Genomic DNA, 68,397 nt, shown 5'->3' with positions numbered 1-68,397 from the left:
TTGCCCAGCAGGGATGCTGTCACCGGGGTTTTTTTTCTTTGCGCCGAATGGGGCACGATTTCGGAACGGTAACCAGCCCAGCAGGAGGTTGTTCTAGATTTCCCACTTTGCCCACTCTCTCTCGCTCTCTTCCTCTCTTTCTTTCTCTTTCTCTGCCTATGTGTGCATTTTAGTAGTGAACTCTTCCCAACCGAAAGACGTGCAGTAGTAGTTTTCGCAGAGGCACTAATCACCTCCCCCCCACCCTCCCATCCACCCCCCTCCCAATTCCAGCAACAGGGCAACGAAAGCGAACCGGTGGGATGCTCTTTAATCCCAATTTACGACGGTGTGAAAGCGTACGGGCAATCGAACTGGTGAATGGTTTCGCATCCGGCCCCAGTTGAAAATGGTCCCGATGCGACAACCCGCGACACCTGCGCGCCAGAGCGCATCAGGATTTCCGACACGCGCGCGTGTGTGTGTGAGTTTTTTTTTTGGTTCGTCCTCAACCTGCTGTGAGGTGGCTAGTTTTGAAATTTCAAATCCACTAACGCTGCACACGGGCTGGGCTGAGAAAGGTAGAAAATGCCCGGAACCGTCCCCGGGAAACAAGCCACACTGTGCGCACCGTTGTGGGCAAATGGACCCCCCTCATGCTCCGCTTCCACCGTAACTTCCAGGAGTAAAAGTTGTAGAAAGAACGCGAGGAAAATAAAACGCAAAAGTTGGTTAAAAAAGCTTAAAAAAGAGGGGTAATAGTAACAGAACACTTTAAGTTATAATATTGGGCTTAATCTCCGCGACTTCAAGCGATAACTGCAATAAAGACTCCGTTTTTTACTCTCCATACCAAGAAAACCAAACGCTCGTCCCGTGCGAGTGAAGCAATCATTTTCCGCACCGAATACCACGAGACGCGGCAACGAGTTTAACCACTTTTTACCACCGCAGCGCTTAAACAGCGCTTAACGAGCGGGAACGCTGCAGTGCAGCTGCTTTGACTGCGCACCGTGCCGGGTTGCGTGGCTTCCGCTGCAAGCAACAAGTGTGCCACAAGACCAGCAGATTGTGCACCGTTTTTGTTTGCTGCATTTCCTCCCACTCCTCTCCCTCCTCCCCTCCCTCCTCTTGCTGTTCTGTAGCTGAGTAACAGCTTAATACCATTTTAATTGCGCTGCTTTTTAACAGTTCAAATCATAAAGCTAACCAAAAAAAAGGGGCAATATTAAAATAACATAACAAATTGTTTTACTTACCAGAAATAGTGATTTTTCTGATATTTTTTCCCCCTACGGACACACCAACATTAGCACAATGCACCGCTTAAACACTAGCCTAATAAAGTTTTGAACACGAGCTCTCTAGCAAAGGCACCGTTCAGTTGTATTCAGCCCTGTTTCACTGTTTCACGTACGGACGCGGTAGCGAATCACACGGAAATGTGAAGTCTGATTGTTAATATCACCCAGAGGAAGGTACCGTCGGGTCCGGCCGAATCAGCTGGGTTGCAGGCCGTGCTGGTCCTTTTTAACCGCTGGTTGTGCAACCGCCATGCTTACGACTTGCTTGCGGGCTGCTTTGCTGATGGTTGATTGCAGAGAGCGAGAGAGTTTGTTGCGGTGTGTGTATAGCGTAGGTCTGTGGACGGGGTTCTGTGTGGCTCGCTGTGGATCCTGGTGACTTCAACGGCCTACCGATCGACCGTTTTGGTGGGTTTTCTTTTTTTTTTGTTGTTGGTTGGGTAAAGTTACTCAAAGACAAGACGTTAACGAACCACACAAGATGGAAAAAGGAAGCCTAGGACGAACACTGATAACGGCGCCAACAGGAGCAGCAGTTGCAGCAGCAGCAGCAACAGGCAATCACCAGTAAAAGGCCGGTGTTGCCTGGTGCGTTCGGGAGGGAAGATTTTTGGGAACCGTTCGCTGGCGCGTCAACTATCGAACTGATGCTGCCTGGTTCGCATCCGTTTCCTTTACGATACCTTTAGGGTGCCGTGTGCCCGGCACGGTGTGGGGTGTGCGGTTGGTTGGCAAGGATCGATGGTGTACGGGGAGGGACCGGAGCGGGGGGGACCAGGTTGGTACAAACCAGGAACACTGGTCCATTTCAGTCCCGACCGTGATAGACACATGCAGGGATGCGCATGGCAAAATGAGACAGAAACAGGTGGAAAGACTATGGCCGGGTGTGTGAGTGCGAGGGAATAAAGCAGTGGAGAGAGAGCGCGCGAGAGTGTGAGGGAGAAGGCGAAAAACGTTACGTATCTATCGCTTAAAAAGGATGCTCCTATCCTGCTGACTTCCCTTACCATACTCCCACAATCTCCTTTACCCCCTCCCCCCCTCTCTCTCTCCCCACCACCCACTACTATCCTCACTCCCCACGCGCTCGGTGATGTGATGTGTCCTGGCGCGCCATTATCTGCATGCTCCCGGCCTTTCATGTACTACATAATGTGGCCAACCCCTCCCCCTCCCTCCCACTCTCCACCCCACCCCGCGCACTACATTGTCATCAGTCTCCGTTACGTTGGGTCGGCTTCCCCGTTCTAGTGGCTTTCCTGCCCAAAGGTCTCTCTTCTTCCTCCATCAATACTCCTCCTCCCCTCCCCCACTTCCTCCTCCCTTCATCCCTTCCTTCAAATTCTAGGATCGCTAATGTGGTGGCTTGCATGGGGATGGGGGTGTTTTTGAGGCGGTTTGTTTGGTGGCGCGAAACGGGTACGCTCTAGGTGCAAGAAAAACATACCAATCTCCGCTACCAAACCAACCCCCCTTCCGCCCCTCCCCCCCCATTTCCTCCTCTTCTTCATCCCCTTCACGCCACATAATTTTCCATCCTCCTTATCCAGCATGAAACACCTCTCAGTGTTGTGCTTCCGGCAATGGCTCATCATGGCTCACACACCATCTCATCCGCTTTCTCGCTCACACACACTCACTATCTTCCTCTCTCTCTTTCTGTCTCTCTCTCTCTCTCTGCTACCATCAAAACCAAAAAGACATCCGACCATCCGGGAGCAATTCCGTGAGCGGCTCCAGCATCCACACACCAGCAGAGGACAACCAACAGGTTGTTTGGCTTTGTTGGTGTGTTTGGTTTTTTGGTTTCCCATTTTGGGAGGATGAGGAACGGGGGAGAGGGGGGGGGAAGGAAGGGGTTGCTTTTCCTCCTATCCCACCCACACCACGGGTACAAAACGGAAAGCAAATAGAACGCTGTTTTTGTTTCTATGTATGCATATGTATGTGTGGGTGGTTTTGTGTGTATGTGTGCGTAGTAGACATTTGGGGTTGCAAAATCAAAGAAAGGATGCACCCGTTGTCAACTTTCGTTGTTTTATTGTGAAAGCACGAGTTGTGGTTTTATTTGTTTTTGTTTCTTCGATTACAATGTGGTAAAAATGATGCAGAAGAGAAAGGTATGAGGGGGGGTGGAAGTGGGGGGGGGGGAAGAAAGGAGAAGGTATGGAAGGGGGCAGGGGGTGGGCAATATTAATGTGGTGGGAGAAGGTAGGAACAATAATGGAAACCAAAATAGAACGAAGGAAAGCACGAAACACTTTGCGTTGGGCCCACCATAACAACGGCGCTTCTAAAAAGGGGATGGAAGGGGGTGAGAGCACAATTTAAGGGATGAATAGAGCAAAACAACAAAAAAAAAACCCCCGAAAGGCCTGACTGAAAAAGGATTGACGCTATTTATTTGATCAATTTATTTCATTTCATATCGTGCCGGTGCTACAACCACCCCTCCAAACCCTCCTTCCTCCCGTTCACCCGCTCGCCCACATCACTTCCTTCCCGCACCGGTTGGTTCCTTTGGGCCATTCTATTTCAATCCCGTGCCGTCGACTCCATCCATGGCGCGCACAGCTTCTGCCATTGCGACATTTTGGTTTTCTTCTCCCCATCCCCCCAAGGATTGCGAAGGTAATCGGTTTTGCAACCCCTAAAATAACCTATTTATTCATCGCTCGATTGTGTTGCGCGTATGTTTAGGGTGCGCGGATGGGGGTAGGGCAGGGGGAGAGGAAGGGGAGGTGGGGTGGGGTGGTTTGGGTGGAAAAATTAAAACGAAAAAATCTAGATTGTTACATCCGAAAGGTAGGGACCCATAATGGGAGGGGGTGTGTGTAAAAGGAGAATGTAGTTGGGGGTTGGGGGTTGGTTTGTTGGCTATATGGCAGTAGCGTGAAGGGTTATGCCCAAGGTAGTCGCTTTTATTTATGTTGTATCTCACTTACCTGTAAGGAGGTTCTCACTCTCTCTCTTGTCCTTCTCTGTCTCTCCTGCTCTTCTCTTTTGCTGTTTCATTTTTGTGTCATGTGTTGTACACGCACACGCAGCTTTCTTCTTGTTTGCTCCTACCTGGCCCACCTCCCCAATATATGCGCACGTACGCGAAGGAAAGGACATCATCATCCACGCTAGAACACGGCACGATTAGGGGTTGAAGAAATTGAACGGAAGCAGGTGGGGTGTAGAAGAGGGGGGAGGTGGAAGAATGGAAGTTGATTTGCTGTCGGAGGTGGCATCCGTTTTTTTTTTTCTAGTTGTTGCCACTCATGCCTCTCGCAACCCTTACAGATGCACCCCTTTTTTATCCCACCCCTACGACCACGCTAAATGGACCCAACGGTTTTGTCCTATCTTCTCTCTCTCTCTCTCTCTCGCTTTCTTCTTGCTTTTGTTCGCAAATTGGAAGAGAGCAGCGGTAAAGATGCGAACGACAACAAACGGCCAAATCAGTGGGTAAAAAACGGGAAAAAGTAAGATGTACAGCTGTGGGATGAAGTTTTATATGTGAAGTAGCAATCTCGTTCATCCCGTGCTGCCGCCACAACCACGGCCGGTTGTTCTGCTTTTGCATGGTGCTCATGCGCCCCAGGACATGGTACGGCAGCATCCCACCGTCAAAAACCGCATGCGACAGAACAGGAGCGCAAGCTGCAGTTAGCGTGGAGGTGGAAAGAGAGAGAGAGATTGAGAGAGTGCAAGATAGCTGGAGAGAGAGAGAGAGCACGAAGATTGGCTGATGTCACCGTTCTAATTGGCATGCTGGTGGACGTGCGCTGGGTGCAAAAGTGCGGGAAAAGTGCAACGTGTCGCACTGCTGCAGCGCACCGGTTAGCTTTTTCGAAGGCAGCGGAGGGGTTTTGCGAACCAGGGAAATGGCCGCTGAGGAGTCGATTCGATTGATGCGAACCTGAATGCACTGGTTGCATCTAGCATACGGGCAGAGCCGTTGTTACCGTTCGAACCAATCGGTTTTGGAGCGTTAATTTGCTAGAACCTAAAGGCAAGCGTGCCACAATGGAGGACTTTATAGCATGGTGGTGTAGAGAGGGGTGTGCGGAAGGGAGGTGGGAGCATGCACGAGGGTCTTGTGGGGATCCTAATGCACAGCACGCCGTTAGTTGTGCACCGATGCGCCCGGTGCATTGCTGGGATGGGAGGGGAGGGTGGACCACACACTCCAGACAGGGGGAAGGAATAGAGCGCTAGCTACGGGAAAGGGATCAGCAAAATCAGCCTGGTCCGTATCACACTCCAAAACCCCCAACGCCACCCATCCACAGCCTACTCACCGCGACATGACTCCTCCAGGTATCCAGTGGATATTGAGGCCTCTTCCCGAATGTCCTTATGTACAGCAACAGGGTGTTCTCCGATCCGATAAGGCTGCGGAGGAGTCGGTGCAGCGCAGGGTCGGTAGAAAGTAGCTGCAAACGGTTGGCAGCGAGCAGATTGCGAACGGGCAGTGAAGCATATACACCGCTTGCACACCTGTTGAGAGAAGTCTTTAGACGAATTTCTGGCCGATAGCGGCGCACCGCGCGGGGAGAGTGGCGGGCGGGGAAGGGTTGCGAGACGGGGGAAGCATTGAAAGGTAGATACTAGGAAGACGAACTTTTCCCGCTTTACATAGCACTTAAGGCTGTCGGCGTAAATAAAAGCCTCCGGTGGCGCACTGGTTTGAGGCTCCGGTTTTTACCTTCGATTTTTGCCTGTGGAGAGAACGGTACAGGTGCAGGTGTCTGGATCAGCGCCGTGCGAAAGAGAGTAGAGTAAGATGAACGTGTGTGCGCGTGCGAGAGAAAGCTGCGGTGAGTGAGCACGGCACAGTAAGTAGACTAGCTCAGGCTGTTGGGTGCGGATGCCTATTTGCTAGAACACATCTCCGGCGAGCAATGCCGTGTGCGAGTGTGAGGGGAAGAGAGATAGCGAGTCAGATGTTGCGTGTAAGGTAAGCTTGCAACGAGAGGATTAGCCTAGCCACGAGACACATCTTTCAATGGGTGGATATTTCATCGGGAATCACTTGACAGTGTCCGCTCCTTCCACTGTACGGCACACGCGTGTAGCGTGGTGTGGATGCGGCAGCAGAAACAAGGGGAGTGGAGGGTACCGGCAAGAGGGGGGGGCTATCTTTCGTGTGCCAAGCAGTGCGGTGGACACACTTTGCGGACACACTGTAACCCTTTTTCTACCTGAGTGAGCTGCGGAAATTGTACCTGCGGTAGCTGTGGAGCCGTGGCTATGTGCGGATGGTGATGGTGCGGGTGTGTGTTGAAGGTGCTTTGTGGTGTGGAGGTGCTTTGCCTTCTACGCCTATCTATACCTAACCTCAATCACACCTGATAAGCCTGGAATTGCCTGGACGAGTCGGTTTAGGTTAGTTACTCCTCCGATGGTGGTCAGCTTGGTGGTTTCTTTGCGGGCCTACCCTGCTAGATAACTCTCTCCACCCCTTCCCCTCCCTCCCTCCCCCTTCCCAACTGCTCTTCCGCTCCTGTATCTTCAACCACCTTAGAAGCCAGCTCGGCTTGCGTTTAACTATTTTATTGAATTGCTGTACTCTTCCCTGGGGAGATATTCAGCACGTCACACACCTGCAGCAGAAGGCGGAGTGCCTCGCTGTACTGTCAGCAACCCGTAAACCATACCAGCGCAGCGCAACACTAGAACACGGTGCACCGGGTGGTGTGAAAATTAAATGCGACACAAAACTCGGTACGGGAAATGTCACTCAAGGCAGTCAGCTTCTGGGTTCACTATCTGGCACACGGCGCTCATCTAGCGCTCGCCGCACACATACGTCACGTCCTTGCACGTATCGGAGTGTGGCTTTGTTGGATGCAATTATGAAACCCCTGCGTTTGGTTAGTTTTGCTGTGTGTGTGTGTGTGTACGTAGAAAGGTGGGGGTGGCATCCTCCACCTGGTTCCGCATCTTGCCAAACGGAACTGGTCCGCTTCCTTCTCCGTGCAGTCACCAGCGGCGGTCCAGATTGGCGCTACTACTTCGGTAAAGATCATTAAGCAAATGGATGCGCCTTCTTTCGCCAAATGTCCACACCTCCACCGTAAAACTGGAGGGTTTCTTTCGCCTACCGTTCGGGGTTTTGTTTTGTCATCGCACTGCCAGTGTTGCCGCTTCTTCTACTGCTGCCAGCCGTGACAGCTCGATAGTGTAACGGCGCTGACAGGCGTTCGAATGGAGGATGGTTGATGGTTCTACACATTCGGAGCACTGTTTAGAACTCGATGCTTCCGCTTTCACCACTATCACAACCAGCTGCGAGGCTGCGTTTGGGTGGCGAAGATGTGCCGCTCGCCGTTCCTTCGGCGAACCTCCCACTCCCACACGGTTGATGGGTGTCATAACCTCACTTTAGCCGGTTGGTCCGGCAACACAGCACCGAGACCCAATTTGTGTGTTACGGCCTTGCGTTATGCGCACAGAAGCGAACCGGCCGCATTGGGGTAGAGCTGCAGAGGTCAGAGAGTAAATCGCAGCACTTATCGGAACCTTTCGACAAGGTTAAGATGCTAAAAACGTTCCGCACCGTGTGCCGTTTTATCGAGGTCAAATGCGGCTAGGGTTGGTCGCTTTTATTTGATTTCACTCGTAAAAAGCAAAGCGGAATGTTCTCTGCCCGATAGCACAACAGCAACTAAAAACTACAAGAAGAGGGAAGTTTTTATGTTCGATTATCGTTTGTAAAGCTGTCCTTCTAGATGAGTCACAAAGCATGTGGAAAGATACACGAAAAAAAAAGGCAGGCCAAAGGACATCTTCCCGGAAGTGGTTATTACCGAATGGAGGGTATTTCTACTTCTAATGAGCGACCGCCCGCCGTGACGGCGTTACCAGAAAGTGAGTGTGACATGCAAGGGGACACGCATCATGTGCGCAATTTGTGGACGAAACCACCCTCAAAACACTAACCTGCCCGGGTAGCCTATTTGGCAACGGCAATGACGTTGAAAACTTTATTGCGTGTGTGTGTGTGTGTATCGTTTAGGGCAGGGTGGTTCGTTTGGGGGGGATGAACACGCCGAGAATGGTGGACCGTATGTGCTCGCATGTTGAAGGTTGTTTCTAGCGATGGTTGGGTTGATGGGACGCGAAGTTTCAGGATCACACAGGTAATCTTGCCCCCTGGCACACCGGGACGAGGAACTCCGGTGCAGATGTCTGCCCAGTGGTGTGTAGAACATCTTTATCCACTCGGAGCTCCAAAACGTCACGTCCACTGCTCAAGAATTGCGAGGTATCGCTGCACAGTACCTTCAGCTTAAACTTCTTTAGAATCCGAATCACACAATTCCTTTCACCGTTGGGTGGATTAGAGTTGAAAGATCTTGCGTAGTCAACGAAATCCACCGCACTTTATTGCTGTTTGAACACACGGGAACACGCGCGACAACTCCACACGCCCAACTCCGCACGCTTACGGTAGGTATTCGTCTGTTTCATGCTAATCACCGCGGACTACTGATCGCATGCCGAAGCTCATCGTTCAACCCGGTTGAGACACCAGCTGCCAGACCCCAAAACGGCACCCCCAGTTGCAGTTACCCTTCCATACCCCCTCCCCCTTCCTAGCCCCACCTTGCTCAGTAAAAAAGTTTGAAACTCCACGGCATAAAACGGCTATCGAACCGTGCGAGTTTCGGGTGCAGAATGCTTCCTCACTTCCGCACCCGGTTCCCGGGGGGGGGGGGGGCAGCAAACAGTGGTGGATGCTGCTTCCGGTTTGGGGTACCGTTTGCGTTTTTTTAAGGGGTGGGGTGGTGGGAAGATGACACGCTATTGCAGCGCCATTTTTGCAACGGTGCACGCTTCAACACACAACCATTTGCTGGGTGAAGCTGGAGTGGGTGGTTGATACATTTTTATGTTGATGACCGTACGCCACATACCTATATTATGTTTTGTGAGGGTCGCCCCCCCCCATACGCACACATGCACACGCACACACGGTGTGACCAAATACGGTGCTTTAATTTGAATCTCATCCAGCTGGAAATAGCGATCCCCACTGGCGAAAAGCCGTTTGATGCTCCGATCGTTGTAATCGGGGGCTGATGTTGGACCGGGTGGACGGTGTTGACACAGTACGGCAAGCAGCAGGAAGAAGTTTTAGAGACGCGCCGAGGAAAACAATACGCAAACCGTCCGATTTGCCTACCGAAACGGTTTCTCTTTCCGACGGCGAATGAGTTTCGTTTCTATGCTCGCGCGCGCCCGTGTGTGTGTGTGTATTGCGGAATGAGTTGCGAGTGTGCGGGAGGGTTAAATAAAAGGGTTTGGCACCCGACTGCAAAAAAAAAACCAGGGTGCGGTTCGGGGTGGTTCGACAGTAACAAACAAAAAATAAAACAGCCAACAAGGGACCACTGCGCGGAGGTGCGCGAAGCATTCAACCGGAACCGGGTTTTTGGGTGTGGAGAACCCGCTACCCTCCTCGGTCACGGTTTTTCTCATTGGAATGTTACATTCCCCCTCTCACCCCTTCATTCACACTCCCTCCGTTCTATTGAAGTCGCACTGGGGCAGAGCATATTGAGCAGGTTTTCGGATGTTTACTTCAACGATCGATTGATCCAACAATTTAATCGAGGTCCATTTTCTAGTAAAAAGAGAGGTAGAATCAACAAATGGCATACTCCAATTTTTCTCACTGTTCCGAAAAGAAGCAGAAAAAAGAGCCCCTGCAAAACGTCTCCTATTATTATTTAAAAAAAATACTTTTGCCGACCAGTTGCATAACTTTCGGCGCTATCCTAGAAACCGATTTGGGATTTTCTCATGTCAGCACGGAGGTCTCAAACTGCAAGCGGCCCAAGAAGAAAAGTAATGAGCTATGAGCGCTTCACATTATTTGTTAGCAACCTAAGCTTCTTGAGCACAAGTATATTAAACTGAGAAGTAAAATATGAAACGCCAAAATGTATGCAAATCTTACAGCAACTGTATCATATTAGTAGTTAGTTTACCGTAAAATGATAAATACTTTGTTCGATTAGCTATTTCCTCATTTAAATTATTCAAATACGTGCCCAAAAAACATGGCATGGCCCAACAAAACAATCGCAATTCGTTACGATGGGAAACGAGCATCGATTTTTTGTTGGGACAATGTTTGTTGTTGCAACGAGTACATCAATCGATCAGTTGACCGTTTATTGTTCAACAGATCGCTTACAGTAAGCATGTCTGTGTGAGTGTGTGTGAGAATTTCATCCCTGTCTCTTTCTCTCTGTTTTATTGTTCTTCCCTTCCAGTCATGGAAGAAATAGGACCGGAAGGGTGGCGTTTCTCACTGCAACTAAATGTCAACGCTTCAAACAACTGCGGGGCATAACATGACATCAATGCAGGTTAGAGGTGAAGGGGGAAGGGGGAAAAACAGGCACAGGAAAAAGGGTGATTGTACAACAGATACACCCCTGCTGCTGCTTCCAGCTTCATTCTCTTCCCCCATCAGCTTTCTCACCTGATTGAAAATTTGCATCGATAGTTGTGCGTGTGCAACAGCAGGTACGGCCCCCGAAATGCTTCCTAACCCTGCAATCAATTTTGCATAAAACAATTCCGCTGGTGGAAAGGCAAGAGGACACCCAACAAAACAAAGCCAAACAAAAAAAAAAACAAACAAAAACACACACATATTACAACCTTCCCCCTTGGTGTTATGCGTCACCCATAGGCCTTTCGCAATGAAAATGTTTTACAGGGCTTTTCATACCATGTTCTAGGGGTTTTTGATTGAGGTCACACTGTCCATCATTGCCCCCAAATGATTATAATTATGAAGCTCAAAACTTTAACAATTTAATTAATCATCAAGTATGAATGTTAATGAATGTTAATGCCAGAATATTCGGAAAGAAATTTTTTTGTACGTTCGATGTTTTTAATCTGGTGTCTTCCCACTAATTATGAAATATTATTTTCAGTAAGTTTTATGTTATAATTATCGAAATTAATACGAAGTAAATATTGCTTTTTAGAGTGTGGAAAACGTTGAATTTACAGAAAATTCGATTGAACGCTAAATCGCTCGAGCTGGATCGATCAAATTGCTTTACGAAGCGCGCATTAATAGCCATTTAGGAGAAGGAAAAAGAATAACGATAAATAGACAATTAAATAGCTAAAAAACGTCAAGTTGAATAAATATATAAATAAGTTAATCAATCATTTGACTAATTAACAAATGTAACAAATCAAACAAATGTTACTCAGTAACCCTGCATCCCGGCACCCCCTTGGCATGTATGCAAACTAGCGGGTTTGAGGTGTCCTTTTTGAAAGTTGACGTTGCACTTTCATCACCAGCCGTCGCGCCTCTCTCTCCTACCTCCCCCTCCTTCCCTTACAACCGCCGCAACCACCCAACGGCAAGCTAAACGGTTCCGAGTGCGAAGGGGATTGTTTTTCCCGGCCCGCACACACAGGCCACACGCGCAGCACAACACACTTTACCAGCAGCCAGCACAACATCAATCAATTCCATTGGAATATTGCTCGCCCCTAATTGAATTTCCCATCGGCGAGCGTCTCGATAAAGGGAAAAGCAAAGTCCTACAAGTGGTTCTGGCTCTTCCGCTCCCTTTGCGCACCACGCCGGCGAACCGCGTGACGGAGGGGTGCGATGGTAGGCCTACCGGGAGAAGGGGGTAGCGGTGGCGGTTTGTCAAGGTGGTGCCGGACCGGAAGCGTGCATTAAGAGTGCAAAAAGGAGTCTCGCACACCCGTCATACTGCTGCTGCTATTTCTTTGCCGGGGTCTCTTAAATGATGACGATGATGATGATGTTGATGTTTGCTGCACGACATGACAGTACAGCTTTGTTATTGTTATTAGAAAACCGGGCGTTATCTTGCGCCCCGTACGCGAGATTTTCATTCTGGCCAACTCGCAACTTCATACACGGCACTGCCCTTTTTCCCTGCCCCGCCCAGTCGATGATTAACTCCCTTCTTGGCATTTGTTCCCCGGTCGGAGTGTAACACTGTGCGCCATTTTCCATTTCACCATCTCGTGCCTACACACAACCACAGCATGCAGAAAACAGGCGGCAGGTTGATGCGCACCGGCGTGTGGACCCGGCGTCCGGCGTGTGTGTGATGGTGGCCGGTCACCGGTTTCTACCAGATACATTACAAACCCGGTAGAATTAATTCAATTTGGTGTGAATAAAAGATTTTTAATTGAATTCTAAATTAAATTTTCGTGATCGAACTCGGTGCTGCACCCGGCAGGCGGACCTTCAGGCGGAAGCGGCCTACTAACGGTGGGGGTGGGGACTTCACTTTACTTTCCCGCCCAGGGGTGGGCTTTTTCCTTTCGGCCCCTGGCGTACCCCCGTTTGCCAAACAGTCGAATGAGTCGTGCGTGTGACATTAGAGATTGAACCATTCGGGTACGTGGCGAGAGTCATGATTTGGAGTGATGTGTTCCCCTTGGAACCATTTCTCCCCCCCCCTCAAATGACCCCACTTTCCACCACTGGCCCATTATCGGATGCGGTCGGGTGATGACGATTTAGTGCAATTGCAGCAATCCAGGAGCAGAAGTGCCTGCCGGGCTCGAAAAACAGCTAAACAAAACGAAACAACAAGCTCAAATAAGCAAACAAAAAACGCATCGGGATTATGCCTGGCGGAAGGATACGTGCCATCACAATTCGCTTCCGCTTTGCACCTTGCTACGCAATCCCATCCCGGACGAAAAAAAAAGGGATTCGTTTGGCTATTCGATTTGAATGGCTTTTCGATTTGGGCTTCAACACTCTCCCATTCAGCCGGAATATTCTACGCAGCCGGAACAATGGTCACATCGGACGCTTAATACCGACCGGGAGGGGAGGGTTAAGCAGCTAAGGGGAGCTTCCCGTTTTAAGGGCTTAATTTTATTTCCGATATTTTAATTAAATGTCATTCCAGTTGGGGTCCCACTTCACGGTGGTCCGGTAAAAGCACCCCGCCATCGTGCGGAGGGTGCTAATTGGGTCTCTCGAAGTGCATGTCATGTATGTGTGAAGGTGGCAAGGGGAGGAGGGACAGGGGGTGGGTGAGAAGATTATAAACCAGCGAAGGGAATCAATTCCGGAATGTGTGCAGAGCGCCATTTGACCTTAAAGTCAAGCACTTTACAACTGGGATTTGATCAATTGAGTTTATGAGCATTAGGGGGAAAATACATTAGCACCAGCTTTGTGAACGAGCTAAGCGCCTAAAGGTATGCAGCATGCATTACAAAAATTACTTTTATTTTTTTATCGCGTGTGCATGGCAAGTGAAGGAAGACAAGCGAGATTGAAATATATACGGACAATGATGGTGCACAAGGTTTGGAGTTATAACGCCTCAAAGTATGCAATTCGGGAAATCCAACCATCGATTAGGTTTGCACGCTGCTGGGGATTAGTTTTGACAGAGTTCTAGATGGGACTTTGGGCAGGAAACACTCCAACTACCAAGCGTTTCAAGCTGTTCTTATTGGTAGTTGCTTTCACAATCAAATTCGACGAGCTGGGCTGTATTATGCTGTTAGTTAGGGGAATATCCTTGCAAAAGTGATTTATCTACTGCATTAGAAATGTTTAATATCGATTAATTATACCTTTGGCAGTAACTTCTCCGTTCTGGTCGAGCTCTAGTGATACACGTTGCATACTACCAGGCGCAAATCAACAGGCTGATCATCATTAATCATCATGTGATGGAAGATCTCCCACTAGTAAGATAAACAAATCGTAAACTATCCTCTTTCATACAGTGTTTTTCATGACTCTTGTTAAAAAGAATGACGATTACTCTTCAGTTGATGATAATCAAGATTTTGGTCTAGAGGATTTTGGTTTGACCGACGGAGAATTTTCCGAAGAGAGAGGGATGAAGGAGGATACTTACCGTATTTTTTCTATCTCACTTGCATCGTTGATCTCCTTCCAGTGGTTTTTACTATGCAATAAAGTCAGGAGTCTATAAAAAAATAAACTTTTCCAATAGACCTATTCTAAAATAGCCTAGAAATAAATCTTTTATCAACATAACCTCATTGTTTACACTGTTCACTGTTAATAGGAATGCAACCTGTACGTCCCGAAGCTCGCACATGAATTGATCTACACGTTTGATCTCCACTCTGTACGGACATTTTACAGCTCCGCTCGATGACAAATGCCGTCGGTCTTACGTTTCGATCCGGGTTGCCGGCGGTTGCTGTTTTCCATAGGGAATAATTTTAATGCTCAACCAACGGTGACGTCATACGGAGTAATAAAAGCACTGCTCTGCTTCATTCCCGTCCAGCTTTCTCCCCGCTTTCCCTCTCCGCACTGGTTATAGAGGGAATGATGTGAGGGAACGACAGATTCTGTGTCACCAAAAATAGACATCCATTGGACCGTAAACCGGGCCCGATTGGAGCCCGATGGGTTAATGGGAAGACAACATGGCGGATGGCCTAGTAGGTCTGGCAAACGCCGCATAATGAGCCGCAACCGGATGCGTTTTCTAAAAGCAATACCTTCCTGGGTCACACTCCCTCCCGGCCCCCCTCCCACCTGCGGAGGCTTTCAACTCGGTGTCTCGGAGGGTTGTTCTTTCATCACCGGCCGGAAACAGCAGGGCACACAAATTGCTTGGGGCCGGGGAAAGGGGGAAAGAAACGAACCACACAAAGGTGACTCATATCACCACCTGAACCACCCTTCGTCAGGCTTTTTTTTTCGGGGGCTGGATTTATTACAGAGAAAACATCGTATCGATGATGACGGACGGATACCACGGTGCGTGGGACGGACGCTTTTCGTCGGGATCAATGCATAACCTCAAAGTTCAGCCACCGGGGGCGCAAGGGGTTGGGGCGGTATGGCGGTATCGCACCGGTCATAAACAGTACGTAATCAGCAGTAAATTATGCTCGGAAGCAGAACGCAAACAAATATCTGCGCTGCTTCCTGGTTTCCTGGGCTGTTTGTTGAGGCGAATTTGTTGCTGCAAATGGCGTCGAAGCGTGAACAACGTCAGCGCGCCCGGCCAAATGCCCGACACGCAAGGCAAACATGAATGTTCGGAATGATTGATACTGGAATTCTTTAATTTATTGGCAAGCAATCAATTAGCAGTGATTCGAGTAATTCGCCTATATCATCAGCGGTCGCCACTTCTTCGGGCGATTTGGGTTCTTTGCCGAGCAAATAAATCACCTTAATCGAGCTTAATGTATCCGCCCCATTCCCCTCGCGGCGTCCATTCTTTCCACCCCATCGCTTGCCTTTTTTTTCCCCTCACACCCGCGAAGGCTTCTTCCCGCGGTGTGTAAGTTGCAATCAATCTCCCGTGGCGCTATCTTAAGCCCCACAGCCGTCGACGTGATTTCATCGATTCGTCGATCGCTCACTCGCGCCTTCTAATCAGCGTTCGATCCATATCAGGTGGGATTTGCGCGGACTCCCCGTCGACGTAGCTGCACGTGTGTGTGTGTGTTGGTGGACGAACGCCCACTAATGTGGTGCGTGCCGTTGGGTGTCCAGCAACGGGCGGAGTTGGCAGCGACCCGCAGGAAGACGTGGTGAGCGCGGTGTTGTGACGACCCAAAGCGAAATGTATGACCAACCGCGTCGGGGCGGGTATTAAGTGCGCAGAAAATAGTACTTTACCGGTGGGGGGAGGGAGGGGAGAATTGGTGACCGGTGGGTGGGAGGGGGAGGCGCAGCAGTAGTGGTGCAAACCAGGTTCGCGACTTCGCGCTGTCGGGTCGTCTGAGACAGCGAAACCACCTGGTTCAGTAGCTGTGCGGCTGTGCACGGTCTTAGGTTTCAGCGCTTCACCAAGCCGTGCTGAAGACTTGCGACGTCCGACGAAAGAGTGTTGTTTGTCGCTGGTAGCGAAACGGACAGTCAGAGCATGGCCACACCAACGTCCGACATCCCGGGCGCGGTGGAACCGGTCACCGTACGGGTGAACGACTCCACCGAACCAAATCAGGTGAGTGATCTGCCATCCCTGCCCACATCCAATCGGAGCGGGTGTGTGTGTGTGTGTGTTTTTTGAAGTACTCCCGGCAGATGGAGGAGTCTTCAGAGGGGTCCGTGGTGGCACCGTTGTTGCCATATTTCGGGTGGAATCCTTTTGTAGATTGCCCTCCCCTCCCAAGTTGGTTGCCAACCGATCCGAGATGAAAGGGTTACCACCACACGGGCGGGCGCCTAAGTATAGCCCAGCCGGTGGAGCACCGCCAAAGGGTAGCGGATTAGCCGTGCATGAGTTATCAAAGGCATCCGGCAACCGACCAGTTGTGTGCGGCGCCTTCCACCGTGGGTTTCGTGTTTGGTGAAAACCTTAAGTTTTTTGCCATCCTCCTGTGGCCCTGCCGGTGGGTGGGTGGCCGGGCACAATTTACCAGTTGATTGGCAGTCTAAAGCGAAGCGGAAGAAACAGCACAGAATGGCGGAAAAACGATAACTTGCGCTCCAGTGAACCACTGCTAACGCACGCCTAATGAAGTGTTCGCTCCACCCAACGTCCGCGTTGTATCGGGATTAAAGCACCACCGGCAGGGGGGGGGGGGGGGGGGGTTTCAGTGAAGCTGTGGAGCGTGAATGTTTCGACGACGGTTACACACGGCACCCGATCCGAGCACCGGCAACCGTACGTGTGGGCCTGCAGGTGCTATGATGTCGGGTGACGTGTGTCGTCGATTCTGCCGAGCAACACGTTCCACTTTAATTTACTGTTTCGGTAACGCTGCACGATGATGTGGGAGAATGAGGATGTTCAAGAGCTAACAGCCATGAAAATAGCATCCAGCTCTAGATGTTTGTTTGATGTTCGGAACAATTCTATCGATGTCTAAAGGTGTGAGTCTTTAGACCTATAGAGGTTCCTAGACCTAAAGAGGTTAGCTGAGGGTCTTTTACAGGTGTCTTATAGGATTCCAATGTAGATATAGGCATGGTAGCCCTCATCTAAAGATATATTGAACATATCTGAAGATATCTCTGTCAATATCAATGCAAATCAATATCAATTGCTGTGTTCTTGCAGAGTATCATCAGGGTAACTCTGCACGAAGTTGTGGGAGTAGATAGAGAAGGTGTATCAGTTAGTTACAGAACCAGCTTCCATGAAAATAGCTCCATTAAACATCTTGTTAGATGTGTTGAAACATGTTATCAATGTCTAAAGATATATGTCTTTAGACCTACAGAAGTCCCTAGACTTATGGAGGTATAGCTAGAGATCTTTAATAGGTCTAAAGATATAGTTTTTTAGACCTACAGAAGTCCCTAGAGTTATAGAGGTATAGGTAGAGATCTTTAATAGGTCTAAAGATATAGAATTTAGGATATTTAGAAGGATAAAGATATAGATAGCAGCATTTACAGATATATTAGCAATATCTGAAGCTATTTGTGTCAATTTCATTGCAAATAATTGGTGTGTGCTTGCAGAGTACCGGATACATCACGCTCACCGTGCCGACGATCGTGGAAGACCTGCAGGACGCGGACGGACGACCGTCAACACCAAACACCTATCAAAAGCGTCCCGCCTCGGTATACTCGACCGGGCGGGCACCACCAATCATCCGCGCCGTCTCGTATCAACCGTCCATTGCGGCGACCTCCGCGCACAACTCCGCCGACCACCACGTGCCGCCGCCCTCCACGGACAAGGAGAAGTCCAAGTTCACCCGCCGCTATCTGGCCGGCGTCACCGGCATCAGCTACGCGCTGTTTCTGATCGTGTTCGGGCTGATCGCGTTCATCACCGACGCGGTGGAGAACAACGCGCGGTACCCGCTGGCGGAGGTGTTTGCGCTGTACATGGTGGCGACCGGCATCCTGTACTTCGTGTTCCTGTACATCGACATCCGGCTGTACGTGGCGCGGGCGCAGAAGGCGCTGGAGGAGCTGCAGCGCCGCCGACAGCTGTACGACGAACAGATGGAGTCGGCGATGGGGACGCTCGGCAACGGGGGTGGTCCGCTGGAGTTGCCGGGCGCGACCACCCGGCCGGCCCAGCCGGCCTGGGAGTTGCCGCCGCTGAAGCCGATCCGGCACGACTACTGCTTCGTGACGGGCCGGCACGGCGAGATCATCTACCTGAAGCTCGGCGCGACGTGGTTCTGCTTCGGGTTGCTGATCCACACGGTGCTGCTGCTCTCCTACCAGGGCATCCTGATGAACAGCCGGGACGGCAAATGGGCGCAGTGCGCGTCCAACACCACCATCGCGATGGAGGTGCTGTTCCTCTTCTACTGTCTGTTTCTGGTGTTTTTCTTCTGGAAGTATGCGAACATCGTGATCAACCGGTACCGCGGGCTGGCCCGGTTCGGCATCATGCACGCGATCGGCACGGCGCTCGCGTTCTGGGTGCTCACCATCGTGCGCGAAACGGTGGTCGCGATACGGATCAAGCAGTCGTACTACGACGACGACGCACCGTCGGTGGAGGCGATGGTCGCCGGGGACGGGCGCGACGCGTCCATGGTCGCACCGGCCGACTGCCCGGGGCCGGAGGAGCTGAACCAGGTGTTGGCCTCCTTCTCGCCCTACCTCTACCCGTTCGTGATCGAGTTCAACATCCTGATCGTCGGGCTGCTGTACATGATCTACGCCAACATCAGCAAATGCCCGAAGAAGATAACGGTGAAGGGGCACAGAGGGCACCACCACCATGGGGACGGTACTGCCTCGAAGTCGGGCGGCAGCGTGATGGACTTCGACGGGAAGAGCGAGTGCAGCGAGCACTGCAACGATACGCTCGACCACGAGGCGCAGGTCAAGTCCCGGCTGGTCGTGTACGGTGACTGTCAGCATGCGAGCCGGGGGCTGTTTGCCGGGCTGCTACTGGTCGTCGCCACCATCGTCGTCATCATACTGTTCCACATCGCGTCACGAGACGAGTAAGTTGCTATCAATGCTTTGAACGCGCCAAAATGTATGCAATACGCAGTGCAAAATTGCACTTTTCAATGCAATCTCTTCCTACATGCGGTTAATTCTCTTTATTTCTCTCTCTCTCTCTACTGTGGACAGTGATTATCGTGATACGGGCATCCTGCTGGACGGCATCTTCGAGGTGACGGTGCTCGGCATCATGATCGTGGCAACCGTTGCGGCGTATTACCAAACGTCCCGGCTCGACATCAACCCGCACCCGATCTCCCGCCTCGACGACGTGCTGCTGTTCATCGCGATACCGGCGTTCTTCTCCGAGACGCTGTTCAGCATGATCCCAGCGTTCGAGAACAGCTCGATACTGAACGGGTTCATCGTGTTTACGCAGATCGTGCAGGTGCTGCTGCAGACGCCGTGGATCTGCGACGCGCTCCGGCGCTGCTCCAACACCGAGGAGCTGCAGCGGCAGAAGCCGGGCAAGGAGCTGGTCACCTTCATGACGATCGCGAACGTGTCGCTGTGGGTGTACTACACGTTCTCGGTGAAAACGGGCGACTTCGGTGACGAGCGGTACGATTACTACGGCGACGTGCTCTGGTCGATACTGAACCATCTGTCGCTGCCGCTGATCATGTTCTACCGGTTCCATTCGTCGGTGTGTCTGGTGGACATCTGGCGCCACTCGTACGAGCCGGGCGAGATGGCACACTGACGCCCCCCCCCGGGGGGGGAGGGGGGACACCGGGCCACGCGGTACTCACACTCAACCGTGCCGCGCAACACCACAAATGCAAAGTATTAACCAGTTTATTATTAGTAGGCTTAACGATTTTCGGATAGTTTTATCGTCCCCGACAGCCGAACTGCTCCACCAGGGCAGGCAGCAAACGTTAGGGTTAGGGGTAGAGCCTCAGGGGGTGTCCGTCATGCGGGAAGCGGGAACCGTTTGTTGCGCGATAGACAAGACACGGTGGCCCGCTGTTCGGTGCTGACGTCTGCCGCTGATGTCAATCGCTCACGTGAAACTCCACTTCCTGCATGACACACGAGGCACAGTGCAATACGTAAAAGAGCGCGCTAAGACATACAACACACACACACACGCACAACACCAGACAAAGGGTTGTGGATTAGGGGCGCAAAAGCCGCTCCGTAGTCTGGGATTTCTGTTAAAGGTCGGGGTTTTGTTGCGGTAATCCGCAAGGCGAGGGTTTTGGCTTTAGCGAGAAGACAAAACACAGCTCGTAAGATACCGGACACAGCCGAAGAAGCGATAAATGCAAAGGAAACCGAACACACTACTCCTTGCAGTACACCGCCTACCCCACGCCTACGGGTTCGGGGGGGTCGAAACAGGAAAGAAAAACTTCATCCTGCAGCCCCGACAGCACGACACACCGCGCACGCCCGCGGCATCCCTTATCGGAGTTCCGTTTTATTTTAGCAAAAACGAAAGTGCACTCACGGCTTTGGTTGCCTGCTGCGCCGGCACTCACGGGGCACCCCGTGCGATATCTTCCCCCGTGTGCTAGATAATGGTCGGGCCGCTTATCGCGGTGCCGGGATTACGGGCTGTGTCGCACGCTGTTGAGGATGACTTTACGCGGCAGCACCTGCTGATAGAACGGCGTGGTGCGTTCACCCGTGCCGGACCGGAAGAGGCCGGCGTCGAGCAGGTACCGGGGCCGCTGAATGTCCGGCCGCGCGCGCAGATGGTCGATCAGGTAGCGCACCGACCGCAGGTGGCGAATGTCCTGGAAGAGGGCGCGGAGCGTGCGCAGGTCGGCCGGGAAGTCCGGCTCGATGGTGTCGGTTGAGTCGGTCCGGCTGGTCGTACGCAGCGCCGCCGGCAATGTGCGCCCGAACGCCACGTGCTGCGTGCGCACCCTCGCCAGGTGGCGCCGGTCCGCACGCATTACCTGCGCGATTCGGCTCTGCAGCGCCATCTGTGAACGAGAGAAGGAACAGGCTACAGCAAAGCGACCGACCACGGACCGCGACACTTACGTGCTCCAGGTTCCAGTGGCGGGCGGCCTCGGTCGGTATTGCGCGGATCTCGCGCGTGTCGACCCGCAGCGCCCGTGCCATCTCGTCCTCGATCTCGATCGAGAACAGCTGCTTGATGATGTCCTTCGTAATGTTGGACTTTTCCGCACCGAGCCCGTTCAGCCATTCGGAGAAATCTTGCGCACCGAGATCGATCAGCTCCTCGATCTGCTGGAACAGTGGCTTGTCCAGCAGCTTCTGGTCCGTCCGGTAGTACTTCGTCTGCCACCGGATCCGCTCGTTGCCGGTCTTGCGCAGGTACGCCTCCATCCAGTTGCTCTGCGTGTCGGTGGGAATGATGCGCGACCGGGCGGCGGATCGTTCCTCCACCACCAGCTCGAACGGTTGCTCCCCCGTCCCGTCCGCGGGCTCCACGTTCCCGAGCAACCGCTCGTCCTCGTCGTCCGTGCTGCGCCGTTCGCCCTCGCTCGAACCGGGTGGGTCCTGCAGCCGGACGGCGAGTATTCCCTCAAACTCCCGGTCATCGTACGGCGGCAGCTTCACCATGCGTCGCAACCGTTCGTACAATCGTCGCGGGATGATGTGCGTCATGTCCAAATCGATCGGATCGGTAGGTGTGGGCTGGGAGCGGTAATGGAGAAAGCACGTGTTGCCACCAACGTTTACCAACGAATCACAGCGTACGCATTGCTCACCTTCTGCAGCTTTTGTTCCACCGTGTTTATCAAGCCATCCAGCTCAGAATCCCGTTTGGGAGGAATCCGTGGCGGTCGCTTTAGCGGTTTCAACCTGTTCATTCTCTTCAGCACCGACGAAAATTTGCTTGCGAAATAACGAATGGAAAGAAATCTCAATCAATAAAGTTGTCCTACAACACGATAAACAAACCAACGCTTGAATGGGCCGTTGCTATCGTGATTTCAATGTTACCCAACTGGCAAAAACACCACTCTCTCTACTGCAGGAACTCTCGATTTGTTATAAACGTAATAATGGTGTGCAGATTGCATACATTTAGGCGCAGGCATGATGAATATTTTAATGGTTTGTTAGGGGAATTTTATGGGTTTCTCGAACGTTACACTCGCTTAAAGAACGACAAACTCAGACTGACCTCGTTTACACCTTTTTTCCAGCTCGATATGCTTCTTAACAAGGTAACTTACTGGGTTAGGAGGACTAAAGTTCGAAAAAGGCGACACTTTCACTAGAAGCTTCCAATCAAAGCATGCTGTTTTGGATGGAACTTGTGTGAAGCTCGTTTTGTTGTGCTTACAATGCTTTCTGCGAAACTTCACGATGAGCTTTTCAAATGGAAAATCAAATTCAAACGACAACGGATATTTGGAGGGTATTCGTTGGCAAGCAATCGATAAGGTTAATTTGGTTGGGTAAGTAAGCAAATTGTATGATTATTTAATACATTATTCTTTCTAGTTGATCAGTGGAAAGTTAATGTAAACAAACTCTAGTTTTACGCAATATTTATAGATCCAGGAACTGTTGGGTAAGCTATTAGCAAAGATATTACGAGTTAATTAATCCATTTTGCCTACTTTCAGGCGTTTCACACATTAGACACACCAGTTTTTTTGTATTACTAAGGTACTTTGGATGAGAATTACTCATGAGAAGCATTTGAGTTTAATTATTTCGTTTTAAATTCGTATTAAACATCTAAATGAAGCAACCCAAAATGCTCTTCTTGTTATTAATCATTTCATGAACTTTTTATAATAAATTCAATACGGATCCTCGTTTCTACGGAAATGCCTCACATACCTCACAAATCTTAAACCAAAAAAAAACAACCTTATTCCGCATTTATTCCGTCTTGCATTAAAAACAAAACCCCCAAAACCTGCGCTTCTCTCATTGCTATTAAGTTCCTGCACCCACGTCATCACCCTTCATCTTCAACCGGTTGCGTGCTATCCTGCTGCTCGCTTGATAAATCTGTTCAGATACATCTTTTTCACGGTGACTGGTCACACAACCGTCTTTATTATTCATGCACAGACTATATTTTCAATCCCGGTGCCCATTCCCCCGGCCGGCTGGTGGCCGGGCGGCGCTACTTCTATCAAGCGTGTATTATATGCGCCTGAATGTATGCTACGAAATGTCATTTTCGAATCGAGTGCGTCTGCTTCGCTCTCGCCAAAGGGGGCATCACACACCAATTTGGAAATAGTATTCCCTTTTGCCACACCTTCACCGAACGTGTGTATGTGTGTGTATGTGTGTGTGTGTGTGTTCGTCTGTCGACACCTACACCCTCCCGGTACCCGCACCCATGTAGTACCGTCGTTGGGTGCACGGTTCCAATCGGAAACGCCGCAAAAAGACACGACTTTTGGAAGGGGACGAAAGCAAAACGGATGCACGAAGGATATTAGGTTATTTCCTGCAACTACCCTCGCGCGAACCACGTGTGAGGGCACGGCCAAACTTATACCGAATTTTATTAGTGAAAAACTGAATACCGACGCACGGGGACGCATGGAGGTTTTTTTTCTGATGTTCCCAACGGTTCGCTCCGGCATGTCATTCGAAGTTTAGTGCTGTAGCACTTTCACCCCCTTCCCCGAGAATGGTTTTCTTCCGTCTTCTGCCAGAATCCAGCACAATGGGTACGAGACTAACCCGGTGTGAGGTTAACTTCCCGTCGTTCCGAACCGAACCATCGCCATTGTCGGATGCAAACCGACCCACCCACATACGCACGCACACTCTCACGCAGTGGTTTTCTTCTCACATAAATCGTCCGATGCACTCCGGATGGGTTAGCCGGTATATCGAGATGCTCGATAAAGGGACATATTTCCGATATCCGGTGGGAAAGAAGCGTCAACTTTGCTATTTTTTGTGTGTAGATTTTGGCAGTGAAGACATGGCGGCAAGGAATATTTTCTCTTCACATCCGGTTTCATGTTGCAATCGAGCTCGATGATCATTTTGATTCACTGGTAACACATTAGAGAGCGCCAGTCCGCGTACTCTTGCAAACAGTTGCATACATTTAGGGGCACAAATTGGACCGACTGCGAAACGCTGTACAATATTTCAAACAATCTGACGATTAAAAGCATAAAACTTCAATCGTTTGCTCTAAAAAATAGTAATTATATTAAATAAATAGAATCTAAATTAGATGTTTTCTAAAAAATGAATTTTGCTTATTTTTACTTATGATTTTCAATTATCTTGAAATGAGCGGATATTTTCTGGTATGAAACAATATCGCGTTAACGAAGTCAATTAATCTCCAAACTAATTATATTTATACCGCTTGGTTTATGTTAGAGTACAAACAGCGTCCTAGTGTCAAACTTGGAAAATTTATACGCCTAAATGTATGCAAACACTTGCACGTAGGCGCTTTCTAACGTTTTTGCGCGATCGCTACTGTCATCTAGCTGTGTTGCGACTAGCGTGATAATATATTTTTTCAACACTGGTCAGTCAGTTCTGACCAAAGTAGTTAGTGACACGCAAATGAGGTAGAATCTCCACCGGAACAGCGAGGAATTTCGGTAGCTTGGCCCAATAAATTGTATTCCTACATTCACCAAATCGCTTTAGGCGCCATTATCTGGCTGGAGGTAAATTATTAGCAGTGAATCTTTTGGCCATTGCCTGTTTTACATTTTAAACTATTTGTAAGACTTTGTTTTTGGTAAATATTTTGCTATGCAGCATGACATGCAAGAGAAGAGGAGAGTTATGAATTATAATGTCAGTAGCGATGAGAAATACACTCAAGTGGCATGCAATGGATGCAGTGCCTGCAGAGAATTGCTTTCCATTACTAAGAAGTGCTGGTAAAACGTTAGGTAAGGTCTCATTAGTAAATCTTGTAGCGTAACACAAAAAACAAAATTCATTTGACTTGCCAGAATGGCTGCTACCGTAGAAAAATCAGCGTACGAGGTCGAACGCGCGACCATTGCATTTCCGTTGTAACTAATCGTTTTTGACAGATAAGGGAGAGTAAAAACAACCTACTGAGAATACAAAAAAAAGTTGCAAAGAAAATGGTTTCCCATAAACGCAAAGCTCGGCTCGAATCAACTAACGCAATTAAAACCTCGCGAGCGTCAGTTCGTTTGACGAAGGAATCTCTGCCTGGGTGTTGCCAGCTTTTTTAATTACTATCTATCATTTGGCTTTCCCTTTTTTCGCTCCCCCCCCAACACCCATTGGGCAGGAAATGCAAAAGAACGGTTAAAAGAAAACAAAACTTCACTCCACCTGCAACGGTGCAAACGGCGCGCACAACTGACAGCAGCTGACTGTCACCTTGAGCGCCCGTAAAGTATGCAATGGAATGCGTCGTTAATGGGCAATGAATGTGCGAGTGGGGAACGGCGGCAAGGTGGGGAAAGGTGTTCACAATTCCATCGAGCACAAGGGAGGTGCTATGGCAGGGCGTTTTGCTAAAATGGGGAGGAGGTTATTGAACAGGGTGACACACAGGGGTGAAGGTGTCGGTTGCACACGTACACACTCACCCAGACACAAAACTGTTTACAGACACTGGAAAATGAGACATTGATGTAGCGGTATGAATGAGAGGGACGAGCAGCGTATGAAGCTGACGGATATAAAAGCAAAACGCAAGAGCGAGCAAGTAAAACAAAAACAGTTAAGAGAGGAGTAAACAAAACCGAGGAAAAATCGTGGAAATATTTAATTTGAAGGCAAACTTTCGTCTCATGATTCATCATTGATCCCGTTATTCGCACCAGTTGGTATCATCGCCCTCTCTAGGCACTTCCACAACTACTGTGCTTTCCCGTTGAGAGGGTGTCTTTCATTTCCGCTCCGGGCGCGAGTGTAAATGAGTGAAGTAATAGGAATGTACAGTGTGCACCACAAGTTTGAGGGTTTCATTATTAAAAAAAAATATGTATATTCTAGACAAGAAAAATGTATGCGCAATGTTTTATTATTAAAAATCTTACTCTAAAAAATCGTTAACGAGTTAACATTAGTTTTGATACAACCTTACTCTTTCCGACATTTAATCAAGTTTAAAAATTAAGAACTGTTGTTGATTCGTTACTAGATACGTTACAATGATGCATTACTTATGAAATGTTTTAATTACAAACATTTAGGCAAGTTGAGACACCAAACACAGTATCACAGTATCATAGTATCTAAAAATACAAAGAGTAAATCAATTACGCCTGAAATTATGCAACTACATTAACAAAATGGATTTTTTAGCTGTATTGTTAATTTTATCTCGTTTTAACGGTAGCGGTAAGCTTACTATTACGCTCTGCAGTGTGTGTATAGATCCTCCTTGCTGGCGTTTCCTTTACCCCACGCCCAGGCGTTCGTAACGGTTTATGTGAATGAATTTTTACAATAAAACGAAGTTAGCTCGAGTTTGTTTTTCAAGGCCTTTTTTAACCGACCGCCTGCACCATGCTGCATGAAGCCTTTGCTGCCACGGTCGCTAAACCTTCCAGGGGTACGAAAATAATACACCCGTACGCTTGCTTAACTGGCACTGTGTGTCTCTGGAATAAAATGTCGCGCGTCGAATTTAGGCGCCAATCGTTCGACACCACACCGTTTGAGCCGCACGGAGAGTCCCGTTTAAATGGTTTTTGATTGCCTGTTTCCGGCCGGCCGGATATTGAACGTCGAGATTGATGTATGCGCTGCTGTACGGGAATGAGCAAAGCGGGAGACAACACAAACGAAAACCCCGTGGCAGGAAATTACAAGGCACGATTGCTCGCAAAACAAGATCGCAAACTCACAATCTCCTGTCGCGGAGCGCGTGCTGCGTGGGGGCTGAAGACAGAAATTCATTTAATGAAGATGGTGATGCGATGATTTACGGATTCCGCCACCGTTTAACCGTCAACGACAATCAAACCGTTTGTCATCGAGGAAATAATAGTCCCTGTGATCGGGGGATTTTTTTTTGGGGGGATTGTGTTGTGATAAGGGTTAGAAGATGACTTGAATGACTTGGAAGGGTTGAACATGCCTTTATATGACATCGTTTCCAGCGGGACTGGAATGTGCTAGGCAGCCGGGTCAGATGGGTTAGGGCGTGATGATTTATCCGGTTAAGTGGTCGGAGTTACCAACCAATATCCTAGGTATCCTCGAAACGACGACTTCGTCGAAGCAATGAGTTGTAAGAGTTCCTGCTTGCACCCATCCCGGGAGGCTAACACGCTCCAATATGTTTGCTAGTGGTAAAGCATGTCCGTCTTGCTTTCCTTCACCCAAACCCGTCGGGCTTCTCATACTACCTACCGTCGCCACCACACTGCAAACCCCTGCCCTGCTTCTTCTCGTTCATCAAAGGCTTAATTAAAAACCATCCTCATTTAATAACACAAGTTATAGTAATCGTTGTTTTCTACTCTCGGCAACAATCGCCTACCGCCTACCGTACTGTCGCACATCCCCCTTGTTGCAATAAACCTCCAGACCCTACCATTGCTAATAGCGTGCGCGCCATTTCCGGATTCTTTAATAATAATTTGCTGTTCCGAAGGGCAAAAGGGCTGTTCGGTGAGTTCCCTTCTATTCTTGCTGGCGTGCTATAAGGGTAAGTCCTTGTTTGACGTGCGTTACCTACACAGTCCGTTCATTGTTCCCGCGCCGCTCTTTCAACCAACCATGCGAACGAAAGGGTCCCAACCACTACTAGTGGAATGCCGCTTGGTGATAAATAGTAAGGGGAGAAGAAAATTTGACACAAATATAAGCATTTTTTCCCCGCATTTGCAGTGAACCCTTACGATTGTGTCTCTAATCACAATCTCTTTCAGACAGGTTTATCTGTTCACTAATTTCAAGCACTCTTTCACTTTTTTTTATGTTTTTTGGTATCTTCCCCTTTTGTTCTCGTTTTTACATCTCTTCCCAGGCGACAACCTTGTTAAACCGGGCGTAAATAATGCGAATGTGCAAATAGCATCCATTTGGGCGCTTTGTTCAGCCATGCGAAGGCTCCGTAAGAAATGCGCCTAAAGGTATGCAAAACGTATGAATTAATTATCTTTCCGGCGACTTTCCAAACCAAACACCGGCCTTGTCGCCTGGGTGGGTCTCATATTGACGACACCTTTCAACACCTTTCCTCCCGTCCCACCCCTCCCCGCGGTGCAACCCCATCCCTCTCACGCCCTCCTTCATTTTGCCGGAGTTCATTTCGCACACGGGATGATTTTAAGTGCGTTCCGCGCACGAATTATGCTGTCAAAAAACCCGCGCACGGCACGCGTCTTTACGGTCGCCACCCTTCCCGCAACCCAGCACGTACCGCTTTCACCGCACACAAACCAACCGCACGGCGTTCGGGCGATGTCACGTTGTCTTCATAAATTTCCAATGGAATTTAATAACATTTCATCCCTTGTAATGTTCCCGGTAGTGGTGATACGCCCGCTGCTTTCTTAACCTTTGTGTCCCCGCGTCCGCCCGCAAAACACGCCAGTACGGAAGGTAAGGCCACCTAGCACCTAGCCCTTTATTCGGGATGTCCCAGACAAAACCTCACCTCAGCAATGGGGACAGACGCACGGCCTCCACCGGGAAACACCTGCTGACCATTTTCGATCCGGTGAACCGGTATCGGTTATTCCCACGGGTTCTGCAGTGCTTAACTTCATCTTGTGCTTGGTGGTTTATACACCACCTTAAGGACTACCACCACAAGGACACTTGGTCCCCCGTTTTCGGTTTGCGTTTTTTTTTTTTACCGCACAAAGTCCCGCACAACGGAAAAGGGAATCCGAAAATGTCGGTGGTTGCAAAAAAATTGCATGACTCATTATCATTGCGCACGGGTCGTTCTTTTGTGGTGGGAACAAAAAAGGCAAATAATTAGACATCCCGGCCCACTACCTTCAAACGTACACACATCCATATGATCCCAAAGCCGTGAAGCAATGGAGGTTACAATAGCTGCAGAAAAATATCACCCCACCAAAAAAAAAAAAAATCCCAAACCTCAAATGCTCTTGAAAGAAGCAACCAGCAACGGCACTATAAATGCCCGCATGCGGTGAGTAGTTTGTCGCCTGCTTCTGCTGGGGGTTTCTTGCATGTTGCACCCTGCCCAGCTCGTGCTCTTAATGTATGTGTGAGTCTGTACTTTGCACCATTCTCTATTGTACTATTTCGAAGCTTCCTTTTGCAGTGCGGTGTACAATCGTCCTGGTACAATTTGTTTTTTTTTACTTTCTCTCTCTCACTCTCTCTCATTTGTTAACCCCCATTTTGTTCCACACCATTCTTGTACTCATATTTACAAAAGCGGCCCTAATTGGAGACGGCAAATGGGGTGCCATCCTTAGGTGTTTCATCAAGAAGAATGTGAGAGAGTGGAGGGGGAGGGTGGAGGGGGGAGGCAAAAATTTGGGAGCGGACTGAAAGCCCGGTAAAAACACCACCTATACGGGACAGTCGAGGGTTAGACACGGCACAATATATTTCTCAAATGCACGTTAAAAGCTAAAAAATATATTTTTATCACTTCCCGCACCCGTTGCAAGAGCGTGTGGAACTACCGGTGCCGGCAAGAATAATAAGAGCTTGCGTGAAAACAAAGCGAAACGCGGAAGAGTTAAAAGAAAAATAAAAGAAACGAGGAGGGGGAGGGGAGGGAGTAAAGAAAAGCAGCAGGAGTTTAATTTGCAGCGAAAATGAGCAGCACCAGGTGTGCATACATTCAGGCGCACCGGTGTAAAAAGGTGAGCCTGACATTAACCGGCAAACGGGGGGACGCATTGGTAGGGATGAAACTTGGGCGGTGCAGTTTCACGCGTGGGCTACACGGGCACGGTAAAGCTCGCGTAAAATCAAAAACAAAGCCAAGATTCGATGGGAAAGGGTGCGAGTGCTACAAAAAAATTTCACCATATCCCCCTCCTCCTCATCGCACCAAAAAAAAAAACAGTAGGTGAGAGATGCAGAGGGGAGTTGGGAGGGAGCAGGTCGCTCATAAAAGGACATCAAAAGCGTTAAACAAACATCATCACAAAGCTGAGCAAATGATCAGCAGTGGAAGGGAAACGCCGGGAAGCGTTGACACGGAGGTCGGGGAAAGAAAATGAGCCTCGAACCGGACCGCCCACCTCCCCCTTTTGTGCGGCCCGTGTGTTTGATAGTGGATGGATTTGTGGTGGTGGACGGATGAACCTTTGAAGAAGTGGTTTTGCATTGTGAAGCTTTTAATTATGTGTTTCTAACAAAGTGTGAGAGAGAAAGAAAGAGATAGAGAGAGATAGAGAGAAAGAGAGAGAGACAAAAAATCGCTCAACATTCATAGGAGAGACGCATTTCGCTCATTTTTTCTTATGTGAAGGGGGGTAGGTAGGAGGGGTAGGAAGGGAAAGGGTAGGAATCGAAGGGGAGGGAGTGGGGGGGGGGGGGGGATGGAAATGGAAGGGTTGGATCTTATTCGCCTTAGCATTCATTCTTATTTGCCTTTGCTATCAGCCCTTTGCTGCTGTCCGGGGTAAGAGTGCCAGTGCGCCGTGCTCCCATTGCTTCCTAATGGATCCTGGTCACGGCACCAAATTTTAAACGTGTCGAAAACGATGCGCTCTTTTGTACTTTCAAATGCAGTGCCGGTGCGAATGGGTTTGGGGGCAAAGGGGGAGCATTAGTAGGCAAATCATAGAGTGTAATTCGGAGACCCATGGTTATTTGACTCCCATGGTTGTTGTCTTGTTTGCTTTACCCTGCATTTTCGACTCACACGTTCTTGGCGAAAGAAAATGGCGGGTTTGCACAAGCGTAACCTAGTACGGAATAAAAGCACAAGGAAAATTTTGCAACCAAAATCAGCTTTTCGCTCTTTAGCTGTTGGCTTGGTGCCGTAAGAAGAAAAGCAATCGCATCTTCGAGAGGCTTACGGCCGCACGGAATAGTTTCAATAACCCGTGTGCCTGCAGTATGTTGGATCACCATCAACCCACCCAGTGGCACAAAATGGCGCCCGGTGGTACGGGTATACTAAATCATCAAACATTTTGTTGGATGGCATTTTTTTGGGTCGCGAATTTCGCCCCACCCCATACGAACGGCCCGAGCTGCAGCAACCGAACGAGACAGATTGCCCGAGATGGTTGCATGTTGCACCCGGGTAGTACATAAAAATCTGCACCAAACATGCTTACGGCCCGCAGCACTACACCTCCCCAGCCTGGCCATCGGGCCTGGCAACAGATTAGGTACGGTTTTCGGTTTGGAGGCGCGCTATAGATAATCGAACTATCAAAAAGTTTCTGAAGCAATTTATCTTGGCCGGTCCACCATCCGGTGCACCGTGCATGTGTGTGCGGAAAGCAGCGAGCGCGAGAGTGGGACCAGAGTCCATCCTTTCCCTCGAAAAGCCCGGTTTCCTCGCGTTCAGCTCTACCGCCAAGTGCGATTTTCTGCAAGCCGGCACAAAAATTTTTGCTTAGTACCACACGTTTCATCCGTGCGTGCGTGTGTGTAGGTTGAAATCGAAGCATATTGTGTGCTTGTTTGCAGCATTATGGCAATGTTGGTGCAACGTCTGAATGGTCCCGAAAATTAGCCCAAGGCTCCTTCCTCCCCATTACTGTCTGTGAGAGAAATTCAACAGCAAATTGTTGTGCTTAACCTCGGTTGCGCCTTCGCGGAAAATATTAAGCCTCAAAAACAATACCTCTTTTCATCTTGAAACTGCTGCAAAAATATTCAAACTAAAAGAAAAAATACTTTTATGATTGTGGTGTTTATTGTGATTGTGATTTAAGATGTGTGTGTTGAAATAGAACGCGATGAAGATGGAATCCATAACCACTGGAACGAAGTATCTTTCGAATTTTAAAATGCGTTTTACATCGAAAAACTTGCTGTAAACCCTGTAATTATAAATTAAGATATATACGCCTGAAGGTATGCACTTTTAAATGTGATCAATTTTGTTACGTCCTGAAGCGTTTAATTTCATGCCTGATGTATGCATATAAAACTATAGATTGTTGAATAAGATTAATCAGCATTTTCTGCACACATTCAAAAGAATTATTAGCTGTGTTTGAATGAACTCTTCTGTCGTATGTATTTCTTTTTCTTCAAAACGCCTAGAGTTATGCAATGAAGTTAAACAAATTGTATTTATTTATTTTGTAAATAGCCGTTGGACAGTTTGTTACAGTTGTACTGGTTACACTGGACACAAAATCACCTCTACCCCACCCTCCTTTGGTCCGTTAGAGAAATAGGAATGCATAATGTGCTAGAATGCATAAACAAAATTTACCCATTACATTCATCTTCCCCATCCTTCACCCTTCTCAAAAATGTGGTGAGAGTTTCGAACCGTTTTATATTATTATCTGCATTTTTCTCCACCACACCCATGCCCACCCCCACAAATTCACACCTATTTTTCATGCCACTTGTTTCGAGGCGTGTGGAGTTGGGGCTGGTGGTGCTTTAGAATAAAACATTCTTCATTACGCTACGCTTGTTATTGTTCTTTTCGATCTTCACACACCCGCCGTTACTAGACGGCCACTTATTTATGCACCGCCATTCGTTGCCTTCCTTCCCTCCCTCTCCCCGGCCCTCTTTTCCGCTCCATTGCTAGTGCTCCCCGACACAAAGTGCAGTTGTGATTCGTGTAAAAATGTGTTTCCTTCAAAATCGCACCCAAAAGTTTTTCCTTCCCTTTTTTTGCGGCTCATCAAGAGCGTGCTGCATAAACGGGGACGGTACGGAGGGGTTTTCTCCGCCAACGATGATTTACGATTGCAAAATACCAACGTTGCTTTCCATTACCGACGCGCTGGTGGTTCGTCTCCTCTAGAAAACCCTTTTCGCCATCCACCCCTTTTCCCGCCCCCTCGCCACCCCTTCACCCACCCGAGCAGGGATTGGATGAACCAATTTCACCAATCAGTAGCGTTATGTATGACCGCCGGTCACGCGAGCACCGACCATACGTCCGGACACCTTGCCGATCCCATCGTCTTCTGCTTGGAGCGGCCGATTTTTCATCAATTTTCCGATCGCCATAGCATCGCTCCCGTCCATTTCCTGCCCTGCGAGCCGTATCTGTTCGTTGCTCAGTTTTTCTTGAATGCGGCCCGCTCTTATCATCGAACGCTGGCGCGTATCACATTAATCAGCCAAGTGTGTGAGTGAGTGTGCGGTAGCACCGAGTAGAACCATGCGTGACTCTGGACTCAGCGAATTTCCTCACCCATCTCGCTGTGGGACGCGGGTGGGCCGGGTGTGCGGTGCAGTGCCGGCAAATTAAATGAACGAGTGCGAGAGCGCAAATGCGAGGCGGACGAAAGTTTCTAATCTTCCTTTTCCACCGCTCACTCTTGGGGGAGTCTTTTTTTCATATCGAGACGGAGGTTCCGTGCGCGAGCCGAGCAATTATCCGGATTTATCGTAATGGAGCCCAGCCCTTTGCCAGTGGCGGGAATCGGGTGGAAGTTTACCGAAGGATACTTCAACCTTTAAGGAGGTGAAAGCAAAGAGCAGAAAAAGCGGGAACAAAAAAAAACCAGCCACGGACAACGATGCCGATCCCGCCGGAACGCGCCCCGACCGAAGGGAAACACCGGAAACACATGTTAGCGCATAAATTACGGACCTCACGCCGGCAAAGTGTGCAACGAGTGTACTGTCTCTCGCGCTGGTGTTAGCACCTTTTCTAGCGTCGGTTTTTTTGTGTGTGTGCTCTTCTTCTGCCGTTGTGCCTCACTGTCTTGTTAGGGTCGCGGCAAAACTTCGCTCATTTCCTGTTTTTCCTTCGTTCTTCGGCGTGGCTGCGTGTGGGCAGCGTTGATGGTGGCCGAGCCCGGCGGTTAGAGCGGGTTAGTGTCTCATCTTCGGTCAGCCACAAGACCCACGACCCACATTTTTGCCGTATTCGCACAATAATATCAATTAGCGTGTGCGGTAGGTTGAAGATGGGGTAAGGAATGGCTCAAACTGCACGCTTCCAATTAGCACGATCAATAACAGTTTTGCAAAAGTGGTAAAGAGCGGTAAGATAACAGAAAGATAATAAAAGCTGTACCATTATTTCTTTGCAATCGAACGATATTACAAGACAACTATCGGATAGGTGAAAAAGGGGTAACATTGGGTTGGATTGTTTTATAACTTATTGGAAATATCAAATTTATGGCCCACAAACGATGTGAAGGCAACCACAGCAAACCCCAAAAAATACGGTACGTTAATAAAGCATTGCGCCTAAATGTATGCAAATTTTCACTTCTTTTTTGTATATTAACTAGTAACGTGTATTAAGTGTCTGTAAAAGTCTTTAGGAGACTAAAATATTCTCAAGTTTGTCGAAACAACCTATAAAGTATCTCCGACTCTGTGATGCTTGTGAACTGTACTGTCAAATTCGCCACAAGGTATGCAATTTGGAAGTCAAGTTGGGCTAGCATTGGGATCCATCATACCTTTAAGCTAGTACTTCTTGAATCGGTTTTTACGATTGAAACAATTTTGAAGTCAACTTAATTTGACGATCCAATTTTTTGTTACCTTCTAATAGCCATCTGCTTTGGGTCTAAACCAAGCTGTAAGTAAGCTGAGGCCCATCTCCGTCCACCGTCGTCGATTAAATGTCTAAATCCCGAATGGCAGCCGCTAATGGGATGCAAAGCAGATCAACAAATGGTCCAATTAGTGCAGCGTGTTGCATTTACCGCAAGGTGAGCAGAAAGAAACAACACACCCAAGCAGTGAAAAGGAATAAATACCTATCACACAAGCGGTTATTTGAAAATGATCATAAAAATAGCTTCGCAGGACCACTGTTCGTCTGCACTCATGGTGGTGTGTTGATGCCGGTGCCAGGAGAGAGAGGGAGAGAATGAGTAGCAAAAGGGGAAGAACATTACATTCATTTATGTTTTTTTTCCGCGGGTACGACTGACCTACTGTGAACCAAAGGGACAATCCCGTTCCCGTCTCGTGTTCGCCCACCGCAACTCAAGCATCGCCAGGTGTGAGCGCGCAGATAGATCCTTACCATACTGTTCATTTTCCCACCCCTGTTTTTTTTTCGCCCGGCACTCCCACCCCCAACTGTCACATCGCGCCTGTCCCGAACCTCGCGACTGCCGATGGTTGTTTTGTTTGTGCATGGGAAGACAACGAGCCGAAGGGTTGAAATTGTGTCGCATGCCATCCACCCCCCACCCAGGGAAAAACAGCATCATTTCCAATCCTACTGCAGGGAGGGAGGGGGTGAGTAAATGACACGGGCAGGTGCGAAGCGGTATGGCACGGTGAAATATTTTAATAAATTAATTTAAATACATCGCGCAATGTAAATAAATGAAACCATCATTTAATTACAGTAATAAAATATTCTATAATTACTGCGCTTCATTTCCAAAAGGCTTTTCCCATTTGCTTCCCTCCTCCCCCCCCCCCCCTTCTCCCGTTTTTTTCACAAAATAATAGGGAAGGAGATGTAGTTAGGGGTAGGTTTATTTTATTCGCCCTTGGATATGGAAAGCGCACTCACATAGCCCATAGTGTGACCTTTGGTCGCAGTCCACGTAGTTGTTCGCTATTTCTGTGTTGCGTTAGAGTTTTTTTTTGTTCCTGAATTTAAAATCAAAAGAGATTACAGCACAACATAGTGGGAGCTTGCAGGAGGGTAGGGAAAAATGGTGAAAACCGAAAGCAAAAAGGGTGTTAGAAGAATGGACAAAACTGCACCACGCACGGCACTTTTGCTGCCACCCAATACCCGATGCTACTATGTGTATTGTCCGATGGTTCAGACTTATTTTGTACGCGTCTCGAAAACGGGGCAACTCATTGAAAATGCGAAACAATCACATGCGAAACAGCAGCCACAGAAGCAAAGCAAAACAAAGCGGCCAATGCATATTTTATTTCTTTACATATTTCCAATGGGATGAGGTAAAAAAAAACCGAAAAGGGTAACCCCAAATATGGCCAACCATCAAACGATTTCGAGCGCGCCGGAAAGTATGCAATTGGCAGCGCCCGTGTTCCTATTAACTATAACCTACGATGGGAAGGTTTTTTTTCGCTCCTTACACTAAATTCTCACCACGCTTGTTGGAAAAAGGGGGAGGAAGGAGGGGGGGGGGGGGGGGTTAAACTAATACGCTTATAAGCCGGCAAACCACACGTGCGAGGGTGGGGGGGGGGGGGGAAGCTGGAGAAAACTTTACGCGCCCCACCAAGGCACATCGTATATTGCGTACTCTAAGTCTACCCGCAACTTATCGGGAAAGCGTCCCTGGTGTGTGTGTGTGTTTATGGGAGGATTCTTTTTTTTTTCTTTTTGTTTCTCTTTTTCTGTTTTTGTTGGATTTGGTGCGAAAGCGTGTGGTTCATGGGAGGGGACGCTCCATCATGTGACCCAGTAATTGTAAGGCAAACATGGAAATAAGAGAAAGCTAGAAAATGCAACTTATTAAATTGAGAGAAAGAAAGAACGAGTGAGAGAGCAAGAAGAAAAAAAACAGAAAAATATAACGACGTCCTTCCTGATTTTCCGACTTTCTTCCTCTCCCACTGCTTCCTCTCCTCCTTCTTGAGCTAGACGGTGTTGCATTGACGGTTTCTTTTTGCTTTGCTTAATGAAAAATAACATATAATAACGTGCCATCCACTATCAGTTTGTAAACACTCAAGCATTTTGCTCAAGCGTGTGGCAACCGACACGACTTGATGTTTTTTTTTTGCTTCCCCGAAGAACTTTCCCGGCGAAAGGAAGGAAATGAAATACGACTCACCGACTTGTCCTTCGTGCGCTTGCTGGTGGGATGGCCGCTGGGACGGCTGCGATAACTGTGAGCTTTGGCCACGTGAGTGTGTGTGTTTGGAGTGGACCACCGTAGCAGGACATTCCCGTACCCGGTGTGGTGAGTTGGACAGTCCCGAGTGAGCGAAGCATCATAATGATGTCGAACGACAGTTGCGAGGGGACCGAACAGAAAAATAAAAATCGAGAAAGGAAGCTTCAAGATTGCTCTAACCTGTCTCGAAACCTGGTCACAGTGTCGCATTTTCGAGCGCCGAGGCGAGCAAATTAGTTGCAATTGCTCTAATGATATTCTACGATAGAAAAGCTGCTAAATTATTGCAAGAAGCCGTTTAACAGCATGCCTTTTTACACTTCTTATCCTTGCTCTTGAAAAGGGCTTTTTGTCATTTCCTCTTTTTTCTTCACTTGTATGACTTTTCTGGATTTGTTACGTTACTTCGTGCACAAGTTTTTCTCTTCCCTCTCCGTGGCAGTTATGGGCAGGCAAGAAAAACCTGTCTTTACCATCGCCAAGCTACCTTCAATCGGCCAGAACTGGACAGCGTGGGTCATGTGAATGTTGGTTCGCCAAAAAAAAAACAGCTCACTGCTGTTATCGCTCTTTGAGACCCGGACAGGCATCAATGTGTGCCGGGCTAGAAAAGAATCCTTTTTTCATCTTTGCCGGTTTCTTTTCTGTTGCTACATTGGACGGCAGGGGGACAATATGGGCTAAATCTTCCCCCTTCGAAAACGTACAACATATATAGCGCGAGTGTGATTGTTGTTGTGATGTTTGCGACGAACAAATCTCCTTTTATAAATTCGCTTGTATAAAAATTCTCGAAAGAACCGAAGAAAAAAAAAAAGATGAGTGGCAGCTATCGTCTATTAAAGAATCTTAACTTAACTTCTTTAAATATTTTATTTGTTTTATAAGAAATGGTCAAATATGTATAGTAAAACCAGGAAAAATATGAAAATTCTTGTTTTAGATTAGCATTAAAATAGAGAGCATAGTTTGCAATGCGGTTTGCATGCATCTAGGCACCGTTTGACGAAAAGAGCATTTGCAAAAAAGGCATCAAGTGTTATGAAAAATTTAGCTGTTAATAATCCTTTACATCATAATTATTCGAAATTCCATCCAATTTGCTTTACCAAAAATTTAAGTACAATCTTTGAGGGCATTTATTTCTAACTGCGCTGATAGTTGCGTACCTTTAGGCGAAAAAATTGTGAATGGGTCAAATAATAATATTGGCTATAAAAATATTTATACAATCGTTGAATATTGATGCAATGGTTTTCAGGAGATATTTATTGAATTAAAAAGAATTATTCAAGCAAAGAACATTTCAATGCAAACAATTTTTATAGTTACATAACTTGTTTGTTGATCATTTTTCCTAGGTAGTACTTTTATGATACATTCTTTCCGGTAAGATCCGACAAGTTTCTTAGAGAAAAAATACTTCCTTCCGTCGTCATTAACCACAAGACTTCGCTCGATCGTACTCGCCAATGATTCACCTTTTATACTCTTCAACAGTCCATTTGTACTGCAATAACTCATCGCATATACGACTTCTTACAGTCTCAGCTACGAGATCCATTCCATAGGTCACAGACGAAAAGCGACGAACCCGAGTAAACTCCTCAAACCCAGCAGGTCGCTCATTATACGGGCATAAATTTTAATTTCACTCCTTCCCAAGGATTCCTGCCCAAAAATCATTTTAAAAAAATACCGAAACTCCTTCCGGTAGGATCATGATTCAATATGATGAGGTGATAATGCGATTTTCTTCGCGGACCCGTGCTGGGAAAGGGGGAAAGGCCGGGCAATTTGGAGGCTGTACGGTTTGTTTACGGCCCCCTAACCTGTCGAAGAAATAAAACCAAACAAAACGAAAACGGAGCCCAACACCCAGCACGCAGTGGTTAAAACTTTAATGACCCATTAAATCAAAAGCAAAATTTGCACAGTCACGCACGTAAATCAGTCAGCGTGGGCCGGTGGGCTGCCCGAGTACAACAAAAAAAAAGAACAGCAAATGTGTCGTAATTTAAGGGCACTATGCACCGTGGACGGTTTGCTCGGCATTCGGTCCCATAATTTGGAGTGGGCTGGGGAGTGGGAATACCCGGTGCCCGGTGGTAAGCCACCGACTAAGCTGCCACTTTTCGTGGAAATCAGGGATCACCGAAACCGACAACAGTGCTGGAAGGAAAAACATGATGTGCATTTTCATGGGTAAGTAAAAATCCCTTTCCCACCCACGGCACGCGCACCGTGGGGAGATCCGTTTGTTGTAGCTTGCGTTTTTTTTTTTGCTGCTCGTTCAGCGTTACGAGCGATGGTTGAAAGAAACGAGTTTATTCCCAAGACCGGAAGGAAGGATTCGATGGACGGTAAGGTTTTTCTCGCGCGCGTAGATTTATTGACGCGTCCGGGCAGTTTTCCGCGGCGCCACGGATAGCATCAACGGAAAGTTATTCAAATGCGCATAATGTATGCAAATGGGTGAAAGATGTGCTGAAATCTTCAATGGATCACGGACTCTTCAAAGTAAAACTTTGCATGAGCATCACGAAGTGTAAAGATGAAGCTAATGCGAAGTAGCACAAACCGTTTGTTATTTGATTTACACAATTTTTTAGGTTTTTACTTGATGAGTTATATTAAAAACACTTTTTAAATAAAAGAAATGGTATTAATACACATTCTCCTTCAATAATATGGTGTTGTCACTTCTTGACCGTATCGAATAGCTCATTTTGTTATTTTTTTTGCATAACTTTAGGCGTTCTCAGAAACAGCATGCTAACCATGAACAATGTTTAGTTTTTATAGTTTAACGGTGCTTGGCAGACGATTTTAGGACCAATTTGGGAAAACTTTTGTCATAAATGTGACATAAAAAATTGACGCCTAAAACGTTAGGTTTTTTTAAAATTTTGTATGTGTACCTTTGATAATTATTTTTAAAACTATAGCGGAGTATTGATTACTTTACCGTTGCCTTTCTATAAGCAAAAAAGTGTAAACATAGCATAAATTTTGGCATTTTTTAAACTTTGAAAGCATATTACATATATTACAGACGTTCACACATCGTGATTTCATTTCAATTGCATACATTTAGGCTCATTTGATTTCTTGGCTTAAGACACCTAAATTTATACACTTTTCATGTTATAATTATTTTTATGACACTTTTTTCAACCTTATGAATCGTCTAACTAAGGCAAAATGGACTTACACACAAGATATGGATTAATGTTAAGAAAATAATGATGAAAAATCATTTTGTGGACGAACGTGTCAAAGTCCTGACATAAACGCCCCAAAGCCGTTAGCCTGAACCTCTCGCCACCTAATGTAGCCTTAATGTGGAAGACATTATCTATTACAAACCCAATTAAAAGCTGACCGATAAACGTTTCTGGCCCCGATCGGGGCACATGGTACACACGGACACACTCTTTTCACGGGAAAAGGGGTGAATTTGGCTGTCAGCGATGCGCTGAAGGAGGAGGTCGGGGGGGGTTTGGGATGGGAGGCGCTGTTGGTGAGTCGAGCGCTGATTTGTTGTTAGCATAATATGGAGCGTATGTAGCTGTTGCAGTGCGGGTCGCGGACGGAATGTAGCACGTCTATGGTGTCCGCTGATGGTGGGCGTTAAATGAGGGAAATGTGTTTATCCAGTGCTTCGCGTTCCCGTGCGCCACAACCGGTGCGGGTTGGCCGGGTGGAGGAGAACGATGAAGCAATGCAAAACTGTTTTTCAATCGCTGATTAGCACCTGCTAGCATTCCCAGGGTCCAGTCACCGACCGGTGCATTGGCGAAACTGGCGCGCACGGATGCACGGAAAGGGCGACGGTGGGGAGTTTGCACGCGCCTGAGTTGCAATAGAAGCGAGCGAGTGTATGATTTTCGGGGTTTAGGCCTCCAACCAGCTTTCCGGGAAGTTAATCCAGGTTCAGGCCAGAGTAGGTTTTGCAATAAAAATGACAGCAATGGCATGCATGCACGTGGTCGGATCGGCAAGCGGGAGGCAAGATTGGGAGGCTGGCAGGCTGAAGACGATCTTCCATGAAGAAGTTCCACCACCAACCGGCTGTGAAAAGGGCCACCCCAGGAACCACTTTAAATAAGTGATACGTCAACCATCGTTTGGGGTTTGTAATTCGACCGGAATCGGGACAAGCAGGCATCAGCGGAGCGGCGCTGGAAGCAAAAGACTACAAATCGTCCATGCGTGTGCCGTACCGCGTGTATGTAAACAGTTTGTTCGGGTTTTGTTCTGGTGCCAGCAGCTGCCGTGGTACGGGGATTGGAGGTGGACGGGAACGAACGTACCGAAGCGCACGCCAACTGTGGAATGGAGATGCACCCGAACGGAGTGCCGAACGGTCCCCGAACACGCGCTGGCGTCGGGCCCGGTTCGGGTTTGCGTTCGGGTTTGCTAGCGCCGGCCAACGGTTGCTCCAGCATCGAGGCGCTCCGGCAGTCGCGCTGGAGCAACGGTGCTCCGTGTGCAACCGTGGGCTGCTGCTCGCGCTAGCGCCAGTCGGTAGGCACTGCCGCAACGGATCACTGGATCGCCGCCTGGTCCGGTCACACCAGACGTCAGTCTGACGTTGACGTCCGGCCGCACTGGTCACACATCACCTGCCATTTGCAACGGGCACGGGCTGTAGCACGCGCGTATTATCGTCGTGAGCGTGCGTGCGTACGTGGGTCGGAGTGGATGTGCAGTTTAAAACGAGATTTACTGCCAGTACGAGTACATCAAACACGCCCGCTAACTTCGCGACTGTCATCGGACTCGCTGTCGTCGTCGTTATCGTCATCGTCGTCGTCCTCATCGTCGTCGTTGTTGCAAGACCCAACCCTGCTGCCAAGAAAACGCTGGTGATTTCAAGCAGCGGTTAAGCGAGTAAAGTGATAATAGCACAATTACGGTCGATCGTTTGGCCCTCGGCAGTGGCGCGCGAGTGTAGCACATGGTGGCGTACGCGATGATCCCGAGCGCAGCGATCATTTCCGCGTGCTGACAGAAAAAAACAGTTGCTGTTCAGGTGATTGTGATAGGTTAACGTTTGCAATTAAAGTGACGTAAAGGAAGCAAAAGTGTCATTAGTTACGAGCGTCAATCAAAAATACGTGTTCTCTTCAATCAGCTACGGAACCGATTAGTGTGATCTTGCGTAAGTAGCAATTTGGGTGTTTTGTTTATGTTTTAATTGCTTACAAAGAAGTCTCCGGTAGCGTCTATAATTGTGTATCTTATTGGAAAATAATGAGTACCATTTAGGTCATTTACAAAAAAAAACTACTTAAAACTGCAAAAAAGAGAAAATGAAATGCCCCTAAATGTAGGCATTTTATTTAAAGTAATCGTTTTAAACGATATCGCATCAGGGGAAAATCTTTAGATTGTTAGAAATAATTCAACACAAAGTGCTTAAACTGAATACGATAAAAGTGATAATGATACAGAATGCTCCTAAATGTAGGCAAGAAATTTCAACAAAGCCATTTTTGAAAGTTCATGCTTCAATTGCATATTGACAGGCGCTGTACGTATTAAGCCATTATTGAGTATCAAACCATAATGATGATGTTAATTGTTACAAGCAGTACGCCTTCATCTATGCAATCTGCTTTACAAATCAGTTGTAATAACCTTGCGCTTAACATGTTCTCCGTTTAATTATTTTTTTTTATTTTGCGGAACTGCTTAAAAATAGTGTAATGAGTGGAATAATCGTTTTGGAACATTTTTTTGCGTTGGTGTCTGTCGTGACTGTATGACAAATTTACTGCGTCCCATTAGGTTGCTGACATAAACCAAGCGACGCACTGATTTATGGGTGTGATATTGTGCTTTGCTGCACGATCACCGACAGACACCGACGTGGTGCTGAAAGGGGGCGGCAGGACCTGTCCGTCAAAGTCAACGGGGGTAGCTAATTAATGGAAGAGTGCCCTAAAAATCCATTATGTCATTTGTTCCCCTACGCCGTGGCGCACTGTTTACCTAACGCCTAGTAAAATAACGATAAAACCAACAGCAAGATCGAACCAAACGCCCCCGAAACCATGGAACTAAAATTGATTCCAAAAACAGTCGGAACAACGCGCACGCTGTTGTTGCTGTAGTCACACCCCTGCCTTTTGTTGAGCTTCATTTTGTGTGTGTGGGTCACTAGTTACCGATTGCTTCAATTGAACATACACGCCCAGGTGCACGGAGCGAGCGATGGATACATAATTGATGCTGATTAGTGGCGGTAATGACAGAAGATAGAAGAAATTGATAAATCCCTCTCCCATCCCCCCGTGCTTTTTGCCGTTGGGAGGCGGTTTTTCCAGTGGGTGGAAGGTGGAAGTAATCAATCGCGTAAATTTACTCGCCATCAAACACTATCCGATGACATATGTGACATATTGTTGGGGTTTTTTTCCCCCGCTCTTTGCTATGTTTTCGAAAGCCGCGAACAAACCCGACGGCCCAGAGATAATCAGATCAATATGGTTATGTTCTACCAGTGGGGGGGATAAAAATGGGTGGGGTCGGAAATACAAGGTTCGAAAACATGTGTAGCTATTCTCTAACCGTTTCCACACCGGAATTGATTTTCCAACGACTATTATCCTTTTCAAAAATAAATAAATTATCCTTCGTCAAAATCTATCGGTGTGTGCGAATAATGGCGGACTATTAAAAAATTAATTCCATTATTAAGGACTTATTGAAGCAATAGAACGGCAAAAGTATGCTTGGAACATAATTCGCTCGTTATTTCATTACATTTTGAATTCCCTTCATGGAAACTGGTCCATACGCTGCGATCGCTATCACGTATACATGTGTGTTCTAGGAACTTCTTTTCACCTTATCGTAATGTTGTCCCTGCGAAACAGCCCCAACTAGGACCGAGCGCACGCTTTCACTAGTTTCCTAAGAAGCTTACAAGTTTTCCTAACCGAAGAGTTTGAATATTTAACGAGCGTCGCGAAATGAACGTTTTTCCACGTTCCCGTTTGCGTCCACCACTTCCTTTCCACGATATCGCATTCAGCTAGCGTATCTTTTTGTCGCAGAAGTAGCGTCTTAGTTCTTCTGCAACACGCTGAAAACTGTGCTTTTCCCCGCATCATGTCAGAATAAAAATAGTGAACCGCTTCCTTAAACCTGTTCACCGCAAAACAAACCAACCGAACGATGCGCCTCGATTGCAGCCCAACTTCCGACGGGGTCTTGTACTTTGTACCGAATTTGGAACCGAAAATACACCACACGATCAAACACGTGCCTATCGATCGGTGCAGCAGCGAATGCACTGGTGCAAACCGTTGCCGTAGTGACGTATTTTAATATGCACTTTGTGTAACATTCATCCGCGCGGCTTTATTCGCGGCCCAGTGGAAGGATTAGAAACGTTACGGGTGAATGACATGTAACCGTCTTTTACAAGATTGATGAATGTGAGGTTGAGAAAAAGGTTGAGGTTGAGCGCTCGCCGGCAGAGACGGAACGTCGAAAACTGCAAACCGAATAAGGTTGACTCGCACCTCGATCGTTAATTTAAAGCGAGTGGGTGAATGAGCATTTCCACCTCGATAATTGGTACCCAGCGAGAAAACACACGAGTGCAACCTAAATGCAGCACGGATGTGAACCATGTCTCCAAATTAGGTCTTCTAAAGTCATTACAGTACCACAGCTAACAGTAAGGCTTTATCCGTCTACCGAAACACCTGAAAGTATGCAATGCAGTGAGGAAGTTTCTGTGTGATACAAAACATACAAAACAAACGGTGTAAATAATCATAAACTGTGAAAGTGTTTTTTTATTAATTATTTTTATTTGATATATTTAACATTTTCATAAGAACAGTTTTTATTAAATTTAAATACTTTTTCAATGTTGGTAATTTATTACACTATCAAAGTGTTATCAAAGTGTATTAGAACAAATTTGTGCTAATTACTTTCAGATGAATATAAATAAACATTTGCAATGTAATAATTTTGTGTGAATTGCCGTTGGATTGTTTATTGGGTAGATTTCGCCTAAAAGTATGCATTATGACTGTGATATGTGAAACTATTCATAATAGTGCATGGATCTGGCATGAAATTATTAATTGTGTTAAGTTAGTAAGTATGTTTCTAAAAGTTATTAAGAGTAATAAAAGCATTCCTATGTAAAATTTATAGTATACATTCAGGCGTTTTAAGTGACAGAAACAAATCAATGATTTCAGACAAAATTGAAGCTGGTGTTTATTCCTTCCTGGATGTATCTTAATGATGAGCTTTGTTGGTTAATGCTAAATAACGCAAAATTAAAATCCAATTTGTTTATTAATCACCCTTAAAGTATGCAATCCACATCACAAATGATTCCTATCAGACTTATTATAATTTTAAGTGCACTTTAGCGCCTTTCAGTGGCTAAATATGATGAAACTACACATAGGACGAGAAAACAGCAACTTATCAAACATGTATTTCAATCGTTTCTATTGTTCTTAACGCTTCATGTGTCATCTTCGGGAGGCTTAATTTCGACCGGCATCGCTGTGTCCCTTCGGCTGCCAATCAGTGTTGCATTTTTCATTCCGCCCGAATGCCAGGTGCTGCCGTCGACCTTCTGGTTTTGTGGCAAATTTTCACCGACCGTTCGTACCGTTGACCGTGCTGTAATCTACCGAGATTACAGGTAGGTAAACGACTTCACCCTTATCGGTGTTTGGGAATGGTGCTAATATCTTCGCTTTTGCATCCGGCCTGCTAGTTCCGTGCAAAAGCCCGCCGGTGTTACGTTCGTTTTCGTTGGCCGATTTGATTTTCCATCGAAACCGCTCGTCATGTCACTCCGTTTCCCTCCCGGGTTCTCCTCTCGCTCCACCCCTGGTTTCGGCTCATCCCCTCGGTCGGAAGTGAATTAAATGGCCAGCGATGGAATGGGACCGTTGCTGAGAAGTTTACAGTTTTTAAGTCTTAAATCAGATTGAACCCGGTGAGGATTCCGGGAGTGTATGTGTGGGTGTGTGTGAGTGTGGGGTGGGTGATAGTGGTCGGACGCCTAACCGCGATACGGCAAAACCATCCCAAAACGATAATGGCGAGAAATAAACAAATTAATTTAGCAAACACACCGCACCATCCGAGCGTGATGCACCCATCCCCTGCCCGTCACTATTAACTTCCCGCCGGAGAACTTTCCATTTCCAGCATAGCGGGGCGCTTGTCCACCCACAACACCGCCACCCCGGCGCTGGCGCCCAGCAAAGTGCTTTTGGTCGGCAGTAAAAACAGTGCGAGGGCAACGTTTTCGATGGGTGCGGACATAGGCGGAGATATCCCAACTATTATCATCCGTCGTGCCAGTGACGGTTTGCGTCGGTCTCATCAGTATCAGGTCTTTTACATGTGACCGGGGTTGCCTTTCACGCCGGGTTTTACCATGCCACCAGATGCCGTTCGGGGTTTTTAATGAAGTCAGAAGGGAAATGTATTTACACACTGTGAGGCGTTTGTCGAATTCCAAAAATTTAATATTCATACGAGAAGTTGTCGTGTGTCTTGTGTGTGCGCAATAAAAGGGACGTCTTAGACGTCTAGGCTGGTTCCGGGCTCAATGAAATCTATCACATAAATCGCTGTAACATTGCACCGGTTAGAGCCTTCCGCCCTAAAGAAAGGATGCTAATGAAGGTACCCCGCTTAAGCTGGACGATTTTTCACCAGTTTTCACCTGGCCCCATTGAACCCCATCGCAAACCAAACGGCAGGGATTTCGGGTAGAACATAATGGAATTTATTATGATGGACTAGTTGCGTATGTGTGCTGCAGCGAGCACCGACCAACATCTCCACCGGCAGGGGGTGCTGTCCAGTATAATCTGGTGCCAAATTTAATCAAGTTTGAAATTTGCGCGCATCGGACATCTTCGTGCTGGGTTCGGATTCCCCGGGCAGTGGTGGCAAAGGATAGGCCGGTGAGACCGAAACGAGTTAGTGATAATTTGGCGTGTGTCCTTTGTTTACTTTTTTGTTTTGTTTGGAGGTGCGCCGCACCAATCTATTCATTGAAACCCGTTTGTAAAGTCGCTTTACCGGTACGGGACGAGATGGCTTTCTCGAAGGCTTACTACTGTGACCGTACGACCGCATCAAATTAGCCAATGTATATTCCTCACGGTACCCTCGGGGATGTCGATCCCTTACTCCCGGCGTAACTCCCTGGGCAGTCGTATCGGTCGCAACTGTTGGAGCTCCCGCACCGGTACCGTTGATTTTTCCGGGAAGCGTTCCGGATGATAACGGCCTCCTGCTAATGCTGAAGTGTCGATGCTGGTCGTTAAAAAGGGGGCAAAGCACATTACAGTCGAGAGTTTCAGAATCTCTGGAGCATGCAGGGCACCGAGTCATTTGCAATTCGTCAGCTTCAGCTAGTTATTAACCTGGCAGTGTATCTCTGCCATCGGTGGTGATTAGTAGATTGTTGATTCTAAGGCAAAGAGATTGACAATCGGCACGTTGATTAGCAAACGATGCTTAGCATTTTTGGGCCGTGTTTCGATTGTGTAATGGGGCAATTCATATAACTCTTAAAAAAAAATCATTCTCAAACCATGCCATTACCACAAACAAAAACACATTTAAAGCAGTCCATAAAACAGGCTTTTGGCCTAGTTTTAATATACATTTAGGGGCTTTTTTAAACTCTGCTCGTGCCGTCAGTATTTATCAAAATTACAATAATATTTCTGACAAATTCTTTATTATTAAAAGAACATACGGCAAATGCCGTCACAATGACTAGAAAAAGAAAGTAGAAAAAAAAATTCTTTAGTAATTACTTTAAGCGTTGTATGAAACAGAGTCTACAAAGCACACTAAAATGCTTCTTAAATCACAAACATTGCATACCTTCAGGCGCTTATTTAATATTGACCATTACAGGTCCTCGCCGTTTTGTATTCTTTCATGCGTTGTGGGGGTTTTGATGAAAATAAGCGTTTATACACGTTACTATAGTTAATAGTTTAGTATAATAGTATAACTACAAGAACTACGTTATCAATATTTAATGTGAATCTTCTATGGCGTGTATTTTTCGCTTCACAGTAGAATGTATCATGAACATGTAATGTAATGTAAAAATGCATCAGAACCCTGCGACAAAGCTCGTTTGAAATGTGCACTCGCTAGTTTAATAATCATGAATTCATTAGTGTTTGCTTTCGCGATAGTTTTGATAGCAGTTGTTCTTTTATAAAGGAAATATAAAACCACTTACATTGTAACCAAATGAAAAAAGAAGACAAAATCAATTAAAATAGTGGCAGGAAGGCGTTCAGCATTAACAAATAACCCATTTGCAACTGAATTTCCACGAACAAATTAATGATGGAAAGCAACACGTGTTGCTGGAACGGTTGGTTACAGATAACATTTCAAGCATAATTTTAATAGACAAATGAATCAACAAAAAAGGCTTGAAATCATTTCACTTGAATTGTAACCGGTTGGTAGTGATCGAAACAAATTTTTAATTGAGTGATGCGCTGCGATCATAAGTAATTGGTTTTTATTTCGCTTTAATGTTTATTTAAGCTGTTATAAAGCGCTTCAAAGTTTCAAATTTACTACAATTTTGCTCAAAGAGGTAGAGAAACGATGCCACTTAAGCATTACTAAATAACTCTAATAGCGCCGAAATGTAGGCAATGTGCAATAATTTGGGGTAAAATGTTGTAGAAAACATGTGAACATAATTTTAATCTAGGTCCGAAGTTTAACGAGGGATGGCAACGTATGTTTCCCCCCCGGTAACTGCACAGAAAACAGCACCAACGATGCAACTGATATGAATTTCAAAGCTGCCGGGATAACTGCATTTATCACTCGAAAATCACTACGCAAACACGCAATTAATCGTCGAAAAACAGGAACTCACCCCATCTGTTGGACAGGAATTACATTTGATTGAGTTCCGTGGGGGCTACAAAACCCAGTTGGTGGGAGAAACAAACACAGTACGAACGGCCGGTGCAAAGCGGAGTACCTGATGTAAATACACCGACACCGTCGCGACAGCAAGGTCCAATAGTGCGTGCAACTGGTGCATTGCAAACAGGCAGTTGGTATGTGCAGAACCGGCGTTGACTTTAGTAAAATCGGTATGTTTTTTTTTTTTGTTTGTTTGCTACAGGCATCACATTCCACTCTCGGTTTGCTTTTTTTTCTGACCGAGAATGGTATAGCGTAGAGGCTCAGTTGTATTTTTGTGTTGTTTTTAATACCAAAAGACGATAATGGGCCCGGAAATGTTCGCGAAAGCGAGGGTGAATTTAATTTGCATAATCAACCATTCGCACGCGGAATGCGGGTGAGGTGGGCCAGATGTTTGGGGGGTGGAGGGTGGTGAAAATGGCAAAGACCCTAGGCGACAGTGCGACCATTATTACCTGTAACTGAGATGTTCTCCGAGGCATCTGCCAAGCGGATTGCATACCTTCTGGCAAATTTTCGCAAAACGCCAAAATGTATGCAAATTGCCACACAAAACTATCCTTCGGTGGCCACAGTAAGCACTTTCATGCCCACTTTTAACGAGACCCATCGTTTAGGCGGTGGTGTTCAACGCACAAAGCCCAACAAAAAGAAAACATAATGTATATATAAAAACGATGCACGGCCTGCCGCTAGGTTGCAATGTTTCCAGCTGCGTTCAGCGTTTTATTTTGTTTTCACTTTGTTTTATTTTGCGTCCCACTACATTGCACTACTTTGCGCGACAAATAAGCGAACCAAAACTATTCATAATGCCATTATAATGAAGTTTTGCAACTGTCCTAATCAAAAGGGTCGCAAACAGTCAGCGAGACAGGGAGAGGTGGCACGGGGACGTGAAGTGCATTAGCAAAAATGAAAAGCAATAAAAAACGGATGTCCAAATAAATTATTACTCAACGGGTAGCAGGACGAAAAACAAAACCAGAAACAAAAACAAAAAAACGAGCAAATGGTTGTAACCGTTCGCCTTTTGCCTGGACTGCCTATACTTGAGGGTACGGGAGGGTGCGCCGAACACCCACACGAAAAATAGTAGCAGCAACAAAAAAGCACCACCAATTCGGGGCGGGAAAAAAAGCGGAGGAAAAACATTTATCAGCATATGAAAATTTATTTCCTTCGCACCGCGCGATGCACTCACACGGGCGATGTCCTAAGTGTTTTCCACTGTCAAACGCCCGGTTTATGCACACAGCGGTGAAAGCGTACCGCGCGGCATGGGAATGTATGCTGGTCATCCCGGCCATACCGTTTTATGATTATTTGCCGGGGCGCAATCAGCGTGCTGCAATTTTTCCTTCCTTCTACCCCTTTCGCTTCCTCTCTCCTTCATCCACCGCTAAACCCCCCCACCAACTGAAGGACTTTTCGCGGTCACTTTGGTGGGGTTGTAATTAGGAAAGCGAGCGAAACGTTTCACCCTCTTTCCGTTCCGCGTTTAACGCGTGAAACAAATGTTGTTGGTGGACAACTTAAATGGAGCAAATACAAAAAAAGACCCACTGAGGTTTGGGTTAGGAGCTTTGCTTCCCAAAAACGTCGAGCAAGGAGCACTGCAAAGCATGCCCACCGATGGGGGTGGGCGTAAAGCCATCTGCATCTGGCCGGCGAAATAAAAGTAACGAAAAGAGTGCAAAGCCGTGTTTTGCATGGTGCGACACCTCAAACCAAGCGACTGGCGGTCGGCAAAGTGACTTACGGGTCAGTTGACGCTACGGTGTACAACCTTCCGCTTAAAACCGCTTGTACGCAGCGAGCGAAAGGTGTGCAACACGGTACACTGACGTGTGGCTAGTTTGTTTCAATTTTGTCCGAGAACAATACTCGATATGCTTCCGGGAGTATGGCAACAAACAGCAAACCATCCCAAATATGGAGTGGAGTTGCGTTGCACAGTGTGCGAGATTCGTGCAAAATTTTGGGTCAAAATTATTTTTGTAGTAATTTCCACCTTTGTATTGATTGTCATCATTGTTGGAGATAAAAATTGCTTCTTATATTTAGTTTACCATATAAGTTGGAGGCTTATTTTTATACACTCTTTTTAGTGTAATCCTAAAGATGAAAACACTATTTTTGGTTTGCCGTTAATTAAAAGGTTTATTTTTTTATTTTTACCAGTCAAATGCCCATTGTGCGTTGGTGGGAAAAATCGCGATCCCACCGTTGAGATCTTACTTCAAACACCTTTGTAACCGTACTGTATAAGAGTGTGATCTTGTGCGTGTATGTGTGTAACGTTTGATAGGGTTGGTAATTTTGATCTCGGCGTCGGGAGGTGCCTCCTTTTCCCGCACCGCACGACTTTAGACATATGTGTGGTCATCCAGCAGTGTTAACGTCCAGCAGCGAAAGGACTGGAGACATAATTAAAACAGCTTCAGCCAGCTGCTGCACAGGACATTCTTGCGGTGTCTGTGAGTGTGTGTGTGTGCATGAGCATTTTGTCGCACCAAGCGTAGTAGTGAGGCTGTCGTCATGTATTAATAATCGAAAGTTGCGATGTTCGAACCTTGCTGAGGCAAAGTTTTTCTTCAACCCACCCCCAGCAGGACCTTTCCAACAGCTTAAGGAACACAGATGTATATGTGTGTGTGTTTTTTTTGTTGCTCGTATTAGTAGCAGTTGCACCGGTTCGCCCTAGTGCACCAGCACGCTAGTCAGGCGAACGTTTCTCCAGCAAACGGGGAAAAAGCGGAACGTCCGATTTCCGGTAGCCTTAAAATTTATGCCGTTCCTCTTCACCAGATGCAAATCTGTCCAATACAAGCGTTATAATGCGATGCTTCGGCAGAAAAGTTCTACCATTACTCTCGCAGTTCACCTTCCGTCCCCGCCACCCTCGCCCTCGCCGTGCGGCACCCCCCCGGGTTTTTTGGAAGTCAGCCTTTGTTTCCGCTTCCGTAACAGTCGAACCCTCCACCACCCCCTTCAAACCCCTCCCCCTCCCCGCCCCTTTTGCGAACCGGCCTTTGAAGAGAATTGAACGCTTATCCCGGCGAAGAAAAGCCAAAATTTAAACACCAAAGTCTTAGGTGGAACTGCTTCTGCGTGTGGTTGGTTGCGGGCGGAACGTGGCCGAACGGTTTCGGTTTAGTTTTGCTAAAGCGCACGGTGCGACATAAAGCAAGCGGCTGCAAGGCAATCGAATTTTGATCGCTGCCCAACCATATGGTTGCCGTAAAGCGTGCGAGAGCATCGGCTGCGCCTTTTCGGTGGTGCTGCTGAAACGAGGCCCTCTGTTTAAAGGCGAACCTTGCGACGGTACGGTGGAAGCGCATTCTTAAAGTCTGCGGAGTGGCCCGTCGCAAACCTCAGCAAAGCTCAACTGGTGTGCAGGGGGGAGGGTGCGCGCACCGTTGAAGAAGATGGTCATAAATCTGGGCGTAAAATAATTACCACACACACACACACGGCCCAGGCCCAACTGCATCGGGACGCGGTAGAATGGAGGGTGGACCCTTTATTCCAGTGCACGGAGCCGGTTGATAAGTGCGAGGAACTCCCGCACTGAATGAAGAGTGCCACCTTCAGCTGGGTGCAAAATTTTATCTAAAAATACTCTTTCCATTCGCTTCCGCGTTGTGCCGTTCCGCTTACGAAGCCGATTGGAATGCGCACCCATCCACACGCGGAAGTCTGCTGTCTTCTGTAACTGCAAAGTGGGTGCTCCGGGTGATGGGCAATAAATACGGATGTGTATAATTGCACTCACTTTCCAATGGAATTCGGGCGGAAGCAGTTGGAAAAAAAGCCACAGCCTCATCGTACAGCTGCGGAGCAAGGGTTGAGGTCAATATCCACCAAAGAAGATACGCCAACGAGCAGGACCATATGATCGCCAAATGTGCGGCACTTCCTGGAGGTGGAGATGGTCGCATCGTCGTCTGCGATCTCCGACAGCAACGTCCACCGTACGAGCGTTAGCAGGTGTTGGCAACCTGTCGAACCACTCTCGCCCAAAGTGTGTGCCTCTTGGCTTGAGAGATAAAATAGAGAGAGAGTGTGCGAAAGAGACAGCACGGTAGCGTTGCTATCCCGGTCTACCATGGTTCTCCTTTTTCCTGGCAGTGTCCCACCGCAGAACGTGCGCAGATCAAACGGTGCGGCTTTCGAAAAAAAAAACCCCTAACCCTACTTATTGCGTCCACTCATGTCACCGCGATCGTACTTCGGGTTGTTTGTTTGCTGCGGTGTATGTTTTTTTTTCTTCTTTCGTGTGTGTGCTCCCACAGAGCATAGCCATTCTCGCACGCCTCCGACAGGTTCGCGCATCCGTGCCGTTGCTCAGTACGGTGCGTTCCGTTCGCCTCGGTGTTTGCGTGCTTGTTACCTTCCTCAACCGTCCGCGGTGGATCGTTCTTGAGCAAAAGGAAGGGAAAGAAGCCATCAGTGACGTGACGTGATGTCTCGCGATACTTTACTGGTCTAGTGTCTGGCGAGATGGTCGCTTCCGATTGATCGTTGGCTGTGGTTGCTCAGTGGAAGAATGTTGAACAATTCGCGCCTGCAGTGCGTTCCTGTACGGTTGGATATCAACCGGTGAGAGAAGAATTCGCGATCGTGTGCCGTTCTTCCAGTTGTACTTCGTCCCAGCGTTGACAGATTGCTAGCGGACCATCAACAGGCAACAATCAGTGATCCCAGCATCAACCGCTAGCTGAAGTGTTTGGCATTCGCGTCACACGTGTGAAGTTCCACTTGCCGCCATGTCGCGTTATTCAAGGTGAGTTGTTATAGTTCACAACGCACCGGCCGATGGCGAACAGCGGTGCGGGAGTTATTTATAGCAACCGTCCGGTTGCACACCGCTTCCTTCTGGCCTGATTGGACCGAGCGACGTGAAGTGTTTGATTGTTGGTTAGAAACGCGATGCTGGCGTGTTGGGTTTTAGGGGTTGGTGAGTGTGCACAATATGTGAGGGAAATTCCAAGATGTCTCCCCAAGAAAAAAATCTTGCTGGGGAGTGAATTTTCCAAGAGGATATTCTAACAACCGACTGACAACTCCCTCCCGCTAGGTAAATGAATGATGACTTCATAGTGTCGTCGAATATTGCCATCAGTGGCAAGTACCTTTTTAGCGCATGGCACTGATGACGATGAAGTTGTGTGAAAAATCGCTCCACACAAAGGTGTCAATGATGGTCGTACGGCAATGGCGGCTTATTGCACGCGGGAATTGACAATCCAATGAGGGGTTAGTCCACTTTGCCACCTTCTCCTCTCAAACTCCACCAGCAGCTCAATGCTGTTTCACTGTTGAAAGAAACCGTTCATCAACTGGGGAGGGGGGAGTGGGTTTGGTGGTTGTTTACAAATTTCCCAACTAATACCCACCCCATAAGCAGCTCTGGAGCTGGCCCCCTTAAATCAGCTCAGCAACAAAACCAATCAAACCCAAAATGCGACCCGCGCGAGTGAGATAAGGAAGAGCGGGCAACAAACTAAAAAAAAAACCACGGCACACACAACTTCCATTCGCAGCAGGAGGTCCGTGTCCAGTTCGCATGTCCAAAATCCCGGGAAGCATTTAATTCTAAACCCGCGCACGTTATTATGCGTCGGCAGGCATTAAGGGATTGCAATCGAACCCATTATCACCTCGCCCATTCACGATAGTTTTCAGTTTTGACAACAAATTTACGGCCGGCGCACAAGTGTAGCTCGTACTAATCGAATGTATTAAAAACCACCATTTTCCAACTTCCCCAAATGTGCAATGTGCAGCGACGACACGGCAAGCACTTCATTATGGCTGTTTAAATCTGCGCTTCCGCCCGCCGAATGAAGAATGTTTCTTGCGAGAGTGATGCTATTTGTGTTGCAGTTGATATGCACCTGGTGAAACATGACAGTATCAACGATGAGTATTGATGCATACCTCTTTCTACCATTCGTTTGCACAATGGAAAACAAAATGGTGGGAAGGAGAAGGCACTGGCATGCGAGAAAGAAAACCCATGAAGTAGTGCGTACCGATTATGACCCACTTTGCGAGGCGATGCAGCGATGGAAAATCTCTCAGCATCGACTTTTCGCACCCCAGCACTGCCAGCCGTGGCGTGTGTTTATTTATAACCACTAAGTATCCCCATCCACACCGACACACACACACGCATGTGCACACTTACGTCTAGATAAACATATTCATAAACACCCGCCGCGGTAAGTGACCGTTCTGCCGAAGGGTGGTGGTGAGGGAGTGTAAGATTTACGCTCCGTTTCGGCATGTGGAAACCGACGCATCAGGTTTACGTTTGAAATTTTATTGCCGATTGAGGGTGTAGTTTTTGTGTTTTTATTATTTGTTGTGTGTACACAAACTCGTCATCTTTGGCGAGATGTTCGAAGTAAAAATAAGCAAAGTAAAAGTTTCATATAAATAAGTGACAGGGTTGATACATTGTGACAGTTGGATAATTATTGACTTCTGCATTGAATGGTAATGGGGGTGCCCGGTGGTTTATTAGCAGCGGCGTTGTTTTCTATTCAGATACATGATTGAGTATGAGACGTCGGGTACATAAACGTAGAACAACAAGCCGTATAAAATAAACAAAACTTTTAATAACAAAAGGGAAATGTGATGGAGGCGCCTGGTTGTTGTGTAAAATTAACGACCAAAGGATCCCTGTGCGTATAACAAACTATGCAACTAAGAGCAGAAAAAAATAAGTTTTAAGTCAGAAACACTGTTATAAGACTCTGGGAAAGCAATAGTTCAAACTCAATTACTATAAAAAAAATAATAAGTCAAAATAATGGAGACGCTTGGTAGTTTAGTAGAACATGAGACGATGGACTTAAAGTGTGTTGGAATAACTATACAGTTCCCAGTAAACGAAAATCGAAAAAATACCCTTCTTCAAAACAGTCTTTTAACTCTCTGGTCCCAAAAACAAAATAAATTAATATGTTTAAAAAAAAAACGATGATGGAGACGCCTGGTTGTTTAATAGTAAAAGCGATATCAAACATCCTGTGCGTAGGACTAGTATAACCAAAGAATAAGAAAAAAAAGCAGGAGGAGTTTGCTGTTCTACGACTGTAGCTAAAAAGCTGGAAGTAACGGCCCAATACATCCTGTGTATTTCAGTGAGGAAAACCAAAACCAAAAAAATAAACCCTTCCAAGTTGATATTAATTGAAGCATTCTGAATATTATCCACTTCGCATCATGCCTGACATTGCCGCTTTGCGCTAACAATGCTCAATCTGTTTACACTGCATCTTTAATCACCTGTCAAACAGCGCACTTCGACACGTCGCGTGTACACTAAGATGTGTGGACACGCACACTCACACTGTACTGCACTGCGTGACGACGGTAGCAACGAAGCAAGCGAACAATCTCCCCCAACAAGCGTGTGTTTGCCATCACCGGGCACACTTTTCCTCTTGTGTTTGCTTTGCTCTGTCCGTGTGAGTGATTTTATTTTTTATTTTAAAGATTCACCATTTTCCGTGTGCTACCGAGCGCGAACGTTCCCCCACTAGTGGGAGTGGGTGTGTGTGGGTGTATTATGACCTTTGACAGTGTCGCCTGGCAATGCGTAAAGTCGGACGGGGAGGATGGAAAACAAAATAAAAGGCTCGCGGCTCCAAGCCATTAATATGGAAAACGTGCCTGCAGCAGCGGTTGTTAGATTTGATCTGGTTCTAAGTGGGGGTGTATCTGTGGATGTGTGTGTGTGTGTGAGTACGCATGGAAAGTCCATCTGCGAATCGATAATGCACTCGTTGCTGCGATTGCGGTGTGATGTATTGAAAGTGGAAGTCGAACCTGTTCGAATGGGCGGGCAGGAAGAAGGAGGAAGTGCCTCGTGGCCAAATGGTTTTCCAAGGAAATCTTAGCAATTATCTCGGAGGAATCCCGCGCAGAGTTCGGACCGCGCAATGCAAGCGACTCGGAAGGACTTGCTGGAAAATCCTTCCGCACTTGCCTGCCTGATTGGTATTTGCTTGTTTACTTATTTACTGATTTCTTTCCATCTTTCTCTGCCTATTCTTTCTTTCCCTCTGCCCTTTCTTTATACCTTGACCATCTCCGCATGCTGACGCGTGGCGACTTCCCTCCAGGGACGACCCACGTTCAATTTTCTTCAGCGGCAACTCGACACCCCTTCGGAGCTACGCCGGTTCGGATCTGTTCAAGCGCACCACAACCACTCCGGCGACTCCGACGCAATCAACCAGCCCCACTCCATCCACATCCTCGGCCGGTCAGGCCGCATCCACCCCCGTCGCAGACCCCGCCAAACCGGAACCCGTCGTTCGCATCATCCCGATCCTTTATCCGGCCCAGCCAGCCCGTCTCATCGGTGGTACTAGCAGCTACGGCAACACCAACCGACCCAATCCCACCGATGGACCGGGCGGGGAGAGCGCTCCAGTGAAGGGTAGCGAGGGTACCGCAACCCCACCACCAACACCCCCCGCATCGGTGGCTCCCATCACCACCGGGATACTTAAATCACCGCTCGGCACACCGCCCGCCGGCGGTACCGGCACACCATCGCGCGTGTCCTTCTCGGCCCGACCGGTCACAGCCCCCAAACCGACGATGGCCGGCCCGAGCGGCACCAACCCGTCCAACGTCACGCCGAGTGGTACCGGCAACGGGGTCCACGGGCGTACGACGCTCCCGCTGGCGAAGGCATCGCGATCGGCAGAACCGCCACTACCGCCACCCGTCGGCGGTGGTGAGGCCACACCAAATGTGCCACACCATCCCGAACCAGCGCCGGGTACCGGTGGGTCCGCCTGTCGCATGCAGCTTGCCCTGTACGGTTGGCGCAAGAAGTGTCTGTATGCGCTCATCTTCATCCTGATGGTCATGATCATCGTGAACCTCGCGCTTACCCTTTGGATCATGAAGGTGATGGAGTTCTCCTCGGTGAGTGGTTCCTTTAGATGTAGAAGAGGGAGTGTACTTAGCCATTATTATTCCAAAATTGGTTCCGATTGAGCAGTAAGATATAGCGCCTAAATGTATGCTATGACAAATTAAAAAGCTTATTTTTAAAAACTTTATGCACAAAGGCCATCAGCCTTTTCAAACTATTCAAATAACTTAAAACTATATCTTTGTTCTGCACATTGCATAACCAAAAGTGTTTTATTTCAAGAATGCGCCTAAAGTTATGCAATTACAACGATATGAAGTCCATTTTTGCGCTGACTGCGAGTAACTTCCGTCAGATCCTTTTTTGTTTGCTAAATACGCCGGGTTTGCTGCAAAACAAAAAAACAAAAACAAATCAGCAACTGAATGAACAGGAAAGATAAGAACACCCAACCCGTCTATCACATCATCTCCTAAACCACTTTTAGCCGGCGTTTGGAGTAGTTTCGCCGTGTTCGATCACTGCTCGAAATGCTGGTCCAATTTCATCCATCCGTTCAATTTATCTCAACCTAAAAGATTCACACCCGCTCTGGAACAGAAGTTTCCGAGTCTGACTGCCCTTGCCCCTGCGCTTACCTCCAACTCCTCCTGCTGCAGCGCCCCAGCAGCAGAAAAGAAAGCGAAATACCGAAACAAAACAAGCCCAACTCAAAAAGGGGTGGCCGCATTCGCACAGCAAATCTCGCCCCTGCCCTACTTCTACCCCTCCTTAGGAACTCAAACGTGTCAGCCACCGTACAAGCAACTTCCCGCAAAATGATAGGTTAAATTGAAACTTTCACTTCCATTTTGGGTCACACGGCCGATGAAGTGTCCATCAAGCAGTCGACCTTTTGGATCGTTTTTTTTGCTGCACTTCACTCCCCTCAACCTGCCACTCAGCCTAAACGTGCCCCGCACACACACACACGATAGAAAATGGCAGGCGAGTGTAAAGATCATGACACGTGTTTATTTATTTATTTCCCCTTTTCTGACGCCCTTTTTGTGTTGCGTTGTACACTCCTTGCATCGGGTGGGAATCTTTTCCAATTTTTGATTTGTTTTCCGAACTCCTTCGGTGCTGGGGAGCAGCGGGGGAAAGGGGACAAGCAAGAAAAGGAAGTTTGATTTCGCACGATCCCGATAACCTTTGGTTCGGGGTTGGCTTATGCTGGTGTTTAACTTCTGTCCGTACCCTGGAGCACACGTACATTGCCGCCTTCTTGCTGGTCGTTAGCCAACGAACGGATGGGAAGGACGGGAACAACCGCCGATTCGGTTGATGGCAGGTGATGGTCTGTTTATTTAGCTGATTAAGTTGTTTTCGGTCGACTGAAGGATCCCTGGCGGGGGTAGTTCGAGTCCCATATATCCTCAAGACACCCGCAACGGAGGTCAAAAATTGGACTGACGTGTTTCAATTCAGTTGTGGTGGCTCTCCAGCGGTAACTTTGAACGTGAGGTTCAAGAGGAAACTTCCCATTTTGCCGTACTTTTCGGTGAAATAATGAAGTAACACGGCTAACATCTAATCATTTGTTTGTTTCTTGATGTTGCATTTATTTCCGGTGGGTAGAACGGTATGGGCCAGCTGAAGATAGTGCCGGGTGGTATACAACTCACCGGACAGGCGCTGGTACTCAACACACTGCGCGCCTCGTCCATCCGTTCAAAACACGGACAGCCCATCTCCGTCGGTGAGTTACGCAGGATGCGTGGGCGGATGTTGGACCACCCTTCTGTCACGTCCTTGCTTTGTGTTCTCCACAGAGTCGTCGCGCAATCTGAGCGTAAACACGCGGAACGCGTACGGTGCGGTCGAGAACCAGCTGTTCCTTGGCCACGACCGGCTGGAGGTGCTCGCGAACCACTTTCGCATCACGGACACGCACGGCACGAACCTGTTCGCGGTCGATCGGGACGAGGTGATCGTCGGCGCCGGTTCGCTCCGGGTGGAAGGTGAAGGTGGTGTTGCGTTTCGTGACTCCATCCAAACACCACTCGTCCGCGCTGACGCCGGTAAGGACTTGAAGTGAGTACCCCGTGAGTTCCAAAAGAGGAACGAAGTAAAATAAAAAAACCCCTCTTTTCAAGAGAAGCACTTGTTGGGGGCGCATTATCATTCATCTTGCTTTTCTTTTTGTGTGTGGTAAACAGATTGGAGTCACCGACTCGATCGCTCGAAGCACGGGCGACCCAGGAAATATTCATCCAGTCACGAGCCGGAGGTATTGAGACAACATGTCTCAACGATCTGAAGCTGCACTCGGTCGCTGGCAGTGTAAGTATACGCTTTGATAGATGGCTAATACGAGTCCTCAGCATCAATTCTCTTTTTAATATTCGTTTGAAAGACGCCGTCTGAAGACCTTAGCTTTGTATCGATCCCAATAATGTATTTTTGAAGCCTGAAGTTATGCAATTCGCACTTCAAATAAGTTTGAAACTAAAATACTCGTATAGAAGTATATCGAAATATCTTAGGGATCTCATATCATAGATGTATTTATAAAAACCTTCTCGACAACTCATATACCCTCTGCACCTCCATAGATTCGGCTAGACTCCAGCGCCATCTATATGCCAAACCTGAAAACGGTGCAAACGGTGGGTGGCACTAGTGGCGGCGCTGGTGGCAGCAGCCTCTTATCGGCAGCAACCCGGGCGGACACTGCGGGGAAGATCTACCAGCTGTGCGCCTGCTCGAGCGGTAAGCTGTTCCTGGCAGCGCCCAACAGCGTCTGCACTGCGGACGACAGCGCCATCTGCAGGTAATACTAGTCGCCACTTTGCCAGAAGCCTCCGCGGCCAGTTCCTTCCCAGTGCGTCGCACGTGCGGTGTGGAGGTGGTGTGGTGCATTGCAGTAGCGACAGTTTGTAGTAGGTAGTAGCAGGTAGTAGCAGCAGCGTAATGAGAGGGGAACTTGGGAGGACAGACAGACAGGCGGACGTGCAGACGTACTAGGTACAGCGGTACACGCAGGACCTAACCTTCCCAACCATTCCCGTCCCCGAGTTGCCTTAACACACGAACGATGCCGACACGAAACAGTTGTTAAAGGTTCTCCGACACAGTAGATGGCGCACCGGTACGGCGTCCTGCATGAGCTTACACTGGCACTCGTTGGTGGGAATTTTGGTGCGACGGTGCGCTGTCGACGATGTGCACTGCACGGTTAGCTGGCGATTTAGGCTACAACAATCAGAAGGGTTCCCCGTACTGGACGTCACCAAACCTCTCGCTCCAAGTAAGTCGAACCTTACCCTTTGCTCACGCGATCCCGTCCCCATTTCCCCTAGTCTTTTGCTCTGCTCTACCGCGTGAAGCGAACGGAGAAAACACACAGCAACTCAAAATTAAAAGAAAAAAAAACGTGTTATACTTTAGCAACCAATTATGCATACACTTAGAGGAACGACTATATATATATATACACACATACCTTAGCAATGACAGATAAGCGTTATATAGAGCTAGGACCTTCCGGTGCGGTTGGTACAAACGATATCAATCATACTGTATTAGTGTGTTTCAAATTCCGGTGCAACGAGGCAAAAGCGAACAACGTAAAAGAAAGCAAAATGAAAGGTGCGTTTTAAGACGCTGCGAAACGAAAGAGAGAAAAAAAACCCGTACAGTGATGCGAAAAAGAAAAACACTAACAGATTTCCCCGCGCGATGTTAGATAAAATCAAATTTAAACTATTATACATCACAATAATATTCCCGAATAAACCCAAAACACACCCACACATCATCCCTCTGCGTTAGAGGAGAGCGTGCGCGAGGCTCCCTTCCCGCTGTATTCGCCATTTTTCTTTGCTGCTCGTACAATATAAGATACATATCAATAACGTAGCGTGTGCGTAAACAAGAGCAAAATCACACGACATGGTGACGTACAATACACACAGTGACATTGTAATACACACACATACACACAGATACTGTAAGTAACGAATGTTACCAAGATGGAAAGGTTCGGACGGCGTTGAGTGTAAGATCGAGTATGGGTGACAAACCGCACACTCACACACGCACACACACACAAGCAAAACTAATGCAAAACAATGAAGAAATGCAGAATAACAAGACGAATGTAATAAAAAAGCTCCAACAGTGAAAAACGCAACCGAGTACTAAGCTGTTGCAAGTAAGTTTGAAAGAACCTAACCTAACCTCATCATGAATCTTCAGCGTGAAGTTATTCAAATCACGAATCGGATCGTAAAAGATTCGTTTATCGTCAGAGATTCATCGTCATCGACACTCACACATCCATCCCGAACGTATCGATTTAGCTGGCCCAACTATCTGTCATTCGAATTACTAAGCTTGGACATTCTGACATCTGACATGTTCCCCAGTTTGCGTTTAATATCAAGCGTTGAGTTCTCGGCCGGGCTGGACCGGACAGGGTTGTAAAATTTGATCCGCACGCTAAACGTCAAAGCAACATTAGCAAGAGGAGAAAAAACTAAACCGACAGATGACAGATGTGACATGGTCTGGAAACTGGTCCCGTTAAGCTGAACTGCTCTTGCCTTGCGTTACCTGCTCATTACGAAATGAAATGCCGAAAGGCTAGTGCCTGCTACAATGCGGAAGAAAATAAAAGGCTGTATCTATAACCATCCAAGGCATGAAGTTGAAATCCCATCACTATCACTCGCGCAGCATCAACCGCTCCCATCTTCCCTCTTAGTCCTTAGTCCTTAGTCGAGCAGGAAACATTCTTACAAATGGTTGCAACTTCAACCTTCCACATCCCAATCCCAACAGAACATCGGTATCCGATTTCACTCGGTTACTGTTTTGCTCCCTATCTCTTTTTCTCCCAACCGCCCACACACACACACGCCATTTTATTTCTTCATGAAGCAGAGTAAGGCACCAGAAAAGAAGCTCGGGCTGGGAAAATGATGAGCATATCGGAAACCCATCACGATTGTGCCTGTGGATTCCGGAACTCACCTTCCATCGTTTCAACCCTCGACCCTCCCCACTTACACACACCTGTCGGGAGTGGGTCCCCTCGCTGCTGGTACGGTGGGAAATGATGCACACGCTAACCGCAAACGACAGCCGACCGTTCTTCGGCTTTTGAGGTTGCATTCCATCGCAGCCCCTCGCAAGGCTTCGCTACACACACACACAGACGAACGGGCATCCGAGTGAGAAATGGTACATGTCGCACAAGGGCAATCATTTCCCGCCTCGCCGGTGGGTGGGTTGGGGTTCTGTTGGTTGCCTGTTTGTCTCGCAAACGCTTCAAAACATGCTCGCAAGGTGAGGTTAGCCTGGCAAAGCGGCTGTTTCTCGGAAAAAAATCCCAACCATTCGCCCTTTCTTCCTGTGTGCTCTACTGGTCACGAACAAACAAAAAAAAAAAAAAACGATGCGCCATTGCGAAATGTCCACTCGGTGAAATGGTTTTAAACTACGGTAGTTGTTTTTTGTTTCTCCTACTTCGCTCATATTTTTATCAATTTTTGTTTTCCTCACCGTACGTTTATAAAAAAAGAAATATTATTCGGGATGACTACACGTGTGGATGGGTGGAGTGGCCGGAATTAGAAGTTGAGGGGGGAGGGGGAGAGCTTCAGGGACGGAGAAAGGAGGGGAGGGGAGGAGTGTATAGAATCAATGGAGATCATGGGCACGCGATGCTTTGGTCGGTACAGCAAGGTTTCATCTCACCTTCCACCGGTAGCAGCGCAAGATGAAAACACGAGCTGCACCGTTTGGTGCCGTGACCAGGATACTCGTGAAAAAGATCGGTTTTTTTCAAAAGAATTTCGACGTCACCGGGCGCGCACCGACGGTGGTGGTTGTGATTTGTTGATGGGATAGATGGGAGAGGGTATACTAAGGGGACTTGAAGAAGGGAAGAGAGGATGGGGGAGCGGGGATGGCAAAGTACTCGTAGTGTGGATGATTGGCGGAGAGATGACATGTCTTCCTTTTATTCCGTTCCAAGAGAAAAGCCAAAAAGACAAAACCAGGCACTCGGTGGGAGTGATCGGATTGAGGCGGGGCAAGGTGTTTGGGTGGTTGGGTTTGAGGTTTTGCGGACGTTAGACAAAAGGCGCAACCTGAAGCTGCTCGCTTGGGGGAGGGGGGGTTGGTTTGCATCAGGGCGGGTGGAAGGAAACGGGACCCCTAAAATGTGTTTCAACCAGAAACGTAATATGCTTCCAGTCAATGTCAGACGGCAAGCGTGTTTCCGGTGTGGCAGCGTACGTTGCTATGGGTGGTCTACTGTCTCCATCGCGCCCCATACCCTCAGCATCCGTTCTGCAGCAAACAGCAACAGCAGCAAAAAAGGCATACATTATGACAGGTGCTCGACGGTCGAGAGAGAGAGAGAGAAAAGGATTAAATTTTAAGCGAGGGCGCTACAAAACGGCTGCCAAACGGTTCCGGCATAGTTCGTCCCGCCACCAGAAGGATGCATCCTCCCCCTCCCCTCTTAACATAGGGTGAATAGGCTGGAGGAAAAGGGAGCATGGGAGAGAGGGACAGTTATGATGCATCCGGTATCCGAGTGAAAGAAACCCCTTGCAAGCTTGCTGTTGATTCAATGCATAAACACAAACACTCCCAGCTCGGGAGGAAAAACATCCTGGGATGCAGGCCGGCAAACAGGTGCATTCGGCCCAGCTGGGAGCTTAATTTCATATGATTCAAAATATTCTCCTTTCCGCCCTTACACCTTGCCCCCTGCAATCGTGCGCATGGTGCGAGATGGTGATGTGTCGTCATCAACCGCCACAATGGTCGACTGTCTTCTTTTTTTCGTATGGTTCACAATTATGCTTCCCAGCCAGATATTCATTGGCCAATGAGGAACAAAATAAAAAAAGAACTTCAAATGCTGCTGCTTTCTTCGTCCGAAAATGTCTGCAAACTATCCTTTTCGCTCTCACTCCCTCTCACTCTATTTCATGCACATAATCTATTTGGTCAAATACACATCGGCTTAGGTCTGCATCCTTGATTTCAACAAAGCTTCTACGTTGATCAGTTAGACGAGAGCATACTAAACCTTATCAAACGCTTAAAAAGATCCAAACAAGATGTTGTATAACTACGCTTTCGAAAGTACAGCTAATATGGAATTCTTTTTAAACAACCGCCTGAAAGTATGCAACCCGTACCACAAAATCTCATTTTTTGTTGTTGCTATTGCTCCACGCAGTAAAAATGGTTGTCGGCTGGGCCTGTCACCTTTTCACACAATCTTCTCTGCTGTCTGTTTTACACCCTACCCTTCCCCTTATTCCCCACCTACTTCACCACCCATCCACGTGTCTTTCCGTACATGAATTATCCATGCAAACGCTGATGTGCGATCGCATTTGGCTAATCCAATGGCCTTTCTAAGGTAATTGAGCGTACGAAAATTCGACGATTTGACGATGATGGCGTACCAAGCGCCGGGTCCAGTCGTACGGATTGCTGTTCCTTGCCATTTCCGCTCGCTACAGTGGGTTGTATGAGTTTGTTGATGTGTTAATAGCTTACAAGATTAGGTTTTTAATGGTTAAATTGTGGTTTTTTTCTCTCCTCAATATAAAAATTGAAATTTATCTTCAAACTTAAGCTCCTGAATGTCTGCAAATTAAAGAAAATTTTTAGTTTATTATTCTATTGATTTAAGGAATTGATCAATTTATGTTTAATTTAATAATTTCTCTTATTAGAAGCACATAACAACACATAAGTACTAACAATAGATGTTTAAAAAAATATTTAAAATCTTGCTGCGCCTAAATGAATGCAATTGGCTGTACACATTCTCATTCTTTAGCAGCAAGTGCCGCACGCAAGGGATTGGCCTTGTCCGCTTCATAATCGCTTTAAATTTTACGACAAATTTACTTCCACTTCCAGAGGTCACCTTCTCATCCCATCCACTGTGGTGACGTTACCTGTTCCGAGGGTTGAAGACAGTAAGAAAAAATAACCTAGAACGCAAGTCCCATTCATGAAATCGGTGGAAAGTTTTTGAGGCGTGTAAAATTTTCTTCTCAGTGTGTGTATTTTTTTGCGATTTTTAGGTGGGAGGAGGAGGGAGGGTTGGAAAGGAGAAGTCTGCCATCATCATGTTCCGTTCTATTCCACACACCATCGGACCACCCGGCCTCAGGTCAATGTCTTGTAAATATGACCACAATATTCGCGACCGGTAAAAGAAAATCGTTGGTCGCCTTGCTTGCCCCCCGTTCTTCATGCCCTTGAGCCGCTGTTCGGCTTAAACTTTTCTCAATGCGAGAAAAATTGTGTCATCAGGTTTTGTGTCTGTTTTTCTATTTTTTGCCACATTCCCATTTTGCTTTCTTTCTTCCTTCTTTTTTTGGCGGAGCGGGAAGAGGGAAGGACAATTAGCGATTTATGCCGTGGGTGGCGATGATGCACCTTTTCCACCGAATGCACACCTGGCCAGCTGGACCGCACCTCACGGGGACGAACGCAGACACACACGTACGCCAAAGTCAACACGCGGCTGTCTCCGGGTGGTACAACAAGGCAGCGATTTTCCGGCGATTTTCCACCCGATTGATATGCAAACGCTTCACAAAACCTCCCGCTGTGCGGTGGTTCCTTCGCACGGGAGAAGCGTACATCCAGACAAACTGTGGAAAGCTCGGGAATACTTCCACAGGAAAGGACATAACCAGGACTCCGGGAAAACCCTCCCCCTCCCGTTCTTCCCTACTCCTTCTACTGCCTCTTCCCTCGCATCTCTGGCAGCGGTGATCTAGTTTGTCGGAAAATCGACGCCGATTATTTTCGATCCACACCGTGCGGATGTACAACCAGAGAGACAGAGATAAAGGGAGACAAAAAATGCTCAGCAAGCGAAGAACAAGGACGAAGCAGTATCGTGCCTTCTCTTTCGCATAAAACCGTGCCGGTACCGAGCGTTCCTCCGCCACGGAGCATATGAATATTTATGACTTTCTTGTTGCATACATCGGGCACGGTCGATCGGTTCAGGCAGCCTCCAGGAGCGCTCCATCGCAGCCGAGCACTGGCAGCAGCCGTACCAGGGCAGGGTTCGCTTCCTAGTGCTGCACTTTGCGTGCCATTCCAACCGTTGCCCGTTTGCTGTTGCCGGTGAATTTTCCGACGTGCCGTACGTCGACTTCGATGGGAAACTATGCAAACGGTGCGTACATGTGTGCAACGGAGCGTGTGTGTGTGTGTGAGTGTATATAACCCCTCTGTGATGGTGTGCAAGATACTTCCCACGGACCGAAAGCGAACCAGTACCAAGGACGCACTGAACCGATCCGAACTCGATTGACTCGTTTGAAATCTGATTTTCTGTTTTATTTAACCTTTCGATTTTCCACTCCATCCGTCCCCCGGTCCCTATAGTTTTCCGCCTCTCCCTGCCCCCCCAAGCGCTAGCCGATATTGTTGTGTATCGGTTGAGGGGGGGAGGGTCGAAATGGGACGGTGCCGTACCGAAATCGGCCAGTGGATGTAGTTTCCGGTTTGATTTATCACGCTTCATCGTGGTGATTTAAGTGACCTCAACGGGCTGTGTTCTATGCTTTCCCCTTTTCCGTTTCCCAATTGTTTCCTCTAGTCACACACACACACACACTAAATAGGGTGCGAGTAGAGAATGCAATATGATGCTGTGTGTTTATGTGTCTGTGTGAGTGTGTAGTGTAGCGGAACGCATAATGTATTTGTCCGTAAATCGAAATAATGTTTATGCGTTAACGGTTCCTGCACGCACCGAGCCGTACAGTTTTCCACCATCCGCCACCAACTCCGACCAACGCACACCCTGCTCCATTATCTTTTTCTTCCGTGCAGTTGTGTGGCGTGTGTGTGTGTGTGTGGTGCGCGTATGTTTACCTTTCAACCCCATTGCCTTGTTAATGATGCTGTTTTCACACGCTCGGTAGTACGAAACGGTGGACCTTATACTAATATAAGGTGATAAGGTTATAAGGTGCAGAACCAGGAAGATGCCCCCATGCTCAAATAAACCTGAACCGTCACTCACCATCACGCAGCCAAACACACATACGGGCACGATGGGGTACAAAACCCATATTAATGTTGTGACGTCTGTTCGATTGAATAATGCATGAGGCTGTTAATTTTAGAGCGCGCTGTCATATTGTTTTTGAGGTGGCGCCCTCTGGTGGCGATACTCGCTGATCCTTTCCTGACACAGCAAGCGAGAGGGCGAAATAGAAAGAAAGAGATGAAGCGGGTGTGTGTGTGTGAGAGAGAGACAGAGTGGGGTAAAGGTGAGGTAAGTGTCCAGCGGGACATAGCAGAGGGAGGGGTAAGTGGAAGGGTGTGGGGTGGGGGTGGCGAGTGTAGGCAGATTTTGATTGAGAACTTTACTATCGAATCACGCGTTGACAC

The 68,397-nt window shown here is 47.6% G+C and overlaps 3 protein-coding genes across 3 annotated transcripts; 2 read left to right on the top strand and 1 right to left on the bottom strand.

Annotated features, from left to right (window-relative positions):
• Positions 1 to 16,198: 16,198 nt before the first annotated feature.
• Positions 16,199 to 19,909, top strand: LOC128709032 (proton channel OtopLc-like). The gene is made up of 3 exons (XM_053804020.1): positions 16,199 to 16,279; positions 17,740 to 19,202; positions 19,336 to 19,909. Exons 1-3 carry the CDS (start codon positions 16,199 to 16,201, stop codon positions 19,907 to 19,909), a joined length of 2,118 nt encoding a protein of 705 aa, XP_053659995.1.
• Positions 19,910 to 20,762: 853 nt separating this feature from the next.
• On the bottom strand, positions 20,763 to 22,001 carry LOC128712589 (uncharacterized). Its single transcript, XM_053807514.1, has 3 exons — positions 21,900 to 22,001; positions 21,205 to 21,825; positions 20,763 to 21,143 (listed from the first exon to the last, which is right to left on the bottom strand). The coding sequence occupies exons 1-3, from the start codon at positions 21,999 to 22,001 to the stop codon at positions 20,763 to 20,765; spliced, it is 1,104 nt and encodes a 367-aa protein (XP_053663489.1).
• A 31,811-nt stretch (positions 22,002 to 53,812) lies between these two features.
• Positions 53,813 to 60,770, top strand: LOC128707412 (delta-sarcoglycan). The gene is made up of 6 exons (XM_053802368.1): positions 53,813 to 53,829; positions 57,185 to 58,001; positions 59,572 to 59,692; positions 59,766 to 60,027; positions 60,153 to 60,276; positions 60,549 to 60,770. Exons 1-6 carry the CDS (start codon positions 53,813 to 53,815, stop codon positions 60,768 to 60,770), a joined length of 1,563 nt encoding a protein of 520 aa, XP_053658343.1.
• Positions 60,771 to 68,397: the final 7,627 nt, after the last annotated feature.

The sequence above is a fragment of the Anopheles marshallii genome, chromosome X (assembly GCF_943734725.1).
Source record: "Anopheles marshallii chromosome X, idAnoMarsDA_429_01, whole genome shotgun sequence".
NCBI lineage: Eukaryota > Metazoa > Arthropoda > Insecta > Diptera > Culicidae > Anopheles > Anopheles marshallii.
Note: the sequence above shows the minus strand (reverse complement) of the source record. Positions and strands in the feature narration are given on the sequence as shown.

What these genes read in the sequence shown, in the direction of transcription:
- LOC128712589 (XM_053807514.1), bottom strand. Translation starts at nt 22,001, where the DNA reads ATGAACAGGTTGAAACCGCTAAAGCGACCGCCACGGATTCCTCCCAAA. An exon ending in TGGAACAAAAGCTGCAGAAG is followed by an intron (nt 21,826 to 21,899) that starts GTGAGCAATGCG and finishes TACCGCTCCCAG; the next exon opens with CCCACACCTACCGATCCGAT. An exon ending in GCCACTGGAACCTGGAGCAC is followed by an intron (nt 21,144 to 21,204) that starts GTAAGTGTCGCG and finishes TCTCGTTCACAG; the next exon opens with ATGGCGCTGCAGAGCCGAAT.
- LOC128709032 (XM_053804020.1), top strand. Translation starts at nt 16,199, where the DNA reads ATGGCCACACCAACGTCCGACATCCCGGGCGCGGTGGAACCGGTCACC. An exon ending in ACTCCACCGAACCAAATCAG is followed by an intron (nt 16,280 to 17,739) that starts GTGAGTGATCTG and finishes ATTGGTGTGTGC; the next exon opens with TTGCAGAGTACCGGATACAT. An exon ending in CACATCGCGTCACGAGACGA is followed by an intron (nt 19,203 to 19,335) that starts GTAAGTTGCTAT and finishes TACTGTGGACAG; the next exon opens with TGATTATCGTGATACGGGCA.
- LOC128707412 (XM_053802368.1), top strand. An exon ending in AGGTGATGGAGTTCTCCTCG is followed by an intron (nt 58,002 to 59,571) that starts GTGAGTGGTTCC and finishes TCCGGTGGGTAG; the next exon opens with AACGGTATGGGCCAGCTGAA. An exon ending in GACGCCGGTAAGGACTTGAA is followed by an intron (nt 60,028 to 60,152) that starts GTGAGTACCCCG and finishes TGTGGTAAACAG; the next exon opens with ATTGGAGTCACCGACTCGAT.